The sequence below is a fragment of the Hibiscus syriacus genome, unplaced genomic scaffold (genome assembly GCF_006381635.1).
Source record: "Hibiscus syriacus cultivar Baekdansim isolate YM2019G1 unplaced genomic scaffold, ASM638163v2 tig00110502_pilon, whole genome shotgun sequence".
NCBI classification, from domain to species: domain Eukaryota; kingdom Viridiplantae; phylum Streptophyta; class Magnoliopsida; order Malvales; family Malvaceae; genus Hibiscus; species Hibiscus syriacus.
Window position 1 is genome coordinate 408718 of NW_024062763.1, and position 72089 is coordinate 480806.

Sequence of the window (72089 nt, forward strand, 5' to 3'; positions counted from 1 at the left end):
TGCCTCACTAAGTAACACTTAAAGTGTGTTCATTTCACGCGTACGTTGAATACCAGCTAAGTAAGGAGATCATCGAACATCAAGTCAGAGTCACTTAATTCAGTAACAGTATGACGTATTTGTCTACTTTTGATATATTTTTGTTGGCATGTAATAGGTTTAGTATAAACGTTCTGTAAAACCTTTAAATTGAACTACTGTAAAATGGTAAAATGTGGAACATCTATTTTTATGAGTATATGTAAGTAATGCATGTTTTAATTATAAATAAATTCTAATGGTTTTATAAAATAAAAACAATGGTACGGATTTTCAAATGGAAAACTGTTTTAAAAATAATGTGACATATGTAACTCGTTTACGTAAGGGTATACTAGAGATGAGTGTTACAAGCATGGTCTCATTTCTCCTGTTAGTCACGGTTTCAAACTGTGCCAGCCACATTATTTGACTCTTTTTTTTTCTTTTTTTCTTTGATAACCAAAAAATGGGTAAATCCCAAGTTAGGACCCTAAATTTTTAGAATTTTGAAAATTAACCTTAGGTTTCCAAAGCTTCACGATATAGTCCCCAAAATTAATGAAATAAGCTTAAACAAAAATCAAATTAAAGGTAACTAAATTATGGGTGTCACAACTCTCCCCTAAAGTAAATTTCCTCCTCAAAATTTACCTGAAGTGAACAGATGAGGAAACTGTTCGTTTATTGATCCTAGTCTTCCAGGCAACTTTTACGAGACCATGGTTACTCCACTGGACCGTTACCATCAAAATACCCCTATTCCGAAGAACTTTCTCATATCGATCCAAAATCTGAACATGTTCCTTATCATACGATATATCTGGTCTCAATTTGACATCCTCGACGTGGATGATGTGACTCAGATCTAGATGGAATAGTCTCAACATGGACACATGGAAGACATCATGAATATGACTAAGCTGGGGAGACAACTCTAACTGATAAGTAGCAGGTCCGACTCTCATCAGAATAAGATACGATCCATTAAATCTCATACTCAACTTACTCTTACATTCAAATCTCATCATTTCTTCTACAGATATACTTTCAGAAAGACCTGATCTCCAACCTGGAAGTCAATGTCCTTACTTCTCTGATCATCATAAGATTTATGCCTGTTAAAAGTCTCATTTAGGCGATCACGGGTCAATCTGACAATATCCTCAGTTTCTCGGACTAAGTCTAGACCTAAAGTCTTTCTATCACGTAGCTTGGTCCAAAAAATAAGAGTGCGACATCTGGGCCTATATTGAGCCTCATATGGTGTCGTACGGATACTGACCTGATAACTGTTATTATAAACAAACTTTACCAGAGGTAAAAAGTCCCCCAACTACCACAGAAATCAATCACACAACCTCGCAGCATGTACTCTAAGATATAAATCACTCTCTCAGACTAACCATCAGTTTGAGGATGAAAAGTAGTGTTGAAGTTCAAATGAGTACCTAGAGCCTCATGTAAGGCTTCTTAGAACCTTGAAGTAAATCTCGAGTCGCTGTTAGAAATGATAGATATAGGGACCCCACGTAATCTAATTATCTCTGAGATATATAATCTAGTCAGCTTATATATAGAATAATTTACTCGAACGAGGATTAAATAAGCTGACTTGGTGAGTCTATAAAAAATCACCCAAACAGAATCATTTTTCAAAGAAGTGAGAGGAAATCCAGTAACAAAGTCTATAGTAATGAGCCCCTACTTCCATTTAAGAATCTTAATAGGCTGCAATAAGCCAGAGGGGTACTGATGCTCTGCCTTAACTTGTTGACAAGTCAGGCACCTGGCTAAATAATCAGAAATATCCTTCTTCATGCCAACCCAGTGGTATCGTTCTTTCAGATTACGGTACATCTTATCTCCACCTAGGTGTATATCATTGAGACTATTATGAGCTTCATGAAGAATGGTATGTCTCAACTCCACATCAATAGGCACACAATAACGACTCTTGAAACATAGTACTCCATCCTGACAATAGAAAGTACGAAGCTATCTTACAACTGCTTGGACTTGATCTCCTCAAATAAGGTAGGTTTAACCTGTAACTCGGCTAGCAGAATACCATCATCATACAATTTTATAGTGGTAAATAAATACCTCAAATCAGATATCACCTTGCGACTCAAAGCTTCCACAATAACATTAGCTTTACCCGGATAGTAAGCAATCTCACATTCGTAATCCTTCAAAAGCTCGAGCCAAAGTTGTTGTCTCAAATTAAGTTCCTTCTGGGTAAGAATATACTTTAAACTCTTGTGATCAATAAATATATAACACTTCTCCCCATAGAGATAGTGTCTTCATATCTTCAAGGAAAAGATCACATTTGTTAACTCCAGATCATGGGTCAGATAATTACACTCATGCAGCCTCAGCTGATAGGACGTATAAAAGACTATCTTCACTTCCTACATTAGAACACAAGCAAGTCTAGAGTGCGAAACATCACTATAAAATGTAAATTCCTTCTCAGCTCTAGTTTGAATTAAAACTAAGCTGAGTCAAAGTTGTTTTCAATTTATCAAAGCTCTCCTGTTAAGCATCCCCCAATCAAAATGAACATTCTGCCTGAGCCGCTTTATCAAAGGGGCAACAATGAGAGAGAAGCCCTCAAAAAATGCTTATAGTACCCAGCTAAACCCAAGAAACTACGGATCTCAAAGATATTCTTGGATTGCTTCCAATTTATAATGGCCTCAATCTTGCTCGGATCGACCTAGATACCACCAACAGATACAATATGCCCAAGATAAGTTACCTCACGAAGCCAGAATTCACATTTGCTCAACTTGCCATATAGACGATGCTCCTTTAGAGTCTGCAGGACAATCCTCAAATGCTCATCATGTTCTACCTTAGTCAGGGAATAAACCAGAATATCGTCAATGAATACCACTACAAACTGGTCCAAATAAGGTTGGAACACAAAATTTCATCAGATCCATAAAAACTACTGGAGCATTGGTCAACCCAAAAGACATCACAGAAAACTTATATGCCCATATCAGGTACATATAGTAGTCTTCGCAACATCTATATCCTTCACCTTCAACTGATAATACCCTAATTGAAGATCAATATTCGAGAATACTATGGCTTCTCTCAAATTTATCAAATATGTCATCGATTTGAGGCAGGGTATATTTGTTCTTGACTATCAGCTTGTTCAACTTTTGATAGTCAATACACAATCTGAGCAATCAATCCTTTTTTTCACAAATAAAACTGGAGCACCCCACTGTGAAGTATTGTACCTAATAAAATCTCGATTTAGTAAATCTTATAACTAAACCTTAAGTTCCTTTGGGGCCATACGATACGGTGCCATGGAAACAGGGGGCAGAACCCGGATGAGTCTCAATCTCAAACTCTACGTCTTTATCTGGAGGTAGCCTTAGCAACTCATTAGGGAAGACTTCGGGGAACTTGCAGACAATATGGATTTCCTTGATACTCACAGTCAAAGTTCAAACTATATTGGAGAGATAACCTAAGGCTCACCAATTAATACCACAGTCCGACCATCACAAGTCTTCATAGTAGCCCTTTTATACTCACAATCCAGATTAACTCGATGCTCATTCAACCAATCCATTCCCAGAATCAAATCGAACTCCTCCAAAGAAAGTCCCATAAGATCGGCTAGAAAGATTTCTCCTTGAACCTCTATAGGGTAATGCCAGAATATTTTATTCACAACCCACAGACTATCCCACTGGGTTCATAATAGTGACTGCACTCTTAGTGTCCTCGATCAGAATTTGAAGGTCTCAGGATATGAAACTCGATATATAGGAGTGGGTGGAGTTATTGTCTAACAATGCAAAATATGGAACATAATAAATAGTAAATGCACCTACGATAACCTCTGGCTTATCTCTGTCATCTCAATGTCTGGTAGCATACACAAGAGCTAGCTGCCTAGCCTTAGATACCACTAGCCCTCTACTCTACTGTGAACATGCTCTAGTGTCAGTCCTAGAAGCAGATCTGAAAGTTTTCCCCTGGTTACGACCACTAGTTGGGGTCTGAATAAATTCCTAAGAACATGCAGGAGTTTGAGTAGACGGTCACTTTGTGGAAGCTAGATGTGGGCAATCCCTCCGAAAATGACCATTAGATCTACAATGAAAGCAAGAACCTGACTTTTTACGAAACTCTCCTATTTATAAATTTCCACAAAGCTCGTAAATAGGCTGAGGGAAACCCAAAAAATCACCTTGACTAATAACTAAGGGTGGTTGAGCTGTAAGCCTGGAATCAATATTACTCCTCTGGGGAGTAAAAGTATGAGACCACTTTCTAGGTCATGTAGAAGATTAAATCAGGCCAGAAGGCCTCCTAAAACTCTCTCGATCTCCTCGGTCACTAGCATGAGCCACAACCTCATCCTCCTCAATCACTTTCGCTCTATCAACCAAATCATCAAGCACCTCATCCCGATGGGTTACCACCTACCTACCCAGCTCATATCTGAGTCCACGAACAAAATTACGACACTTGTCCCTATAAGTAAGAATTAGACTTTCACCATACTTTATTAGCTTCAAAAACTCCATCTCATACTCAGAGACTGTCACATTTCCCTAGACTAAATCCTGAAACTGTCATCGTCTCTCAGCCAGATAACGTTATCTCATGAAACGTTTCTTAAAGTACTATTTGAAAAAAAATCCCAAGTTAGATGATCAACAGGAACACTACTCACTACAGACTCCCACCAGGTGTGAGCATTCCCATCCAACATAAAAAAACTCACCCAAATATCCCTTATGTGGATCAAACCCAACTGATCTATGTGCCTCTCAGTATCATAGAGCCAATCATTAGCCTCAGTAGGAGCTCCACCAGTCAGGCCTCCAAATGTCTTATCCAAAATTACTCTTGTAGGCTCAGTCCTAACAACCAGCGCTCTTCTAACAGGTGTCGTCATATCAATCTTGGGAGTAGGTGACGAATCTCTCGCAATTGACGGGCCAACAAGGATGGAAGGATCTACTGGCAACGTCGGGTCCTCAATAAGATGAGCAAATCTAGCAGGTCGACCTCACACACGGGATGGTCAAAAACCTTGTCCAACATTCCTAATGGTGACTTTCGGGGCTCACAACACAAGTGTAAGAACTTATAATTAGATATGGCACTTAGAGTACCATACATAGTTAAACTTATAAAACTTGGTGACATGGTCTTTATAGTAAACTTTTGAAAAACATTTTAAAATAATATTTCTATTTAGAACTCATCCAAAGTCCAAGATTTTAAAAACCAAAAGCTCTTATACCAACCAAATGTAACCCCTTAGACCTAGCCTGTGTCATGACTAGGTCTAGCGTATTACATTAAAATTTTCTAAAACATTTTAAAACTTTTTTTTAAAATAATAGCATAATTAAAGGCATTTAAAAGCACAAATCATTAATATTAAAGTTTAATCTGAGTAATTTAAACATAATTGTCATACGCAAAATGAAAAACCAAATACCAAATATCATAAAAAATCTATGCAACATAAAGCAGTACATCACAATACATGCACATGTCACCAAAATAAAGACAATACAGAAGATGAAAATATTACAACAAAAAGTACGGTACAAAATGTGTCGATCTTCCAAGTGCATGGCTCTGGGTGTCTATCCAAAAGTATCTGAAAGGGAAAAAGTTTGGGGGAGTGAGCTAGGGACCTCAGTGTGTTCCAATAAGTGCATAAAAATTCATAATGGTAAATTTCAAAAAATAATTAGTAGAAATTTCATAAAAGTGATAGTAAAGGTTTTAGTAAAAACATTTAGTTACCCTCTACTTGTATAGGAGCCAACCTAAGGTAATGACTTGGAGCCTTAGAGCCTACCCAAGGAATACCTTAGGGCCTTAGAGACTCAAGAAAGCACCTTAGGGCCTTAGATCCTACCCAAGGAAGCACCTTGGGGTCACAAAGCCTACCCAAAGGAACGTCTTGGGGCCTAAGAGTCTACCCAAGAGCTACATTAAGTCCGTAAGGATTTACTAACTTGAATATAGTTGAACCTCCATACTCTAGCCTACCCAGGTAGTATCCAATATAAGCAATACAGGTAGTAACAACAATTCCATGATCCATAAATCAAATATATTTTATATTTCCCAGTAAAATATATAACCAAAAAACATGTATCGCGTAAACATAATTCATAATCAGTAAATCAGGAAATCATGTTATTTATCAAGTAAAACATTTATAAATCAATTGAGGCAACCCATCACATTTCAAAATAATAAAATAGTTATATAGCATACAAGGAACACACCTCAAAAGGGAAAATCATGAAGGTTTATTGAGCACCAGCCTCACCGCGCTCTACAATAGTGCTCGAACCTAAACCATAATGAATTCGGGGTTACTACTGAAATAATAATTAAATATTATTATTCAAAGGGTTTATGAAATATACGATTGATCACGGGCTCGCGGGGTCTGACAGACCGAGATGAGTTGGGTCGAGCTGACAAGCGGTCAGAAGAGTCTCGAGTACCTTCAATAATCAACGTCATAAATCAATCCTTGAACTCAATTTAAATGCACTTAAATAAAATGATTCCCCCCTGTCTAACGGTCAAAAAACAGATTGCACTTAGGGAACCGATTCCCCATGAGGGGTACCGATTCCCCCCCCACGCTCCAAGCTATTTTATCAATTGTTTCTCGTCTCCAAACAGCTCCAAAACATCCCTAACGACTATATACGACTTCAAACACATTCCAAGCTATAAATACAAGCTAAGGACACTTGAAGAAGCAAGAGAACAACTATCCAAGTAATCAAACACAAGAGAAGAGTTTTTCAATCTTATTTCATCTTTCTCTTGTAAATATTTTGTTCTTGTGAGCTCAATCTTGTAAACACCTACCTTAGAGAGGTTTTCTTGTTTACATCTTTTATCCTTTTGTAAAGGGGAAAGGTTCTAGCTTAGCCCGTGTAAAAGCTAGGGAAAAGTTCTAGTTTAGCCCGGAAAAACTAGGGAGTTTGTAAGGTTACTCTTTATCCTCAAAAGAAAGAACAAATTAGTGAATTTTTTGGAAAATCCTTGGTGAGGAGCTAAGGTAGTAGACATAGACTTTGTTTAAGAAAGTCGAACCACTATAAATCACTGTGCAATTCTCTATCTTTCAATCTTCTTACTCCTTAAACACAAAACCGTTTCGAACCCTCTTTGCAAACCGTTCCGGCGGTTGTCGATTTGAGCTTCCGAAAATCCTAACAAACATCTTGCAGGATTCCACTTGGTCTTTTCAAGCACGAAACCACAGGAAGTTTCCAATGATCAAATTAAATTAAGAGCATTCCTTTTTTCTTTAGCCGAAACCGCTAAAGGGTGGTTATTTAATTTACCGCCGAATTCTATTCATACTTGGAATGATTTAACCTGAATTTTTCTTGATAGGTTTTTCCCAGCAACAAAGGCAAGAGAGTTTAGGAGAACCATTTTAGGAATTGAACAAAAAGATGGAGAATAACTCTACGATTATTGGGAGTGATTTAAAAAGTTTTGCGCAAGTTGTTCGCAACACGGATTAACCAAGCAAACACTTCTTCAACACTTCTACGAAGGGCTCGCTCCCTTAGAGATAAAAATGGTCGATGTTGCCATTGGAAGAGCTATAATCACTATGACGTCAACTGTAACAAGGGAATTGATTTTGACAATGGCGGCGAATTCACAACAACTCTCAAGTGAACCCAGCCGACGGGTTCACAAGATAAGTTCTATTTCGCTTGAATATAAAATTAATAAATTAACTGATGTAGTTAATTCCCTTACTGTATGTAAAAATGGCACAACGAGACTATGTGGTATATGCACGATACCCAATCATCCGATTGATTGTTGCCTAATGCTATAAGAAGAGGCGAGCTCCTAAGTTAATACAATGGGTAATTTTCCAGGACCTCCCCAAAATCCATACAACCCACACGACAATACGTACAATTCGAGATGGAGAGAACATCCAAATTTTAGTTATGCGTAAAACTCGAGGCTGACTCAAGCCTATCAACCGATGCCACCTCCACCTCAGCCATATCAAACGCAAAAATATTCACTGGATTCCATTGTTGAGAGGTAGCTCTATCTCAAGAAAAAATTATAAAATAGAACATAAGCTCGCTTTTAAAAGCTTGAAAAGAAAACTAGCCAAATTACTTAAACCGTGGGGTGATTAGAGTCATAGAGTCTACCATCGTAAACTGAGCCGAATCCAATAGAGAATGTTAGTGCCATCACCCTCAGGAGTGGTACCTTTATTGCATCTGAGATCCTAGAGAGATGTGTCGTACAATCCCAAAAGAAAGAAGCAGAGCCAAAATCCCATAGGGAAGAATAAGAAGTTGATGCAAACTCCCAGGGAGAAATGAGACTTAACGCAGAATCCCGAATAAAGAAGGATGAATCACAAATTGATTTTACGCCATCTCCCTATACTGTACCACCACATTTTCCATCAACGTTAGTAAAAAGAGATAAACAATCTGAGGAGAATGAAATACTTGATGTGTTCCGGAAGGTGGAAATAAATACTCTGCTACTTGAAGCGATACGTAAAGTACCGAGGTATGCTAGATACCTTAAAGATGTATGCACTAATAAATGATGACTTAACGAAAACGAGAAAGTGAATTTAGGTGAGAACGTATCAGCAGTTTTCCAACGACGACTTCTACCGAAGATAAAGGACCAAGGTATGTTCGCATACCTTGCAAAATTTGTGAGGTTAAAATCAAGCAAGCTATGTGCGATCTAGACGCCTTTATCGACGTAATGCCTCTCTCCGTCTATCATTTAATTTCCACCGAGCCTTTGAAGAAGACGAGAGTTACATTTCAGCTCATCGACAAATCGATTGTCTATCCTGAATGACTATTAGAAAATGTTATGATAGAGGTAAACGACTTAATTTTCCATGCTGATTTTTATGTGATTGATATGGAAAATGATCGCAGCAACACTAGATTTGAAATTCTCCCCGGTCATCCCTTTCTAAGCACGGTAAATGCAAAAATTGACATTCGAAGCGGTATTCTTACCATGGAGTTCGACAGTGAGATCGTAAAATTTGATGTTTATAAAGCAATTAGATATCCGGATAACGTGCATAGTATTAATTTTGTTGGTGTTATTGAACCTGCTATTGATGAATCTAACTTGGTTGATAATTTATGCAGGAATCAAAGGATAAAAAAGATGAATCCAGGGAGTTGAAAAATATTTTATCTCATGAATATGATTTGTGCCTAGTTTCATCTAAGTCTAAAGTTTTCCTTTATCTTTTGTAGGCACCAAAAATAAAGTTGAAACCATCGTGAAATCGTTCGAAGAACTCAATTTTTGATAAAAAAAAAAGATGTATTGATGGCCATTATTTTTGACAATATTTTAAAATTAGGAAAGATCCAAAGAAATTTTTATGAGAATTTTCGAATTTCTCATAAGGAATTTCTTAGTTGAAAAAAATGTTTGAAGTGGAGGAAACATCTCTCTAAGAACCTGTAGTCTGAATCAGTTCGTTGAGCTAACGACGTTAAAAATAGCGATTAATGGGAGACAACCAATTTTTACTATTTTTTATTTTTATTTTTTTTTATATTTTTAGGTACTAAAGAAATATGTAAATTCTATCGAGCACGTAAATATGGCCGTGGTATTTATTTCGCGTGGAAACAATATGTGGAATTTCAAATCACAAAGCAAAGAACCAATTTTGGTTCCCAAATGAAGACCATTTTGTGCGCATGACTTCTCCCCTCGAAATGCTTACGTAAGACATTTTTAATATACGATTTAAAAAAATATTATCGGTTTTGTTATTGTTTAAATAACAAAATTAGTAAAAATTAATCAGAAATATTATTAGGCGTTATCGGTTTTGTTATTATTGGGTGTTTTACCGGATTTAGTTAAAATGATCGAAAATATTATTAGGCGCTACCGGTTTTATTATTGTTAGACACTTTTACCAAAAATATTAAAAAATAATGTTTTAGGTAAAAATAATAATTTTTTAAATAATTTTTAATGATTTTATTATTTAAACAATAACAAAATCAATAATACCTTATTTTAACATTATATTAAAGTACCACGATGTAGAACTTCTCAACTCCCCTACCATTCAAATTTCTTACGTCACTAAACCCCAACCTTATTTTTTTTTAAACCCATTTGTTTGAGTGCCTTTCCACATTCCATTAAAATATGGGACCACACTATTTTGATTTATTTCTAAACCATGACCATCTTCGTTCTTTTTATTTCAAACTTCTTACAGTTGCATATTCCAGCCCACCATTGGTTCATCGATGTAAACCTTCGCACGATCATCGCACATCATTTTGTCTGGCGCTTCGTCACTACTGATTAAAAAAAAAAGAGAAAATAAACTCATTCACCAAAAATGTCTTATAATATACGATTTTAATAAAAAAAATTTGGATTTGTTAAAATTACCAACTAAATCGCAATGCGATCGATAATTCACAACGCGATCTCCGGTATCGCAAATCAGTTTCCAGATTCGCAACGCGAACTTTGACTATCGCATTGCGATAGTCCAAGTTCGCGTTGTGATTTATTTCAAGTTCGTTGCAATAGTCGAAGTTCGCGTTGCGATTTATTCCAAATTTGTTACGATACTAGAAGTTCGCGTTGCGATAGTCCAAAATCGCAACGACGGTATTGCATTTGTTTCTTAAGAATTTTCTTTAAAAAGATAGTATTCGCGCGGACGTGTCGAAGACACATATGACCACGACCACGACCACGACCCGAGACGAGACGAGACGAGACGGACGGAGGCGGCGACGGCGCGCGAGAGTCCCCCTTGTTCTCTATCACTCAACAAGGAAGTAGGAAAGTCAAGCCTTAAATAACATTCCCAATACTATTTCCAATACTATGTGGGATTGAGCATTACCAACACTTGTTCTCAATACTATGTGGGATTGAGCCTTAAATAGTGATATTATTTTTTAATGTTTTGCTTAAAATTACAATAATCGCGATTCATTGTAAATTGACTTTTAATTATGACATATTTAATCGTATAATACTAATGCAATTGGTTGCTGATTCAGTTGTTTTAAGGTGCATGATTGTTAATTGTTTCCTGAATAATCACATTGTATTGGAAACAAGTGTTGGTAATACTCAATCCCACATAGTATTGGAAACACTATTGGGAATGGTATTTAAGGCTTGGCTTTCTCACTTCCTTGTTGAGTGATAGAGAACAAGGGGGACTCTCGCGCGCCGTTGCCGTCGTTGTCCGTCTCGTCTCGTCTCGTCTCGGGTCGTGGTCGTGGCCGTGGTAATACGTGTCTTCGACACGTCCGCGCAAATACTATCTTTTTTAGAGAAAATTCTTAAAAAACATATGCAATACCACCCGTCGTTGCAATTTTGGACTATCGCAACGAATTTGGAATAAATCGCAACGCGAACTTGGACTATCGCAATGCGAACTTGGACTATCGCAATGCGAATATGTAAATCGCAATGCGATAGTCGAAGTTCGCATTGCGATAGTCGACTATCGCATTGCGATTTACATATTCGCATTGCGATAGTCCAAGTTCGCATTGCGATAGTCGACTATCGCATTGCGATTTACATATTCGCATTGCGATAGTCCAAGTTCGCATTGCGATAGTCGAAGTTCGCGTTGCGAATCTAGAAACTGATTTGCGATACCGGAGATCGCGTTGCGAATTATCGATCGCATTGCGATTTAGTTGGTCATTTTGGCAAATCCAAAAAAAGTTGGTTAAAATCGTATATTATAAGGCATTTTTGGTCAATGATGTTATTTTCTCTTTAAAAAATTGAGGTAAATATTGAGTTTACTTCTATTACCCCCCGTTAGTGATGTAGTACCTTTGGGCTTTGCAGTAAATTTAGGTAATAATTCGTACTCCAACGGTTACTCTTCTGAACTGGCCCATCACCTTCATTTACTTTACTATCGGGAGTATTTCTCTTCCCTCTCTTGTGTGTTCATTTTTATATTGGGACAATATGATTTAAGTGGGGTGAAAATTGCATCAAATTTCACTTTGCTTGTTCAATTGGTTGGAATTAAGTTTTTCTTAAATTGATGTGTTGGAAATTTTATCGTTGCCTATCTCATTTTCACCTTGTTTCTTTGATTTTTATTGAATTTTTTATCTTGCTTTTGTTGGAATTTAGGAAGCATGATAGCAATTGGCATGATTAATTGGTTTTTCTTTAAAATTTTTGGCATTTCATGCATTTGTTAGTCGAATTGATACCATGACTTAGTACAATTAAACATTTCATGTGAGTTTTGAGCCTAATGACCATATTCTTGTTTTCTTGCTCTTTGTTTGATTTGAGTGTGTCGACTAATTCTTTGCATTCTAGAACTCGTGTCATAATACTTGTTGAGACTACACAATTGAATATGATGCTTTAGTGTGATAGAGGCATTAGGATTTAATCCCTTTCTCTTCCCCAAAAAATAGCCTACCCTTTTGTTTATTTTTCCCCATTAGTTAGCCAATTTTGAGCTTTATCCTTTTCTTTGTTAACCACACTTTTAAACCCTAGCTGATTTTATTTTGTTTTCCCTCTTTTTGTTACCCTTTTTATTCCAAAGTGAAAAGAAGAAGAAGAAAAAATTGTTTAAAATAGTGCAAAATTGAACAAAACATTCTAGAAAATTTGATTGTTCGCACGACATGAAAAAAACAATGCAATTTGGTTTGAACATTACAGAAAAATTCGAGCAGAAAAATACAGAGCAGGAAAAATAGTTTGGTCTAAACAACAAAAATAGAAAAAAAAAACAGTAAGTTTCAAAAGGAAAAAAAGAGAGAGTGTGTTAATAAAGCTTTGATTGTTTGATTTCTCGTTTTCCCTTTCTTTGATCTCTACTTTTGAATAATCCTTTGGAATAATCTTCTCTTTGTCTTTAATTTTAACCCGATTTTTGGCTTTTATCCTACCCGAACCTTAGCCCCGTTACAACCCTTGTCAAAGACCTCTTGACTTTTGTATCATGTTCATACTTAGTGGTGAAGATTAGATTTAGTTAAAGCCTATGGTAATGCTTTGATTAGTTGATCTTGAGCGATTCTTTTACCCAAAACACTTGAGCGAAATGAGTGAACCACGATGAGGTAAGTCTTGCTTATTTGAGATTAATGAATGATTAGCTTTTATTTGTGTATTTTGCTTAATTGATCTTGAATTTTATCATTTGCTATAATTTTAATTTGCTTGAAAATCATGAAAATTTGTGAAATTGAGATGGCGACTTGAGATTTTGATTAATTGATTAGGAAATGCTTGAGGGCAACCATTGAATAAGTGAAGAGGAATTTAATGAGTGTTTAAATTCATCATTATTATTGATAATTACTCCTTGATTTGTCGATTTATGCTGCTAAGTTGGACGTTTTCTCTTGTTTTCTATGTAGGCCATTGGATTCCAGAAACTATGCTAAAAGGGACTAATTTTGCAAGTTTTTATTTTTCTGGAATCATGGTTGGACCAGTGGGCATGACATGAGGCATGACTTCGCTGATGTGGCAACAAGTCAGAATCTTCTAGAAGGTCCAGTCAGCATTTTCGTGCAAGCAGAAGATTCAACATCAAATCCAGACGAGATTTTAGGATTTATCTTTATTTTTTGGATTTATTTCAAACAATTATGGGAATTATCTTTTGCAATTTATTAGGGATTATCTTTTGTAATTTTTAGAAATTATCTTCTCAATTTTTTAAGAATTATCTCTTAGGATTTTTAGGGTTTTTGAGGACTATAAATATCCCATTGGGGTAAGCTTCAAATCATCATCCATATCTCGAATTCTCTTATTTTTCTTTTTTCTAGTTTTCTTCTTCAATAAAGTTTTTACTTTTCTTTTTAAGTTTTTACTTTTCGCTTTTATTTTTATTTTAAAATGCTAAGTATAATTTCTATAATACTTAGCTAAGTATGATTTCTATAATACTTATCTACGTTTTTCATAGCCAAAGACGGAAGCAATTACTCAATTCCTAATGTGATAATTGAAAAGCACCTCATACTCTTTTGGGTTAAATTCTCAATTTTTTGGAAACTAGATTGGCTATCGGTCTTTCTTAAAATCAAAACTCTTTCAGTTCAAAATTAGATTTTGGCTTGGATGTTGTTATAGTTTAACGTTGGGATTATAAAATCAGTTGATTCAAATTCCCTCGAACACACTTAGAGAATGGCACGCTAAGGGAAATTGGGATCGAGTTCGACTTTCATTGAGAAAACATAATTTGAGTCGGGTTTTTCCAAGCGTTTTTAAACTGTTTTGAGTTAACAATGATAGTCGAAGTTAATCTAAACAAGGATTGTGATTCCTAAAATAGATTTGACAAAATCAATCATCAAAGAGGAAAATAAGCTACAAGGATTGAACCTTGCGGACTCAAACCAATATTTAACCAGGGGAAAATCCTATTCAATAATCAATTGGAATTTGAGGCACGCGAAAGTCTGAGACTGTTTTTACCACATAAGTTTCATCTAAATTAATTTCTTTATTTTCTTTAGACTTAATTTTATTTTATTTATAATCTTTCAATCTCCCCCCATTTTTATCTTTTAAATTTCGCCCAGATCAAGAACAACTGCATCAGCAGCTTCCATAGTCCATGTGGATCGACCCTTAATCTCTCTATACTATTCTATTTTATTTTTATTGAGATTAAGGAATATTTTATTTTTGGAATTGAAACGACGCGTTGTCAGCGGTCCTATTGGTACCCATGGAGCACGGAACGAAGATCATACAAGGCTTGCACGGCGAGGGGAAGGGGATGGAGACGATGTCGATGAGGAAAAAGGGGTTTAGGGATTTTAAAATTTTGATTAGGGGAAGGGGATTTGGGGATAATCCCAACCGATCTCTTTAAAATATATATATATATATATATATATATATATATATATATACCCCTCTAACAAAAACAGCGCTAGTTACGGTTTCAAACTGTGCTAGCCGCAAAATTTGATTTTTTTTTTCTTTCATAACCAACAATGGGTGTAGTCACCATATTTTTCTTCCGACCCCTTTAATATAGATTATTATTATTTTTTATTGTTATTATTAATATATTATTATTATCATTATCATTTACTAAATTTTATTTACATGCACAAATCAGGCCATAATACAAAATCAAAATACCCATCACCCAAAGCCCACAAAAGGAGGCCCATTGGGATTAGGGTTTTGTATCTTTCTCCTCGTCTACCAGAAGCCTTGACAGTTGGATCAGATCTAATCTGACAGTTTAGATCAACTACACTATTTAGGGTTTTATCATTAACCCTAAATATTATTATAATCGTCGGTGTCATCACTAAAGTCAGTGCCTCAGCCAAACAATTCTAGCCATCGTTCCCAGATCTGTCTCATCACCCAATCGTGTCGATCGTCGAAGCCATCTTCAAGCTGGAGCCACCGAACCTGGTCTCATCAAAATCCCAACACAACCTCAGAAAATACGGGGCATTAAAAATGCAAATCACCACCATATTTTGGCAAATGATGATTGTCAGGGAACAAGTAGAGGTTAGGTCTTATTTTTGTAAAAAAAAATGTGTATTTTATCTTTGTAAAATTCGGGTATAAAACCCCAAAAAGAACATGTAAAATGAATCTTTTTACCCTCATTTTTCGAAAAGAAATACAAATCCAAAAAAAGTTTGAAGGTAAAAGTTTTTTCTTTCTTTCTCTTATTTACTGGCAAGTTTTGAATAAAAAATAAAAACAAAGAGTGAAGTCTTTTACCTATTTTTGTGGGTCTCGTCGGGGTCGAAGCGTTGCGGAGTTGGGGTGTGAGTAAAAGAGGTTCTTTTTATAGATATAGGTTTAAAGAGGTGGTTTAAGGCTTGTTTAAGTGTTGGTAGGCTCTTATTTTAGACTAGGAAAGGTAGATCGAGGAGTTTAGGTTCGATTTTAGGCGGTCTTGAGGTCATCGGACCACCGTAGTCGGTGGCCGACAGCAATGATAGACAAGGAGGGGGTGTCAGTCGACAGAAATAGGGAGAGGGTCGAGAGAGTTTGATTTTTTTTTTCTGTTTTAAAGTTAGAAATGAATCAAAACAAAAGAAATTATCTTTTATAGTAGGAGTTTAAAGGTAAATCTTGCTTTAGTCCCAATAGGTTTACCGTGTTTTCACAATGTGGTCACATGTTCGTCCTTTTTTATTATTATGTTTGAATACATGTAATTAGAATTAAATTTTACATTTTTTGCATTTCATTAATTATTCTGGTTTAAATTTATGGGTTATTTATGTTGAGATCCCCTACTTTACGTGTGAATTTACATTCTGGTCATTGATCTCGTACCTATTTATCTTATTTCAATTTTAATGTCCTAATAGTGCTATTTCACCATTTTTTTATTTAGTGTATTCTTGTTACAAAAGGAAGAATTGCAATTTGATCCCCCTAAGTTGCGCATGAATTTGCACTTTAGTCCCTATTCGTGTTTAATGTTATTTTATACCATCTAATTTGGTTTATTATTTTATTTTAATTTAATTCCTTATATTTTATAATTATCATTTCATTTAATTGTTATGTTTATCAATGCATTGGTTTCCTAATTTTATTTTATTGTGTTTTTATGTTTTTATTATTATCCTTAATTTCTATGATTTGGCCCTTGATTTATGTTTTCCTTCTTAATTTTTCCTGAAAATATGCCTAACTTATGTTTTTCCCCTATTTTTAACTTATTATAGTTTTAGATAGTAACTTTGATTTAGTTAAGATTCAGCCTTTACATTGTTAACTAAAATATTTAGTTTATTCCTTTTTCGTTCATATTAATCAGTTAGTTTTCTACTTATTAATTTTCTTTAATGTAATTGTATATGATATATGGAGTTTTCTTTATATAAATATAAAATTATTTACTTATATATATATATATATATATATATATATATATTTATTAGAAAACTTTCCTTTAATTGATTTATGATGTAAATAAATTTGGTGCATATTAGTTTTTACTTACATTTTACTCTATTGCTTCAAATTTATTTTATTAATTCTTTCAATTAATTGGATTAATTTCTTAGTTTTTTTTTAGTGTAATGAGAGCTTTAGATTTAGGTTCTTATCACCTAGACTCTAATTTAGGGAATAATTTGATTTTAGCTCTCGCATTTAGATGTTCGAGTGCTCATTTCGATTATTCGATTCAACAAAAAGGATAATTAATTAGGGTTAATAATTAGAGCCTTAGTCTTAGCTTTTTCACACTTTAGTCCTTGAACTTTCTAGTTAGATTTTTCATTTGACATAATTAATTAGTTAATTAGAGCCTCCACTTTAGGTTTAATTTCACCTTAGTCCTTTTATTTAGGGAATAATTCGATTTGGCTTTCACATTATGATGCCTGATGGTTCAAATCAATAATTGATTAGAAAAAATTAGGATTAATATTAGGATTCCACTTTCAGGTTTAGTCCTTTAAGTTCTTTAATTTTCATAATTTGATACTTTACGATAGAGAAAACCTTAATTAATTATGTAGTTTAATAAGGTCCAATAAATGGATTGTTTGATTATATTTCGATTTCACAACTGAGGCAATGTTGATTTACAAAGGAATTAATGGTATAGTTCCCGCAATCATGCTCTGGGGGCGACTACTGGTAATTCCTGAAGTAGATGAACATCCTTTTCAAAACCCTTTATTTTTTAAAATTTCAAGGCAATGTCTGGTTATTGAGCACAATAATTGATCGCCCACATTCGTGCTAGGGGTGAATATTATTAGCTTTAATAAACGAGCACCCTCTTTAACTTTGCATCCATAGTGATTTCTAAATTAAATAAAACTTTGAACTCAAAATTTTCAATTTTTAATATAAGGTAATCGACTAGTTATCAATTTCTGGGCGCTGTGGGGTGCTAATCATTCCCCACCCGTAATTGACTCCCGAAACTGCTTTAAGGTTTTCAGATACCTAAACTTGGTATTTTGATAAAAAAATTTAAAATGTTTTATTAAAATTACTCATTTTTTAAAGCGTCTTAATCGCACCTTAAAATGATTCATGGCAACTCCCAACATTTCTAAAACCTTTTCAAAGAAAAACCCCAAGTCATACTAGTTTTTCCTACCGGGCGAAAAATGGTGTTGACAATGGGTAAATCCCAGATTAGGTCCCTAAACTTTTAGAATTTCAAAAATTAACCTTAGGTTTTTAGAGTTTCACGATTAAACAAAAATTATGTAAAAAATCAAATTAAAGTAACTAAATTAGGGGTGTCACAATAATAACATAATCAGATGTTATACTCTGACCTTGGATTGAAAAACCACCTCTGACCTAAACTTTTATGTAAAAAAAAGAAGAAAAAAAAACATGCTCTTAGTCATAGCATGATTCCGACTCCCATGAAGTTATTTCAATAAGAATATACGAAATATGATAGATTTTAAGATGTCAAGTTTAGTGATTGTTTTTTATTTTAAAAGTTATGAGTTTCAATAAATGGTTTGCAGGCATTGTCAATGATTAAGAAAGATTCCATCACCTTAAAATCACTCAAATTAAGGTTATCTATCAAACTCAGTTTACACTATTCGTAAGTCAAAATTCAAACTCTTGATCTTAATATATCATTTCACTATACCAACTGATTGATTGACAATAATATTGTTTTTAAAATTGAAGGTTGCATCAAGTATTGATGAACACTCCACGTTCCATGACAAGGACAAACAATTCCATTCCATATCAAGTGGGATTATTTAAAGAAAACAACATAAATGAGTTAAAAGAAAATCATTTTAAGCACCCAATAGCTTAATGTATACATTCAACAATTCATATGACAGTTTTAAAATGCTATTAGCCACATCAATCAGTTCAGCAACCGCGGGACATTTTAAGCCGCGGCAACAGTGCCAGCCGGCCTCGCCTCAGGTTCTGTTGGAGAATCCCAGAAGGTGGTCTTCTTTCCGGTCTTGGACACAGTTTGCAGAACCGCATCGGGCTGGACGTTGCCCTTCACGGTCACTTTCTGCTCCTTCAAATCTACTTCAAAAGTTTCCACACCTGAATAGTGATTTATGATAAAACATATGAATATTAGTGATCATTATTCTAGTTCTTCAAATCTGATTTCGTATTGTTTGTATGATACTATATAAAATATTTTTGTTGCTCGGTAAGGATTGATCTGTACACTCGGGGGGGGGGGGGTCAGCCTCTAGCTTCAATTCTTAGGAATTGATCCCCTATACGGAAAAGATCAATTCTTTTCTGCTTTGCTTCAAGGACAGATTGGTCGGATCAATCTTTTTCCTTTGGTTCGCCTTTTGGAACAGGCCGGACACATTTCAAAAGAACAAGACATTTTCGGAAAAATGGGTTAATTGATTGTTCACCAAACTATTATTTTCTGATGAAGAACACCGGAAGTCCTTTTTCTGCAAAACAATTGGACCTAAACTAATCTGCTTCTCCAATCTAATGGATGTATGTAATCTGCTAGCTTAGAAAGTGGTTCTCACGGCGAAAGAATACAACGGAAGCAGTCGTTTAACCTAATTTCCGATGAAACTAGCCTCAGAATATGGCAGATGATCATCACGAAAGAACAATGTGCTAACAAAAAGCAAGAGTTACAACACACCTTGCATTTTCCCCAGAACTCTCTTCACGGCTCCAACGCAGCCTTCACATGACATACCAACCTTGAGGACAACAGTCTGCAATTCAACCGAATCAGAACACGGTTTACAACATCATCAGAAGAAACCTTACAAAAGCAATGATCATTGGTTAACAACCATGAACCACAAGACAAAAACGAGGCGAAAACATAGAATTAGATGCTTTTCGAAATTGAAATAGATCATGGGAACCATTCATAAGAACTTGGTGGTCCACCAACACAGGTAGAATGGAATTCCATGAAACCAACCAACCACTCCATCCAGGATGAAAAGCATCTCACGGGAATTTTATATTTATCTTATAAACTTTTAGAGGACGAAAACATATTATCGATCCAAAACACCTAAATTATATTAGAATTTGAAAATTTTAAGTGCCGACCGCCCCGCCAGCCTCCTCGGTCCTTCCCTAATCTCAGTTCACCCATAAATTGAAGGTCAACTCAATGAGAAACCAGAAACAATGCCTCTATTCGATTAGAAAAACTAAAAGATAATATAGATTATCACCATTTAAAAATTTATGCCCAATCATGTAAACCGATAGGGTTTTAAATTTGATTTCAACAACACCTAAATCAATCAATTTCATTCTTTCTTTAACAATTTATTCCATAATCCTCGAAACCCAGAAATTGTTTTAATATTTCAATCCTAAAGTTAAACAGATAACGACCCAGATACCAAAAACCAAGAGTCAAAGCCTAAACATAGACTTTTCCCAACATACAGAAAACAAAACACAAATTTGGAAAAGCTTCATCCAAAAGAACGAAAAGGAATCAAAATATTATTGGAAAAGTAAAAGCAAAAGAAGAAAGTTACCTGAGACATGGCTTTAGAATTGGAAATTCAAAGGGAGGAAGAGGAATCAGAAGATATTGTTGAGGATGGGGTATGATGCTAAAAAAGGGTCGAATTTTATAGAAGAATCATTGGTGGGCGCTGGTGGCTTGGACCATTTCTTCCGTCTTCAACGTAACGTGACGTCCAAACCCAGAAAATTTTCAACCATTTTCTACCTTTCCAGTTAATTAGATTTGAATTTAATTGCATGTATTTGAATAATCACCTTAATTTATAAAATAATTTTTCTTAATCAAGAGTATAAGATGATATTTATTTAAATGTATTTAATAATTTAATAATAAACATTCATACTGGTATTCAAATATGTTGTTTTAATAAATGTTTAAATTAAAAATTCGTAGTCAAACTATGTTTTTTAAGTATTTAAATTATTTTTTTATCGAATTAAGGCCTTAAACTAATATATGTAACCATTTTAAGTAACTAAACTATATTTTTTTGTCAAAATAAGTTCTGAAACTATTTTTTTTTGTTTTAAATCCCTAAATTATATTTTATCAAAGTAAGTAATTAATCTGTGTAATGTGTCAATATCTTATTAGTCGAAAAATACTTTCTAACTAAAAAATGATGAAACTTAAAAATATTTAAATATAATAATTTAAGAGATTAGTTTTACCAAAAATAGTTTAATTACTTAAAGAAAAAGAATGTATACTCTTTGATTATTTATAAATATTATTATTTTTAAAATACTTTTATTATTTCACATTTATCAAATTTATATATAATACTTAAAATTTATTGTTATTTATAGTGAAGTTTCCATATACATTATTTATTTATTTTCTTAATAATATTAACTTAAAAATTTTTGGCAGAGGCTTCATTAACTTTTTTTTCATTAAAAAAAATCTAGCCGCTCTCTCCCTTCCTCTTTTCCTCCATATTTTTTTTTATAAAACAAACGACTTCGGTGATAAAAGAATCATTATTATTTCTTAAATTTTCGAGTTCTAGCACCACGAATATTAAGAATATGAGCTTTTAATATCAAATGATTGAGAGTTATTTTTGAACATATATTGTATCGTACTTACCTTATATTAATAAAAAAATAGAATTTAAAATTAATTGGCTATAAACGCTTGCTTCCTCATTTTCTCAATCGTACTCCAACCGTTATCTTTTTTTTTAAGTTTTTGCTAGTAGACAGTGATATTAGTCTTTGTGCTAGTTATTGTCATCGCTATTTCTTTTTATTTCATTTTTTTTTCTAATAACTCTATCTTTCTATCACGATTTTTTTTTCTTTTTATAGCAAGTGTTTTCTATGCTTTTGACATATTTTTATTTTCTTTTTCGACGTTTGTCGTTTATTTTTTTTAAAGTTAACTTTAATATTGACACGACTGATCAATATGACACTCATGTGTTATCCCGTAGATCTTCCCTACTTTGGATCCTCTAATTAGATATGGATGCACAACCTGTGAATCGTAGATAGTTATCTCATGATGTTTGGCTCTGATTTGCTTTTTATCGGTGGTTTTCAGTAGTTTAATCTTATGTTGTTGTTCGTTTGCCATAGCAGTCGACTTTGTTTGTATCTATTTTTTGTTCGAATTTTTCTGGATACAATTTATATCTTTTCCTTGTATAGTCCTTGTATAATCTTGAGTGACTACTTTCTTAATGATTTTAGGAAAATATTCCAATTAAGTGTTTAGTTTATGATTTTTATTATAGTTTTAAGTATTTCTATTTCTTAATAAAATTAGTTGTTTCTATTTAAAAAAGTTTATTTGTTATAATAATTAATATTGTTTATAATTTAAACTTATATATATATATAACGATAGAATTATAATTTATACAATCAAGTATGACATGTAGAATTATGATAATTATATTATAATTATCAAATATGTATAGATAATTGAAATTCTAATTAAATGCGTAATTTTAATATATTAATTACATTTTCATGTAAGTACTATATAATGTCTAAATACTGATGAGTCTAGAAATATTTTTGAAGGTGGATATACATATGTTAATAATATAAATTTGTTGAATAGTATTGACATAAATAAGATTTCAGGATAGACAACATCAATAAATAAATATCTAATAAAAAATTTGAATTTTAAAAATGAATTTATACTATTAAAAAATAACATTTAGTATTAAAAAATGAGATAATTGACATTTACTAACAATATTTTTCCTATGAAAACTTTAAATTATTCATGCAGAATATGTATAAATATTTAAAAATTAATCTATATATTTTAAATATGTTCAAAATTTGACTTATATTGACATTTAATACTCAAACAAATTATTAAATTGATTAAAAAACTTGTTTGAATTAGTATTAATAATATTTTTTTATTAATTTAGGGCGATTACAAGTAGGGATGGACATGGGTCGGAGTTGGGTTGAGTTTCTGCCAATCTGACCCGACCCGAAAATTTTACATACTTCACCCATCTCGATCCGATCTGAAAAATATATACCCTCCACCCAACCCGATTTTCTATTATAAAATCTGAACCCAATTCGACCCGACCCGAAATAATAATAAAATATTTTTTTATTTTATAAAAATAGTGATTTAATTGAAAAAACAATATATAGAGGGGTATTATTGTAATTATTCATAACTATATAAGGTAAAATTATATTTTTTTTCCGGATCAGGTATTTTTCACCCTAAACCTGAATCGACCCTACTCGAACATCACATTTAAAAAACTGACCCGACCCGACCCCAAAATTTATTTTAAAAACCCAACCCGATCAGGTCGGGTTCGGGTCCCATGCCCATCCCTAATTACACGTGGTAATATTTATTTTAAATATTCTCAATCATTTGACAATGAATGCTCAAATAATTTGCAATTGTTGATGCACAAACTCGACACTTTTAAGGATAACAACAATCCCTATAATCACTACGATAGTTTGATTCGTGTTTAATATTAATAATTTAAAATCCTAATTAAAATATTTTAAATTTTAAAAATCAACAACTTTGTTGTTGTTGTTGTTGACAGAAGTCCTTGGTAAACGGGTACAAGTGGGTGGACGGTTCAATTCTGATAAATTCGGTGTTAGTTATGTTGCAGTACAGAAGCTTCTAATAAAGGAGCGGTACATATGTTTTAGTACAGACCGCTGGATATACTTTAGGCTAAATAACGTATTTAGTCAATAATTTATTTCTTTGTTTTTATTTTGATCATTAAATTATTATTTTTTAAATTTATTTTCAATATTTTGTTTTGTTTTTATTTTGATCTTCCAATTGTTAATGTTGACGCTAGGGGTGTTCAAAAGCTTAATTCGGTTAACCGACTGAACTGAATTACCCATATTTTTTTAACTGATTTTTTTCCCATTTAAACGTTAACTGCACCGATATTTTTCAAAGAAAAAAATAACACCCCTAAAGCAAAATAATATATATTGTATATTATATATTTTTATTTTATTCGGTTAATTTGGTTAAGGCAATTTAAATACCCCTAAAGCTAAATAATATATGTAATATATTAAATATTTAATAATTTCGGTTAATTTGATTAATTAACCGATTTCGAACCGAATTAATCGAAACATAAGTTTAAAAAAATATTTAACCGTTATTCGATCGAATCAAAAATTAATCTACCAAAATTCCTGTTCGATCGTTTAATTCGATTTTAACCAAATTTTGAACACCCTTATTTGATGCGATATTTTTTTAGTAAAAATCAACACAGATAAAAAAAAATTATCGGTAGTAAAATCAATTGGACACATAATCATATTATAAAATATATTTCAAGATAAAGTGAAATAACTTGGACAAAAATTGTACCAATTACGAAATTAAAAGATTAATATTTAATTAAAAATAGTATAAAAGTAAATATGAAATTATCAGTATAGTTATGAAATTAACCTTAAAAATAACAATGCTTTTAAGAAAAAAGTAAAATAAAAATTTAGACCACAATTAAAAAATTATTTTAAGGATTGAACTGAATAAAATGTAAAATTAAATTTAAAAATATATTAATATTAATTTTAATTAATATGTACCAACAGTAAAAATCGTTCACGCACAATTTCACCTTCATCAATAAATTTTATGACTATACTCAATTGTTATTTTTTAGATATGTCTCGAGATTCATAAATAATTATGTAAAACTTTGAATCACCAATCTTCTTGTATTTTTTACGCTTTTTGAGTAAAGATGTGTAAAATTTATTTTTAAAGGGACGAAAATATATGTTTTACATTTTGTGTAGTATTTTCTAGCATAACGTCTCGTATATTCTTATTGTAAAAAGAAAAGAATTTTAATATCTCGAGAAAATTCCCTCGATTTTTATACTTTGTTGTCTCATCATACCCCCTGAATGTATATTTTTTTTGAACGTGAGTCATTGTACAACTTCTACTTAAGCACTTAATTTGAGTGCGCTTGATCCCTAATATTATTGTCTCTTTCAATTTATGTCTCTCGACTGTTAACTTTCGTTAATTTATTAACGAAAATCTCTAACATTAACATTATTACTCCTTTCAATTCATGTCCCTCGACTGTTAATTTCCGTTAACCTATTAACGGAAATCTGAGTTGATAATTAAAAAATTAAAAAATAAAAAACCAGACCCACGTGTTTCTTTTTCGTCTTCATGAACTCTCAACCAACTCATGTGCTTCTTCTTCTTCTTCTTCTTCTTCTTCTTCTTCTTCTTCTTCTTCTTCTTCTTCTTCTTCTTCTTCTTCTTCTTCTTCTTCTTCTTCTTCTTCTTCTTCTCCTCCATAAACTTGCTTCATCGGTTCTGCTGTAACTCCAATCTCATGAAGCTGCATTTAATCACACATATATATATATAGTTTTTAATCATTACTGTAACAAATATCCACATTCTTCTTCTTATTCTTCTCACTCCTGTCTCTCTCTCTCTCTCTCATCTTCATTTCTCCGATAGCAACTCGCACTGAAAACCTACCGATAGTAATTCACTTTGTTTCAAGTTTAACTGCTCAAATACTGGAGCAGAAAGGGTACACTCGTTTCACCCTTCACTATATGAAGTGGTCTTTCAAAAAAAAAAATGCAATCTTCTTCTCATTTTTCTACTATATCAGTGATTTTAGTTTCAAAAACCATGATTTTCATTCTCCAACTTATACATTTTGGATTGTTTTGGTGTTGCTCATGTTATTATCCGATTGATTTTCAGGTGCATGTATTGCCGAGGGAGATGTTGAAATTCTTGACATATGGTATAGCCATGACACTTCTCAAATGGTTCCCTGTGAAGCTAGTGGATAAGTTGATTTTACTGGTATCCGACTTCACCTTGGGCAACATGGATCAAATGGGTCTTCGGCTGTCGAAAACGAGTCTGATTCAGCTAAAAAATGTCACCGAAAAGACGCCGGTGCTCGATGTCGGTGCACTATCACAAATAAAATCCTATAAAATCAAGGTAAAAAAATAGACCCTCGCGTTTCAATCGCTTTCTAATATTCTTTTCAAGTGTTTTGGTTTCAAAAATCATGATTTTCTCGTGATTTTCCCATTTTAAACCAAGTCACCAAGCTCGGCGAAGGTATCTTCACCAGTTATTCGACTAGCCACGAGGTGACTGATGGTACGTCGTTCGATGGATATGGTGATGGAGAGCCTGGATGGAAGGCGATGGAATGTTTATGTGTGGTCTAATCTGAAGAAGAAGAAGAAGAAGAGCACGTGGAGGGTGGTGGAAGATGTCTGTCGGCGGCGCCTAACGCCGGCGGTGAGAGGCGGACGACCACTGGGATTTTAGAGCTTCTCTCGAGACAAATTGAACAAGATTTACTTGAGAGAGAATGAAAGAAGAAAAAGATACAGAAGAAGAAAGAAAAAAAGAAGAGTTAAAGTGGAAAAGAAGAAGAAGAAGAAGAAGAATAGTTGAGGTGGGACGTGGTTTTTTTTTTTTAAATATTTTACTTGCCACGTAATATTTTTGAACTAGAATTAACGGCAGAGGACTTAAATCGAACAGATTAATAATGTAAAAGACCAAGGACACTCAATTAGAGAACCGATAATTAAAGTCAGACAGACCAAAAATAAAAGGGACTATTGGCATAATTTACCCTGTCTTATTTGATTAGTGTATTCAATATTATTTATATTCATTCTGTTTAGGGTTCTAATTTCAGTCTACATGAATCATAAAAGCTCTAGTAATTTGATAAACATAACAAACTATGGTGAAGAACATCAAAAGGGTAAAGGAAATGAATCCTATTAACGTACTTTTTATGGGTGCGGTCATTATGATATACTAGGAGTAATTGTCGGAACCAATTTTCACCAAACTAAAGGCAAAATTTTGGTCTTGTTATATATGATTTTAGATAAAAATAGGATGAGTTTATTTTTGAATAAAGTAATTCCATTGAAGGTTGATACACTTTTTGTAGTTTCAATAATGTTTTATGATTTCTATAACTCAATTGATGAAGCATTGTAATTATTTTGGGTCCACAAATTAAAAATAAAATAAGTACAATACTTGTCTTATTTTTATAATAAATTTAAAAATAAAACTATAAAAAATAATAGGGTTGAAGGATTTGTTAAAATATCAATTTTCATCATTGAATTTTTTTATATTAACTTTAATAAATTGTTCATCTTTCCATAAAACTCTAATTCAATAACTATAATAAAAAAAATCCAATTAAATCTCTTTTATTTTTGTCTTTCTAAATTCTCACAATCAATTCACCAAATCTTGTTCCCTATTTTCCGTATAAATGAAATTTTTTTTGACGTTATTTATTTCTCTTCAAAACTCAATGGGAAAAAAAGTTAAAGTATAATTAGCATAATACTTTTCTATATTTCACAATTCTTGGAAAGTATTACTCTCGTATTTTAATTTCTCATGTTTCTCACAAACACAAAGTTACAATTGTTTATCATTAATGTGAGCACTCTAACATGCCACCTAGCTCCACGCAACCCCTGCATCAGAGACAACCAGCAAGCAAACAAAATAGTTATCTTTTTAATTTTTTCTGTAAACGGGTATAAAAACCCATGCAAAAACCATAAAATCTCTCGTTTTTTAGTTAAAAACTCTCTGTGTACTGATTTTTTCTCAAAGCAATAACAAGTATTTCAAGGTTACTTTTTTTTCGTTTTTAATTTCGAATCGTTTTTTTGGTGTTTTCACTGTTGCTATTTTAATGCTTTATGTTCTAAATCATAGAAAAGGGAGGTTTTTTTTAGTTTACGAATTAAAGCTATAACCTTTTAGGATTGTTTCAAACGCTATAACCTTTTGATTATCAATAAAAAAAGATTTTTTTAAAAAAAACCGAAATACATAATAGTTTTTCGTAGTAATAACACAAAAGAAACAAAAGAAAATAATAGATTCAAAGTTTACCTTAATCGGAGGCGTCGCCGGAGTCGAGTCATTTTTTGGGTAGTTTTGGGGGGCGTTGCTTGGCATTTTAGCCCTAAATGGGGGCCTAGGTCGATAGATATGGGGTTTTTGGAGTTTTTGCATTTTTCGACCACCGTGTTCGACGGCCGACGAAGGGTCGATTTCTAGAGAGTCGAGAGAGCCTCTCTCTAAGGTTTTTTTTAAAAAAAAAAGAAAAAAATGAAAATACAAAAAAACAAATAAGTTGTATTTATAAAAAAAATTTGGGGAAAATTGCACTTAAGTCCCCCAATGTTTTGCGTGTTTTTACAAAATGGTCATGTGTAGGGACCTATTTCATAATTTACCCATTTTCATTTGTGTTTTTGTAATTTTTGGTATAATTAATGTTTAGTCCCCCAACTTTACACTTTTTTGCATGTTAGTACCTATAGGGACTATTTTTGTGATTTACCCATTTTCATGCATGTTATATATTTTTTTTGGTAAATTTATATTTAGTCCATGTAGTTTATGCATGTTTTTATATTTTAGTCCCTACACTATTTTTTTATTTTATTTGGATTTAGCCTTTTAATTTTGATTTGTTTTAATTTAGTCCATATTATATGTCTAATTTATTTTCTTTTTAGCTTGGTAATTTAATGTTTATGCGATTTAATCCTCATTTTTTATTTTTATTCCTTTGATGTGTGCTTGTTTATTTAATATATTTAATTGTGTTTATTATAGCTACTGTTTCTTAGTTTTTTTGGTTAATTACTTTTTTTAGATTTAGTCCTTAAATTAGGAGAATTCTTAATTTGGTCATCGCTTTTGATCGAGGTTCTAATTTAATTTTTTGAATTATAAAATTAATTTAAATTAATATTATAGCCTCCATTTTTAGTTAGATTTCAACATAGTCCTTTTAATTTAGGGAATAATTCGAGTTGGCCCTCGCCTAAATGCTCGAGGGACCATATCGGTTATTCGATTCAATAACTGATTTAAAAATCAAATAGGGTTAATATTAGAGCCTACATTTAGGTTTAATCCCCTAGGTTCCTTAATTTTCATAATTTGTCACTTTAAGCTAGGAAAAGCCTTAATTTACAATGAGCTTAATTAGGACGAATAAAAATTTGTCTGATTGCATTTTATTTTCAAACCTAAGACAATGTTCACTTATTAGGGAATTAATGGTATATCTCCCGCAAATATGCTCAGGGGTGACTACCAGTGATTCCCGAAATAGGTCGACATCCTTTTCAAAATCACATCATGATTTATAAAATTAAGGCAATGTCCGGTTATTAGGTACAACAACTGATCTCCCGCATTTATGCTAGGGGCTATTGGCATTAATAAACGAATACTCTTTTCAATTTTGCATCTGTAATAATTTTCAAATTAAATAGAGTTCGAACTCAAAATTTTCGATTCTAAATATAGGGTGATCAATTAGGTATTAATTTTTGGGCGCTTGTACTAATCATTCCCCACGCGTAACCGACTTCAGAACCTGATATCTAGATTTTCGCAGACATTAAAACTCAGTATTTTGATAAAAAATTTAAAATCACCCAATTTTTATGATGTCCCAATCGCACCTTAAAAGATTGGTGGCGACTCCTTTTTCAAAACCATGGCAAGTCCATGATTGTCACCGAGTTGGTAGCTGCACTACCAAAGCACGTGAAATCCACCGGGTCATTCGTATTTTTTTTAGTCAAGTTTATTTTTAATCGAGTTTATAAAATTATAAGTAAAATCAAATCGAATAGAATTTATTTGAAATTACAGCAACCAATTATTTAAGTACCGAGTTCTCCCAAGAAAACAAGGTTAAAAGTTAAAACCTTAAAACCATAGCACTCATAACACCTAAAATTATACATGAGATACAGGTACAGCATGAAGAGGGATTTTCTTGTGGAGTGTGACGCCATACATATCATTCATGTCCAAATTTTCTGCAGTTTCACCATCCGGTAACTTCCAATCAAACCAACAGACAAGGCTGGCCATCACATACTCTGTAGAAGCAATCCCAAACGGCATCCCAGGACACGCCCTTCTTCCGAAACCAAACGGGATGTAGTGGAAATCTTGACTTTGAAAATCAATGGAACTATTCGCAAACCTCTCTGGTATGAACTCTTCTGGGTTTTCCCACCTTTCTGGATCTCTATGAATGGCCCATCCGTTGACAATGATTGTGGTGTTCGAAGGAATGTCGTAGCCTCCGAGTTTAACGCTTGTCGATGTTCGTCGAGGAGCCAGAAGAGGAGCTGCTGGATGGAGCCTTAAAGTTTCTTTGATTACACACTTCAAGTATTCCATTTTGTTGATGTCGTCCATCTCTACCTTGGACTTGTTTCCCACTACATTTCTTACCTCTTGTTGGACTTTTTTCAGCACATTTGGATGCTTTAGGAGCTCAGCCATTCCCCATTCTATTGTCGCTTTGGTGGTATCAGTTCCTCCTATGAACATGTCCTGATATTATCAAAACTAAACACTTTAGATAAAGAGTAAAAAAGGAAAAGTGTCATACTAAAATTAACCCTTAATGTTTAATAATGTTCGCAGGCAAAACAACGCAATAACATATTATTATGTAAAAAATGACTTGTTACGTCAATTCCTTTTCAAAACTTATAGTATTGAAGATTAATTTTTGAGAATACAGATTGAGACAATACTAGTATGACGATTGTTGCATTCTGTGTATACAGAAGAGTGGATCTCAAAGGATGTCCACAAGCGATATAGTAGTATGTTTAGCTTTATGTTCTTTTGTAAGGATGTTTTTGCTTATTATGGTACGTTTGGTTCACGGAATGTAAGATTATCAGTGGAAATAAAATATTACCAGGGAATAGAATTACTGAGAATGTTGTATTTTGTGTTTGGTTGGTTTAGCAGGAATGTAAGATTACCGTGTTTGGTTAAAGGAATAAAGATTATTGGAATGCATATTTGACCAAATTGTCCTTATTATATATTTGTTTAACAAGTTGAAAAATATTTATATATTTTTTAAAAAAAATTTAAATTCATAAAATTTATATAATTATTTTAAAAAAATTGAAAATATTAAAAGGTTTAATGAAAGGGTAAAATTTTATCGATGAACTTCATATAAAATTTTAATTATAGATTTTTTTATAAATCTAAAATAGTTTAAGGATAAATTTATAATTTAACCTTCGTAGAATTTTTATTATTCAACGACAGAATAAGAATATTTTTGAAAGAAAAAAAAAATTTAAGGGCATTTTAGTCCAAAACGCCGGTAATCCAACAATACCTAAGGAAATGGAGGTAATGACATTTCCGGTAATATACCCAAAAAATTCACTATTGGTAATATAAGATTACCGGGAATGACATTTCCGGCCAACCAAACGGGAGAATGTGGATTACATTCCCATGAGAATCTCACATTCCCCCAACCAAACACACCATAGGGTATTAAGAATTTTGTAACATGTTTTAATATTGTCAGATGTTTTGAGATTATGTCTATATAGGCGACTCCTCTATAACCTTGATCATCTTTATGTGCTCTTTTCCTCCTCCAGTTTGGTGAGGAAAAAGATGATCTTGTATGCCCGTTTTCTTTCAATAAAAATCGTTGAGTAAAAGAAAAAAATCACTTCAATTTCTATTCTTTTTTCAAGCACTTTAACCTCAAAGTTCCATTTTGAGACAAAATATCCCTAGTTGAATGAAAATCATTAGGTAACTAATGATCGATTTTTTTGCTGACATGACAAATCTTATATATATGTCATGCAACATCATTACTTACGTACATGTACCATGAGTCATATCATCATTTATGTACATGTCATGTGTCACATAATCATTTATGTACACATGACCAGACCCATCTCAAACATTTTTAGGAAATAGAGCAAAACCTCAAAAATATGCCTTTATAAAATGAAAATATATTTCATTACTTTGAACAATTAATTTAATATTACATAAATAAATCATATAAAAATATTAACTTTTTTGAAAATATATTATTTTATTAAAAAAACCTTAAATACAACTAAAAGGGAGAAAATATAATTTTTTTGAATGCATGTATGATACATAGCTTTATTTTTAATATAAATAAATTGTATATTATTTTATTATTCCATTTAGATTGAAGAAGACTAAAAATCAAAGAATATTTGATAAATTGAAGAGTAAGATATGAAAAAAGAGGTTGAAAAATTGTATACCGTTTATTTATTCAAAATTGAATGAATAAACAAGAGAAATGAAAAAAGAGGATAAAAAACTAAACATTTTATGATATTATAAAAATTAGAGGTCCTAATTATAAATATAAAAAATTGATTAAATTTAATTTAAAATTGAATGAATTAATAAGAGAAATGTAAAAAGAGGACAAAAACTAAAAATTTTACGAAATTCAAAAAATTAGGAACCCTATTTATAAGTATAAAATTGGGGGGCTCTAATTATAATACAAAAGAATTAGGGGACCTGAACGGTTGCTCAGGGTACTCCCTTAAAACCGACCCTACACATGACATATATCACGTTGTTATTTTTTCATCTGATCAAGAGTTATTTTACTCTAGAATGAAATATTGAGGCTAAGTGAAATAAAAAAAATAGAGATCAAAGTTTAAAAAAAATTATGTGACTGCATGTGCATAATTGGCTTCGGAGTGCATCAGTAAGTCTGAATTAATTCACTTGAAGTTCAAAGAGGGTATGTTGTAGCTGCTGGTTTTAAGAAGCTATGGATGATCTTGTTATCGGTTTTTATGTGCCGATGATGTCTTTTAAATTCTGGGTGAATCATGTAATCTGATGGGATGCTGGTTTCTATAAGGCTGAAGGCGGTCCCATTCATTCGGCTACATGTTTGGTTGTTCCTTGCTCTGGGTATTTAAGGTGTTCGGTATTTCATGGCAATGGTTTCTTGGGTGCTGCTTTCCTTGTTTCATTTGTTTCAACTCAAGTAAATGGGCTCTCCTAGTCTTGTGAATTGATAGGAATATATTCTTATGAGTTTTGTTTTGTCTTTGGTCATGGGATGGTTAAGCAATAGTCGTGGATAGCTATTTAGTCTTAAAAATCATGGGATGGTATGTACTCTTTTCCTCCATCTAGGACCAGAGAAATTTCTAATGAGGCGTACAATTTGGTTTGGTTCCATCCGTTATTACTAAAATATTATCTTGCTGAGCTAAAAAAAAAATGTTAATGTTAAGAGTATATGCCAAAAGGAACAAAAAGGAAAAAGAATGAGGGGAGAAGAGAGGAATAACCAGTAGGACTCCTTTGATGTTGTCTTGGGTGAGGTCCATGTCATACATGCGGTCCTTTTGGAGTTGCATAATGATGGAAACGAAGTCCTTTTTATTTGAAACCCGATCATCACTTTCAAGACCTCTATGTTCCTGAATTACCTGATCGAGGAATGCATCAAATTCTGTAGACAAAGCTTTCATACTCGGAATATATCCAGTAACAACATCGAGCCAACCCAAGTAAGGAAACAGATCGCCAATACAGAAAGCGGTGGTGAGACTCAACAGCCTTTTACCCAACTGCCCGAACTTGCTGCATCCATCATCGTCCTCACTTTTGTGACTCAGAATACTTCGAGAAGCTATGTTACTTGAAACCAACATGAGCATCTCCGAAAGATTAACGGATTCACCTTCAAGACAGGCACACCGGATTTTGTTAATGAGAAGTTCAACTTCTTCCTCTCTTACGAACTGAAACGAGTGGACTCTTTTTTGGCTGAAAAGCTCAAGAACGCTGATCTTCTTCACTTGTTTCCAGTACTCTCCGTAGGGTGAAAATACCATGTCCCTTCCACCATAGTACAAGAAATCTAAAGCTGTGGTCTTCGGTCTGTTGGAGAAGATAATGTCATGGCTTTTGACAATTTCTTTAACCAAGTCCGGTGATGAGACGAGTACTGTTGATTTATACCCCAACTGCAGGAGCAGGAGAGGGCCGTAGTTCCTCGAGAGGTCTCGGAGAGAGCGGTGGGGGACTTTGCCGACTTGATGGATGTTGCCGATGATTGGCAGCTTTGGGGGTGACGGAGGCAGATTTAAGCGTTTCCTTTTTGACAGTTTAAGCCAGATTAAAAGGGAGAAAAGGAGGATCAGAGATGGAAGCCATGGATTGCTGGCGATGTTCAAGAGCTCCATTTTGAAGATGGAAGAGACGTGGACGACGATACCCCAATAATTGTGAACTCAATTGATCCGATATTTGAAGCTATTATTTACTCGTATTTGTTATCGTGTTTACTGGAATCTTTTAACCCCCTTTAATGTTTGTCTTTTTCATTTTATTTTGGTATCTAATAATTTTTAAATAAAAACAATTAATTTTATTAATAAGTAAAATATTTAAAATTATAATAAAAAATTATGATAAAAATTATAAATTAAATACATAATTAAAATATTTTCTTAAAATCAATTGAAAAATTAGTAACTCAGGGTCGTATCAATATCATACACAAAGAAAAAGTGAAAAATCTTATTCAAAAAACTGCAAACAACGAATAGATAGGGTTGTAAAATCAGGTAATCGGACAAGTTTCAGTCGGATTCTGGCAGGTCAGATAAAATCGGATACATGTCAAGTCAGGTCAATTTGATGGTTTGACTCGGATCAGATCGGGTACATGTCAAATCAGTTCTGGTCATTTTCAGGTTGATTTGACACCAAATCCAGATCGGGTCATTTTTAGTTTGGATCGATGTTAGTTCAGGTCAAAACAGTTCAGGTCCGAAGCAGATAAAGGCCAGGTTAATTTAGGTTCAGGTGGACTTCAGTCGGATCTCGTTCAGATCGAGTCACGTCATTGACAGATAAAATTCAAGTCGGATATTTACCGGATACAGAGAGTTCATGTCGAGTCTTTTTTATTTTTGGATTAATTATTTTGTCATCTTTCTTGATTGTTGAATTGCACGTTGTAATTGTATATGATTTCGAGTAAATTACAAAAAAAAACATGGACCAATTTTGTAAAAAATATAAATTTAAGGATAAAATTGAAGAAATGTAAAATTACAAATAAACTTTTAAAATATAAATTAAACAACACAAATAGGTAAGGGACCAAATTGAAATAAATTTAAAATGTGAGGATTAAATTAATATAAAAAGGACTAAATTATACTCATTTTAAAAGTTATGGGCTAGTTACAAAAATATAAATAACAACTAACAATGGGCCAAATGAAGATGCAAATATAAATTTAAGGACAAAATTGAATACATATAAAAGTGAAAGACTTAAACTTTAAATAAATAAAAAACACAAGGTTGAAATCAAAATAAATGCAAAATATGAAGAAATAATAAAAAATATAGTAAATTGCATTCATTTAAAAAATTGAATATATATATATATATATATATAAGACAAATATATATATATAGTTTATATGTAATTTACATGTAGTTTATTAATAAACTATGTAATTTATATATATAAATATATAATATATAAGATTTATGTATATAGTTTATATTAAGTACATATATATTACTATATAAATAGTTTACATTAAAAATTATATAATTTATATATAAACTGTAAAATTTATTAATCAACTATGTGTAAACAATATATAAATTATATAAAGTATTAAATTATATAATTTATATTAATATAATATAAGTTTATATATAAACTATATATATAAACTATATAATTAATATAAGCTATACATATAAATTATGTTTATATGAACCATATATATAAACTATGTGTGTGTGTGTTTGTGTGTGTGTGTGTGTTATGTGTATGTTATATATGTATCAACTATATAAAGTATATAGTTTATAAATTATAATTTATATTAACATTATATATATATATATATATATATATATATATATATATATAAACTAATATAAGTAATCTATAAATTATATATATATATATATAGTTTATAGAAATACTACGCATAAACTATATAAAGTAATAAAGTATACAGTTTATAAAAATCCTAAACTTTAAACCTTAAACTCTAAACACTAAATTATAGACCCTAAAACCTAAACCCTAAACTTTATAAACTATATATGTATAGACACAGTTGATAATTCATATATAGTTTATATAAACAATAGTTCATATAAATTATATATGTAACATTAACCTATAGTCTATAAACAATAGTTAATATATGTAACCTATAGTATATGTATACATATAAACTATATATGTAACTTATAGTACATGTATGTATAAACTATGTATACTATATATAAACTATATATATATATATATATATATATATATATAACATATACATATATATATAAACTATATAAAGTAAATTACATATATAGTTTATAGAAACCCTCAACCCTAAACCCTCAACGATATATATATAGACACAATTAATAATTCATATATAGTTTATATAAACAATAGTTTATATAAATTATATATGTAACATTAACCTATAGTCTATAAATAATAGTTAATATATGTAACCTATAGTATATGTATACATATAAACTATATATGTAACTTATAGTACATGTATGTATAAACTATGTATAGTATATATAAACTATATATATATATATATATATATAAATTATATAAAGTAAATTACTTATATAGTTTATAGAAACCCTAAACATTAAACCCTAAACCTTAAATACTATACCCTAAACCCTAAATGATATATGTATAGTCACAATTCATAATTCATATATAGTTTATATAAACAATAGTTTATATAAATTATATATGTAACATTAACCTATAGTCTATAAACAATAGTTAATATAAGTAACCTATAGTATATGTATACATGTAAACTATATATGTAACTTATAGTACATGTATGTCTAAACTATGTATAGTATATATAAACTATATGTATATAACCTATAGTATATGTATATATACAATCTATTTATATGTTATATAAACTATATATGTAACCTATAGTTTATAAACAATAGTTTATATTATTGTACTATATAGTTTATAACCTATAGTATATAATTTATAAACTATAGTTTATATTAATGTACTATATAGTTTATATTAATGTTAATTATCTTAACTATAACTTATATTAATAAAGTATATAGTTTATAAATTATAATTTGTATTAATGTAGTAGATAGTTTATAAACTATAGTTTACATTAATATTAACATATTAACAATAATTTATATTAATATAGTATATAGTATTAATATTAATTATAGTCTATAAACCATATACTATATTAATATAAATTATATTAACTATAGTTTATAAACTATACTATATAATTTATAAAATATAGTTTATCTTTGATATTAATTTTATAGACTATATTTTATATTAATATTAATTACAAATTATAAACTATATAATATTCATATAAGTCAATATTATTATTAATTATATTAATATTAATTATAATATATAATGTATATTAATATTAATTATAAATAGTTTATTAATATTAATTATATAGGGATGAAATTGAAAGAATTTAAAATATAAATATTAAATTAAATCTTTAAAGTTGGACTAAATTGAATAAAATCAAAACAAGGGGATAATGGTACAATGCGAAACGAAGTTAAAAAACATGCGGATCTTGAACCCGGCCAGAACGGAGCGACTATATAAGGACAAAATTTTTGTTTTTTTTTCTCATTTTCGGGTTTCCTATTCATTCTTCCATTTTGCTCTCTCTCTCAAACTCTCCGATTCTCTCAAAATTCTCTCCATTCTCTCTAGAAGTTCATTCGTGTTCTTTGAAAAAACCTTCATTTGATCTTTAAAAACACCAAATCCCAAACATTTTTCTATTTTTTTGGATCAAACACACGAAATTTCTTAACTTGTTCATCCGAGTTCATACCAAAACCCTTATTTGATCTTCATAAACACCAAAACCAATACGATTTCTTTTTTTTTCTTATCAAACACCCAAAAATTTCTCCCATGTTCATCCGTATTCATCCCAGTTTATATTTGTTCTTCACAAAAACCGTCTGTTGATCTTCACAAACACCAAAACACATACCATTTCCTATTTTTTCCGATCAAACCTAAAACCTAAGCAGCAATTCATCCTTGTTCTTCCCCAAACCGTTCTTTGATCATTCGATCAAACCCAAACCCTAACACCAATTCATCTTATATAACCTAACCTTAACCTCAACCCCAAACTTGAACCCAAACCCAAACCCAAACTCGAACCCGAACCCACACTCGAACCCAAACCTAAACCCACACCGAACTCGAACCTGAACCTAAAAAACCCTAACCGAGCCTCTTCACTTTCTGTATCTTTCTATCTTCTGTAACCACGACTGTTCTTCCTCTTCTTCCGTCTCTATTGATATTCGAAACCTTTATTTTTTAAGGATTTCATGGACATTCTTTCTTACGAGTTGAATTATCCAGGTATATTTTTTTATTATTTTGTTTTTTATTTTAATATTGTTCATTAATATATTATTCATTTTATTTGCAGGAGAAAACCCAATAAATCAGAATGAAAAACATTCTGAAAGAGGTAAATATAATGTCCTCTGTAGCTATTGTTTATTTGTTTCCTCTGTAGTCCTTATTTGTGTTGATGTTGGTTGTTCATTCGGATTAGTTGTATAAGGTAGTTAGCTGCCTTTGTTTGTAGCTTAATCAAGGTTTAATTTTTACCATACTAACCCTAGTTTTTTTTTTTGCAGGGGATGTAAATGATATACTGTCTGAAGTAGTTGATATAAATAAATCCTCTAAGAGGAAGTCCACTGGTTCATCCGAATTTGGGAGAAGAACGTCTCTTGTTTGGGACCACTACACATTCACCAAATCCGATGATGGTTTTGTTTATGCCGAGTGTAAGTATTGTAAAGTGAAAAGGTATAAAGTTGATTCTTATATTGGTACATCTAACCCTAGAAGGCATACTGAGAAATGCCAAGCTTATAAGAATTTTCTTACTGAAAATCCTGGTAGTGTAGCTTCTTTTGATCAAAACAAATACTGTGAATTGTTTGCTGAGGCTATTCTGTGTCATGGTTATGCATATAGTATTGTTGAACATGAAAAACTTAGGGATTTACATCATTACCTTAATTCTTCTGTTAAGGATATATCAAGGTATAATGTTACTAAGTATTGCATGTTGGAGCATGAAAAACGTAAAAAATCACTGCTTTATTCAATGCATTTTGTCTCAAGTCGTCTTTGTTTTACATGTGATGCTTGGTCTGCCTGCACTTCACGTTCTTATTTTTCCCTTACTGCTCATTATGTTTATAATAACTAGAAACTTCAGTCTAAAATACTTAATTTTCGTCGTTTTCCTCCTCCTCATGACGGTGAGTCTATTTTTAAGTTTGTGAAAAAGATGATATGTGAGTGGGGTCTTAAAAAAAAGCATTTACCATTACGCTTGATAATGCTTCTGCAAATGATATAATGGTTAAGAGACTGAAAGATTATTTGAATGTCATTTCTCCTCTTCCCTGCAATGGTAAGTACTTCATATAAGGTGTGCTGCCCACATTTTGAACTTGATAGTTCAAAAAGGTTTGAAGAAAATTAATTCTTCTGTTAATAAATTAGGTCAGAGGATAAGGATTGGTTGTATGGTTTAACAGCTTCACTCTTACAAAAAAATGTTGAGATTTTTGTAACAACCCGTAATTGGTTGTATGGTTTTAAGCCGGAGGATAAAGAAGAAGACTACCTTACTATAGTTAATGAGTCTGTTATGTAAAGGTATGATAGAATTGTTTTACTTTTAATTTTAATCTCAATATTTCAAATTGTTTATTAATTATTTTAATTTTAATTTTTAGGGTGTTTAACGTTAAGTTAAACCATTGGAATTTGAGATTCAGTCTTGTTTTTTCCCTTTACATGTAATTTCTATTTATTAATGACTTATTATATTTATTATGTTTAATAGTAACTGAAACCAATTTTTATTGATGCTTCTATTTTTTGTAGGATGCTTTTGTCCAAAGTAACTCATCCTATTTTGTTTGATATTATTTATGTTATTATAAACAATGTTGAATGCTTAATTCTTTAAGGGTTTGGTAAAGTCGGAAATGTTTGGCACTGTTGGCTATCGTATTCCCTTTGGCTTTACTGCTGACAACATGTTTGTTTAATGCAGAAATGCTGCCTGTTGTTGTCTGCTTCCTACTGCCCGTTGCTGTCCTGTAATTTATTTTGTTGGTCTGACTTAAATAGATTGTTGAAACTGTCACTTTTTTCGATATAGCTACTCATGTTAATTTATGTTGGTAGCTTTAAAAGTTGCCTGTAATTTAACAATGTTGGCAGCTATTTTGATACAAAAACTTGATGAAGAAATTTCTGATAGCAAATTTAGGCTTCTAGCCTTATAACATTTTTGTTATAAAATCTGAGAGCTTAAAAAATACTGTTTTTTTTTTCATTTTATTATATTCAATTTGAATTAACTCAAATGTTATTTAAATTATCATTATCAATTAAAGTTATCTTTTATATTATGTTTTATGTATGTTATAAATGTTAGATAATTTTTCTTTACAAAAATTAAACTGTATAGTTTTTTTTTCATATTTTAGAGAATTAATCACATTCAATACCAATATTCATTTATTATCAAATTAATTATCATTTCAATGTCAAAATTATTTGTAATCATGTAAAACGTCAATATAAATTACATTATAAATACTTACATTATTCATATTATTTTTTTACATAAATTAAACTATATAATTTACATAAATTAAACTATATTAATTTACATTTAATCATTGTTCAATGCCAATAATCTTATTAATAATGTTTTATATAATTTACATTTAAATAATTTTATTAAATAATTTTATATAATAAGTCTATTTATTAATGTAATTATCATAATAAATATTTTATTATAACATTTAAAAATTAATTATATTAATTTTATAATTATATCATAAACTCAAAAACTCATAATTTTATTAAAATCTTATAATTTCGTTCATTGTAATATATAAGTTAGGTAAATGTCAAGTCTGATAAATATCAGATTAGGTCAATAACAAGTCGAATCATTTACAAGTAAGGTTAAAAACAGGTCAGGTTAAAAACAGGTCAGGTTCATCATAGGTCAGGTTGAAAACAGGTCGGGTAATACCAGTTATTTACCAAGTTAATCTCGGGTTCGGGTTCATATTAGTCGGATGCGGGTGGGGTTCGGGTATCATTTTTTTTCAATTCGGGTTCAGGTCGTTCTCAGGTCTGGTGCAGGTCGGGTTCAGATCCATAATTTCTAGATCCAACTCGGATTCAAGTAAATACCAGTTCTGACTCGAGTTGATTTTGAATCGCTATAGTGCATGTTAAAAACAGTTTTAACTCGAGTCGGTTTCAGTCAGTTTTAACTCTAGTCAGTTTCAGTCACTTTTACAGATCATATCAACTTTTTACAGCCCTACGTATAGATACGAATACTAGAGTACCCGCTGGAGTCTTGATCCAACAACAATACACTTGATTTTTTTATGAGAAAATAACCTCAGTGACCAAAAATGCCTTATAATATACGATTTTAACCAACTTTGTTTGGATTTGCCAAAATGACCAACTAAATCGATAATTCGCAACGCGATCTCCGGTATCGCAAATCAGTTTCCAGATTCGCAACGAGAACATCGACTATCGCAACGCGAACTTCGACTATCACAATGCGATTTTCCAAATTCGTTGTGATAATCCAAGTTCGCGTTGCGATAGTCCAAGTTCGCGTTGCGATAGTCCAAGTTCGTGTTGCGATAGTCCAAGTTCGTTGCGATAGTCGAAGTTCGCATTGCGATTTATTCCAAATTCGTTGCGATAGTCCAAGTTTGTTGCGATAGTCGAAGTTCGCGTTGCGATTTATTCCAAACTCGTTGTGATAGTCCAAGTTCGCATTGCGATTTATTCCAAATTCGTTGTGATAGTCCAAAATCGCAACGACTGGTGGTATTGCATTTGTTTCTTAAGAATTATCTCTAAAAAGATCGTATTACCACGACCACGACACCGACCCCGACCTGAGACAAGACAGACGGCGACGGCGGCGGCGCGCGAAAGTCCCCCTTGTTCTCTATCACTCAACAAGGAAGTGGGAAAGCCAAGCCTTAAATACCATTCCCAACAGTGTTTCCAATACTATGTGGGATTGAGCATTACCAATACTTGTTCCCAATACTATGTGGGATTGAGCCTTAAATAGTGATATTATTTGTGAATTATAGTTAATGACTTTAGTATTTGTATGAAAAGTATTTGTGGTTCGTTTAGTTTGCATGCAATTCTAATTTATTTTCAATTGATTGTAATTGCACGATAACAATTTTTTTTATTCTCGCGAGTGATGCAATTTTTTTTGAATGTTTTGCTTAAAATTGCAATAATCGCGATTGATTGTAGATTGACTTTTAATTATGACATATTTAATCGTATAATACTAATGCAATTGGTTGCTGATTCAGTTGTTTTAAGGTGCATGATTGTTAATTGTTTCCTGAATAATCACATAGTATTGGAAACAAGTGTTGGTAATGCTCAATCCCACATAGTATTAGAAACACTATTGGGAATTGTATTTAAGGCTTGGCTTTCCCACTTCCTTGTTGAGTGCTAGAGAACAAGGGAGACTCTCGCGCGCCGCCGCCGTCCGTCTCGTCTCGGGTCGTGGTCGTGGTCGTGGTCGTGGTAATGCAATTTTCCAAATTCGTTGCGATAGTCCAAGTTTGCGTTGTGATAGTCCAAGTTCGTTGCGATAGTCGAAGTTCGCGTTGCGATTTCTTCCAAATTCGTTGTGATAGTCCAAGTTCGCATTGCGATTTATTCCAAATTCGTTGCGATAATCCAAAATCGCAACGACTGGTGGTATTGCATTTGTTTTTTAAGAATTTTCTCTAAAAAGATAGTATTCGCGCGGACGTGTCGAAGACACGTATTACCACGACCACGACCACGACCACGACCCGAGACGAGACGAGACGGACGGCGACGGCGGCGGCGCGCGAGAGTCCCCCTTGTTCTCTATCACTCAACAAGGAAGTGGGAAAGCCAAACCTTAAATACCATTCCCAACAGTGTTTCCAATACTATGTGGGATTGAGCATTACCAACACTTGTTCCCAATACTATGTGGGATTGAGCCTTAAATAGTGATATTATTTGTGAATTATAGTTAATGACTTTAGTATTTGTATGAAAAGTATTTGTGGTTCATTTAGTTTGCATGCAATTCTAATTTATTTTCAATTGATTGTAATTGCACGATAACAATTTTTTTTATTCTCGCGAGTGATGCAATTTTTTTTGAATGTTTTGCTTAAAATTGCAATAATCGCGATTGATTGTAGATTGACTTTTAATTATGACATATTTAATCGTATAATACTAATGTAATTGGTTGCTGATTCAGTTGTTTTAAGGTACATGATTGTAATTGTTTCCTGAATAATCATATAGTATTAGAAACAAGTGTTGGTAATGCTCAATCCCACATAGTATTGGAAACACTATTGGGAATTGTATTTAAGGCTTGGCTTTCCCACTTCCTTGTTGAGTGCTAGAGAATAAGAGAGACTCTCGCGCGCCGCCGCCGTCCGTCTCGTCTCGTCTCAGGTCGTGGTCGTGGTAATACGTGTCTTCGACACGTCCGCGCGAATACTATCTTTTTAGAGAAAATTCTTAAAAAACAAATGCAATACCACCAGTCGTTGCAATTTTGGATTATCGCAACGAATTTGGAATAAATCGCAACGCGAACTTGGACTATCACAACGAATTTGGAAGAAATCGCAACGCAAACTTCGACTATCGCAACGAACTTGGACTATCGCAACGAATTTGGAATAAATCGCAACGCGAACTTCGACTATCGCAACGAACTTGGACTATCGCAACGCAAACTTGGACTATCGCATTGCGATAGTCGAAGTTCGCGTTGCGATAGTCGATGTTCGCGTTGCGAATCTGGAAACTGATTTGCGATACCGGAGATCGCGTTGCGAATTATCGATTTAGTTGGTCATTTTGGTAAATCCAAAAAAAGTTGGTTAAAATCGTATATTATAAGACATTTTTGGTCACTGAGGTTATTTTCTCTTTTTTTATTTGCTGCCTTAGATAATGACCAAATGGCATTTTTATATTGGTAGAAAAATGACAGTTACTATTGTAGGGTAGGTGAGGGTATAGAATTCTATGTGATAGACGTAAATTTTTATATTAGGGATATATTTATAAAATTTAAAATATGATAAATTTAAAAAATTTAAATGATGCGAAATAAATTTTAATATAAAATATTAAATATATAAAAAAAATAATTTTTTTAAAGGTCGATGGTTTATCAATCTCTAAGAACTTCAGTCAGATTAAGACGAACGTAAAAATTTATGTCAGGATGTAAATTTAAGAATTTGTATTAAAAATATTAAGGGTACAAAGTTATAAAAAATTTAAAAATATGAAATTAAATAATTAATAGAAAATATAAAAAAATCTAAAATTAAATAATTAATAAAAAATATAAAAAAATCTAAAATATTTCTTAATTTGAAAATTCTAAACAACACAGCAGCCCCTCGATCCATCCAGAATGAGAGCGGCGAGTGAGGGCCGCTGGTGTCTAGTCAAGAAAAAGAAAAGAAGGCTACTGGTGAGATTAGTATTATTATGGCGGCGAGTAACGGTCCATGCAGGAGGCTGCTGGTGTCTATTGAAGAAAAAGAAAAGAAGGCTGCTGGTGAGATTAGTATTATTATGGCGGCGAGTGACGGTCCATTCAGGAGGCTGAAAAAGAAAAGAAGTCGGTGATTTTCACAAAAATCACCCTAGTCCCTTTTATTTTTTTGTCAGATACCGTTCAGACTATATTTTTTGATCTAATATTCTTTGTAGTAAGGCACACTTTCTACACCATGCTTTACGCTAATCTGGCGCTATGTGAGATAAGGCGAACCCCTGCAACGCTCTTTGCTAAACGTGTAAAAAATCCGTGTGATAATTTTGTAAATATTTTTAAACTAGTGCTACTATGTAATTAATTTATGTTAGGGTTATATTTGTGTTAAAACGCCTACTTTATCTATTTATTTTTTGTGATATTATTTTTAATAACAGCTAATAATGTTTATTGACTTTTAAAATTAATTGTTTAAAAATATTAAAATAAACTTTTAATTACAATTGAGAGATCAAATGAATTATTATTCACTTTTTTAAAAATAAATAAAAATGCAATAAAAAAGAATTAAAAATGAATAAAATTTAATAAAAATATCACCTCTTTATTTAAAATATTCTTTCTAATATTAATTTTAAAAATATAAAATAAATATTAAATTTTAATTTTATTAAAAATGAATAAATATTATTAATTGTTGTTAAAAATAATAATTAATGAATAATAATTCATTTGATCCCTCAATTGTAACTAAAAGTTTATTTTAATATTTTTTTTATATTTTTAAACAATTAATTTAAAAATACTCTATTCTCAAGACCTAAAGTCAAGTTTATGATTGTTAAACAGTCGTAGGTGTGGAAAGCTACATGGATCGAATGAAAATTCGATCGTACAAAGTCAATAACTCAAAATTGTCTAACTACTATCTAAATATAAACTCAATTGTACCATGAATAAACATCCGATCAAAGAGTTGATCTTTTCTGCTCAATCTTCACAAAAATTGTTTTGTCTCATCATTTAATTGCTTAAAAGTATAAAAATATTAAAATAAACTTTTAATTACAATTGACGTTTGCAATAAAAGTCACTCTACTTTTTATTTTTCTGTGTGCACGTGGGCAACGATATTTAACAACGAAGAATTGAAAAAAAAAATGAGCTCATACGAGGGAGAAAATGATGAGACAAAACAGTTTTCGTGAAGATTGAGCAGAAAAGATCAAATCTTTGATCGAATGTTTATTCGTGGTACAATTGAGTTGATATTTAGACAACAGTTAGACAATTTTGAGTTATTGACTTTGTACGATCGAATTTTCATTCGATTCTTGTAGCTTTCCACACCTACGACTGTTTAACAATCATAAACTTGACTAAAATAAACTTTTAATTATAATTGAGGGATCAAATGAATTATTATTCATTAATTATTATTTTTTAACAACAGTTAATAATATTTATTCATTTTTAATAAAATTAAATTTAATATTTATTTTATAATTTTTAAAATTAATATTAGAAAGAATATTTTAAATAAAGAGGTGATATTTTTTAGCTTTACATTATATTTTTATTGAATTTTATTCATGTTTAATTATTTTTATTGTATTTTTATTTATTTTTAAAAAAATGAATAATAATTCATTTGACCTCTCAATTGAAATTAAAAGTTTATTTTAATATTTTAATATTTTTAAACAATTAATTTTAAAAGTCAATAAATATTATTAACTCTTGTTAAAAATAATATAAAAAAATAAATAGATAAAGTTGACGTTTTTACACAAATATCACCTTAATAGATATTAATTACATGTTAGGTACTATTGTAAAAATATTTACAAAACTAACACCTGAATTTTTACATGTTTAGCAAAGCGCGTTGCAGGGGGCACGCCTTACCCCACGTGGCGTAAAGCGCGGTGCAAGGGCGTGCCTTTTTGCAAAAGGTGTTAAATCAAAAAATATAATCTAAACGGTGCCTGATAGGGAAATAAAGTGGGCTAGGGTGATTTTTCGGGGAAATCGCCAAAGAAGGCTGCTGGTGAGATTAATATTATTATGCGGTGAGTAAGGGTCCATGCAGGTGGCAGTTCTGTTGTGCAATATTTTAGTATACAGTTAAAATAAGGAGTTATCAATTTTGTTATTATTTTAAATAATAAAATCGGTAAACAATATCGAAAATATCATTATTTTGATTGATTATAATTACTTATATAGGTAAACGAGGTAAAAAAATCTGGTAAAAAAATGATGTTTTCGATTAAGCGCTACTTAAAATATCATTTTTTGATCGGATGTGTTTATCGCATTTACCTATATAGGTAATTATAACCAATCAAAATAATAATATTTTCGGTTATTTTTACCGATTTTATTATTTAAAATAATAACAAAATCAGTAACGTTTTATTTTAACTGTATACTAAGGTGCCACACGTGAACGTTTCCATGTAGGAGGCTGCTGGTGTCTAATCAAGAAAAAGAAAAAAAGGTTGTTGGTGAGATTAGTATTATTATAGAACGGTGACAATTTTAATAGAATGGATCATTTCCACGTATCAACTACTAAATTAAGTGTACGAGTTTATTCGGATTTAAAATTATACAAATATATTATCTTATAAGCATAAATTTTGATATAAAAGATGTTCGATATGATATAATATATGAATTTTGATTTAATTACAAAAATGATTGTTTTATATTAAATATATAATTGTTTGTACATGCAATAAATGTAGAATATATATTGTGAATAACAATATCAGTGATTTTATAAAAATTGAATCACAATTGTTATAAATATTTGTTCATATGAATAACCTGTTATTATTATTTTTGTTAGATGTATTTTCCAACATCATGGCATGAGAATAACTAGTTGAGTGAATTGATTCAAACTCCAACAAGGGTTTGCTCCGAAATTTCAAGAAGTTTATTAGGGTTTTCGTATGAACGAAGAGTTGCAACCTCCTGACACGGCGGTAGTGGGGGATGCTTCGGCAGTTTTAGACCGCCCGGGAAGTCCGTCAGGGATGACTACTCCAAGTGTTGTGGGGTCTGATGGCACGACATCGGGACTCTCTGTTGTTAGGGTTTCTGGCGACGTGGTCATGCATGCTGTGGATGCTACGATTGGGCCCATGGGTGTGATAGTTCCGCTAGGAGGGGAGAAGGGACGAGAGATCCCTGCTGATGTTTCGATGGTGGTTGAACCTTAAGCCGAGCAAAGATCTGTTAAGTCGTATGCGGATACTTTGATTGGAGAAAGGAGAGCGGACCAGCCACCATTCCCGGAATTGGTCGAGGAGGAAGTGAATATAGAGGATGGGGACGTGGCGGTGGATCGGTGTGGTGCTTATCCAGTGATTCAGTTTTCGAATTGTGTGCATGATTCGATTGATCAAAATATGAGGAGGACCATCATTGTTCGTCTTCTAGGGAAATCAATCGGGTATAGAGCCTGTGGAATAAGATCAACATTATCTGGCAACCTCAAGGCTGTTTTCAGCTTATAGATATGGATAATGATTATTTCTTGGTAAGGTTCGAATTTGAGACTGACTATACAAAGGTGATAACATAAGATCAGTGGGTGGTGTTTGGAAGTTATCTAATGGTACAACCATGGAGTCGATTGTTCGACATCGATGAAAAGCATCCAACACAGATTATTGCCTGGATCCGATTACCAGAGCTTTCGTATCTCTATTACAGTAAGTCTTTATTTAGAATCATTGCAGCGAAAATTAGAAAGGTGAAAAAATTTGATTATAATACGAATGCCGGAAGTTTGTGAGGTAACCGATTTTCGTCCGGGCACGAATTTCCTTGAAGGAAAAGTAGGTAAATAAATAAATGGGGAAAACATTAGTGTCTACAGTTGCCTCTCTTTGCTCGTTCTTGTATTAACAAGAATAGAACAAAGATGAAAAGACAATAATTTTTTTATCCATTTGACTTCTCTTGATTAAGACGGAGTTGTTGAACCCTCAAGTGATCGATTCGAATCTTTGCTGAAATCCATATTTTCAAATCTTGAAAAGTATGAGAATTCTTTGCTGAAATCTTTGCTAATCTCTGGACTTCCTATCAAATATTCAATATCTGGATAAAAATGTGAAATGAATGCAAAGAAATTTGTTCGAAGAGGAACTATTTCAGGTGAGATAAAATTTGTTTTGAGCGAGACATTGCTGATTCGAAATGTCGTGAATCAAGCAACGGAAATGTTGAAAACATTCTGCCCAAAGGTTTTATGAATGACCCGAAGGACTTATCCTCTTGCTCGAAAGGCTTACAGATGACCCGAAGGTTTTAAGCATCATGAAACCCTTGAAAATCAAGCTTAGTTTCTTGGTTTTCAAGAAACCCCTTAAAAGGCTTGGTTTCCTCTAACAACTCTATTGAGATAATTAAGAAACCCCTCAAAGGCTTAGTTTCCAATATCTCATTTGAAAAAATCCTACCCGGAGGTCTTATGGATGGCCTGTAGGTCTTATCATCTTGCTCGAAAGGCTTACAGATGACCTGGAGGATTTAAACATCAAGAAACCCTTGAAAATCAAGCTTAGTTTCTTGGTTGTCAAGGAACCCCTTAAAAGGCTTAGCTCCCTCTAACAACTCTATTGAAATAATTAATAAACCCTTGAAAGGCTTAGTTTCCAAAATCTCATTTGAAAACATCATGCCTGGAGGTCTTATGGATGACCCGGAGGTCTTATCATCTTGCTTGGAAGGTTATAGATGACCCAGGGGATTTAAACATCAAGAAACCCTTGAAAATCAAGCTTAGTTTCTTGGTTGTCAAGGAACCCCTTAAAAGGTTTAGCTTCTTTTAACAACTCTTTTGAGATAATTAAGAAACCCCTGAAAGGCTTAGTTTCCAAAATCTCTTTTGAAAACATCATGCCCAGAGGTCTTATGGATGGCCCGGGGGTCTTATCACCTTGCTTGGAAGGCTTACAGATGACCCGGAGGATTTAAAAATCAAGAAACCCTTGAAAATCAAGCTTAGTTTCTTGGTTGTCAAGGAACCCCTTAAAAGGCTTAGCTTCCTTTTAAACCTCTTTTGAGATAATTAAGAAACCCCTGAAAGGCTTAGTTTCCAAAATCTCATTTGAAAAAATCCTGCCTGGAGGTCTTATGGATGATACGTAGGTCTTATCATCTTGCTTGGAAGGCTTATAGATGACCCGAATGATTTAAACATCAAGAAACCCTTAAAAATCAAGCTTACTTTCTTGGTTGTCAAGGAACCCCTTAAAAGGCTTAGCTTCCTTTAACAACTCTTTTGAGATAATTAAGAAACCCCTGAAAGGCTTAGTTTCCAAAATCTCATTTGAAAACATCTTTTCCGGAGGTCTTATGGATGACCCGGAGGTCTTACAAATTCGGAAAATAGTTTACTAAGTAAGAAACTTTGGAAATCGCTTTCTTACTATTCAACAATTTCATTTTCATAAATGATTAAATGAGAAACTTTGGAAATCATTTTCTCATTTTTTGAAATAACTTGTTGATTGGGTAACATGCCCCCACTTTAAAATATTGATTCTTTTGTGGATTGCGACCATATATTCTTTAGATATTTGCTTCTCCTGAAGTGATTCCTGTATTTGAGGTTTGAATTCTACCTTATACTTATAAGGTATTTTCCATCATGAATATTTTTTTTTCATATAAAAACTTGTAAAAACCTTGTGTTTGAATGCAATCCCACGTAATACATTTTCTTTTATGCAAATGATGTTCTTAGGAATGATGAATGTTGAATCCATCTTCAATTGATTTCAAAGTGGTGAATTTGATCTTCTTCCACTTGATCATTCCTTTCCAGGGTTTTTTGCATATATCAGTGTAACAACTTATGTTATCAAGCTTGCATTTCTAAAGAACCATCTGATCAACTTGTATCTTTGTGTCTTCTTCATTTGCATAGCTTCTGCAATGTTCTTGGTTGTTGGAGTTTAACCCTATGTCTGATCTCTTGTTTTAATCCACTAACAAAGCTGAAACCAAAATACATTTCCTTCAAAGAATGGTTGTTTTGTAGCATAAAGGGTTTTAGCTCTTCGAACTGTTCTTGGTACTCCTCAACCGAATTTCTTTGCCACAGTTTATTGAACTCTGCAATTGTATCTGTATATATTCTATCACAAAATCGTTAGCAAAGATCCACCGCAAACTCTGACCATGTTGGTTTTGTTGCATAATATAACCATCGAACCACACTTCCGCCTTTCCGACTGAATACATAGCAGCCACTTCTAACTTTCGGTGGTCAGAGATAGCAAACAATGAAAAATACTTTTGACAATTTTTACCCATTGTCTAGGATTGTTCCCATAAAATATTTGTAGTTCTGTCTTGGGTCTAAGATTGTATTATCCTAAGCCTTCATCAATCTGATACTGATTTGCTCTCCCCATAAATTGATGCCCAGTAAAAGTTAATGTTTCATTCAAAACATCATTTGGCTTAGGTATCTGGAGTGTATAAAGATAGGATTTTGAGAACTAGAGGGAAAAGGGTTAGGAGCTAAGATACTTGGTTCCCCTGGTTTGTTAGTATATCGTTCGGTTTCATCAATAACAGTCACTTATGTAAAGGATTGTCCTTCACTGTTCTGGGAATTAGGTTAAAAAGATTTACTTTCATCAATCTTGATGCCTAGTTTTGTTTGTTTTTCCGGTTCCTTACCCTTCCCGGTTAGAATCATCAAAATCTTTGTCGACTCAGACTTGTCACTCTCCAATCCAGCTTCCAGATCATTCATTTTGGACTCGAGACTTTGCGTTCTGTCTTCCATGCTCTTTTGTTGATTGTCAATTTTACTTTGCATTCCAGTGACTTGGTCCTGCATATCAACCAAATCTGATGTTTCCACCATCACTGTACGAACCGATTCGTATTTCAGTAGGAGTACATGCTCTATTAGCATCGTCAATGTACGACGTCCACACGAACTACACAAATATTTTTAAACTAAGTTGGATAATCTCAAATCAAAAAATGATATTTAATTTACAAATAAAAATTATAAAAATGATTACCTCATTGTCATCTTATTGATCGACAATCTAAAATCACACAAAATTTTTTGATAAGTGGGTGTGACTTAGTGTGATGATCCACCTATCATTCATATAATAAAGTATAATTATTTGTAAAACTAAAAAAACATGTAGTAATTTCATTATATAAACTTTGCTAATTTTTAATTACCTCGGAAATAGAAGAAATTCTAATGGGGTCGATTATGTAGGAATCGATTGTAAAAACGACATTTGAAACCAAACCCACAATTGTAACAACATCAAACAACCTTCAATTGCTTGTTTGTTCGGATGAACAACTTTACATAGCTCCCGGAACAAAAATGCCAACACTGTCAATCCCCAACTCTTATTTTTAGCGGTCCACAAATTTCGTAGATGATAGAATCACAACAGATGCACTTTGTTTCGGGATTTATCTGGCATCAAGATCCCCAATAACTTGTGAAATATGAGCACGAGCAAATTTCTGTAAAATAAAAATGATGCGAAAAAATTATCGTAAAAAATTACAATAACATTAACTAAAATAAAACTTAAATATTATAAATAAAAAAATAAAATAAATAAACATAGATTTAAAAAATTACTTGTTTAATTTCTGGAGCAGCATTGATGGGTAGCTGCAAAAAATTATCGTCTAAAAATTTTATATAGATCTTCCCTGCATCCATATCCTCCCCTATCAGACTAAGTCCGATAAGTTCCTCACCCAAGCCTTTCCAGTCCTCATGAGCAATACCGGTAATAGAATTTCAGTCAACAGGCAGCCCAACATGGTATGCGACATCTTAAGGGTAATAGTTGCTTCCCCACAAGAAAAATGAAACGTGTATGTCTCCAGTCTCCACCGTTCTAGAAACCCATTTATCAATGGAGGATGCAACTTCGTACCACGAATTATAGTGCCACGTAACCAAAACTGACTTCGTGCAAATAAGGAATAATACCAACATCACGGCTCAGAAAATGGTTGATATAACACGTCAACAAACGTTCATATCCTTCAATTAAATAAATAAATAAGTTCAAAATAAATAAATAAATATATATATTCAAAATAAATAAATAATCCATAATAAATTATTACATAAATAAATACATTATTCGACATAAATAAATATTTCAAAGTAATTAATAAATAAAAATTACCTCTGGATTTGTCTGCCAATAATCGTATATATGTCTAATATCAACTCTCAGTAATTCTACCACAATAATATCAGAGAGAATATGGGAGAGAGTTTTTTTTTAATAAAGGTGTGAGAATTTCAAGTGATAGAGGCCTATTTATAGTTGTCATTGCATTGCCCCGAAGCGAGGTTAATGGTACCTCACGTTCCATGAATTGCGAGGTTTGGGAATCCCTTCTAACTCGTTAATTGAATTCTAGTAAAGAAAATCAACTTTAGAAAGTTCTATAACATCATTAGTAACACAATTTTCACTATGTGGCATCCCATTGAATCATATCATAAATATAATTTTATATCAATTTAAATATATTTCTTTTTAAAAAAATATTTTTATTGATTAATATTATAAATATGTTTATAAAAACACATTAATTTAACATCTGTTCCTTAAAAATGATAATTTTATATATTATTAATCCAATTCGATATAAAAATTTCCTTAAGTCTTATAAAATAAATATGAAAACTTTATTAATGAATAGTATAAATATATTCTTATTAAAATAAATTGTATTTCATTGGTCAAATTATTGTATGACATACTTTTATAAAATTTGTAACGTGTGCAATGATATAATATTTGTATACTTTAGAGGTATTATTAATTAAGAATAATATTAGATACTAAAATCAAAAGATGAAACAAACGTTAGGATGCATTAACCCTTGGTATTTATCTTCGAGAATATTTCAAACAAAGGCGGGGCCAGAGGTGGACGCTGGACCCGTGGTCTAAGAAGTGTAGTAAAATTGTTTTTTGCGGCCTTAAAAAATTATCAAATTACATGCAGATAACTGAAAAACGATAAAATTGCATGACTATGTTGGTAGAAAACGACTAACTATTGTAGGGTAGGTGGAAATGGAGAATTCTGGTCAAACCCATGCAGGAGAGGGTGAATGCAGGAGGCTGCTGGTGTTTTGTCAAAAGAAGAAAAGGACGCTTTTAAGATTAATATTCATATAAAATAGTTGATTGTTATACCTCAATCATGACCTCCGAGAACTACCAGCTTTCGGCCAATCGAGAGCAGGCATGCCACCGATTAAAAGAAGCCTTCGAAGCTAGCTAGCTGCAATGCATAGACAAAACTTTTATGAAAGATCTTTTATACACTCACATGATGTGGAGATTAAAATTTAATGTTTGACCATATCTACCTAGTTTGTCGACCTACGAATATTATAATGATCCTAAGACTAATACTCGCACTAAAGACCACTATAAATACCTCAACCAAAATTGATAAAGGGTTGATACCTTGACAACTATACTTTTCCTTCTTTATCTCATTCCTCGTGATCAATCTTCTTCTTCATCCAAACACAATCAACGGTTGTTCCCTCATCAGTTGCGAACGCTCCACCTAAACTTAAAGAGGTGGACCGCTCAAGAACGGCGAAAGTCATTTGTTCTCATCAACAATTGGTGGTGTGAGTTTGGATAAACTTCATGATCAACATAATTAATCGAGCTTTCACCCCAAAAACCAGAACTACTATCCAAATATCTGTTAACATAATTATGACATGAGTTGCGTTAAAGTTGTCTCATATCATAAGATTTTCATTTAACTTGGGTAGTCATAATGTCTTGCTAGATGTCACTTATGACTTGTAGGATCAAATGTGTTTTATCTACTCCCAACTTTAACTGAACCTATAAGATCGCATATTAAAAATGAATAAGAATATTTGTGGTTACTATTCTCAATAACAATTTAAGAAAACAAGATTATTTTAAATTATAATTTAAAAATTATTTTATTCGTATTCAAATTTAAAACCGTTAACTTTCGTTAAACTATTAACATAAGTAGAAACAAAACGGATTAACTTATTCAACTTTTCACTTTACATATATTATAAAAGAAACAAAAGGGATTTTTAGGAGATTAACCGTTTTTCTTGGCAGGTAAGAGCAGGGTACAACTGAATTCGAAGAAGAAGATGGGGTATGACTATGCAGGGTCGTGGCTGAGCCGGTGCTAAAAAAAATAGGGCCCCCGAAATACAGCTGTAATGATAGGCAACTGACTATTGAGTCCGGCAATGACCGATGCCTGCTGGTAACCGTTGTTCTTCTGGAAATGAATCAGACCTTTGGCTTTGGGGAACACGAAAACATACCCTTTTTAATAGATTTGGTATAATACAACTGTATTAATACTTCTCATTAATATAATACTGCTCATTAATAGTCAGTGGGGAACCACGCCATTAATTTGGTGTAATACAACTGTATTAATACTTCTCATTAATATAATACTGCTCATTAATAGTCAGTGGGGAACCACGCCATTAATTTGGTGTAATACAACTGTATTAATACTACTCATTAATATAATACTACTTAACAAAGGAAAAAACGCATGTTGCATTAATAAGTATAAAAATAGGGGTTCATAAATCAAATATATCTATCAGTTGTTGCTATTAATAAGCATAAAAATAGGTCTCTTTATAAGAATTTGCACAGCCCCTTTAACCTAGCCACGGCCCTGCGACTATGGCGTTGGTTTTCAGTCCGACTTTGTGTTTTATATGACTACTAGCCATGTTGCAATCTGTAATTGTAGACTTTTTATTTAGTTAGAAGTTGGCGATGAGGAGGTGGTGGACATTGAGGAAATAGTTGACTTGGAGAGTGGAAGATGGGGTCTCCGAGAGCATGTCGGCAACCCAATCATGGAAGCAATGACGGTTTTGGATCAAGCAGAGGAGATTTCTGATGATGGGGTACGACTGTGGAGTTGGTTTTCGGGATTGAGTTTATTTTTGACAATGAAAACCAATGAAGAAGATGAGGGGAAGTTAAGAATAAAAGGTGGTCCATCTTGAAAGTAAAGATGCAGCCATAGTTGAGGTTGATGCTAAACACCCGGAAGAAAACAGTCTTTAAGAACGAAAATATTTACTTTAACGATTGTGTCAGGAAAATGCAAGTGAATCATCCACAAAGATTTGCATTTGCAATAAAAAATGGGTTAACATGAGTTAACGGTTGAGGGGTTAAAATCGAACGGATGATCACGTAAGATACTAAGTGTGCCTAATTTTTGAACCGATGACCAAAGTCACCGAAAATAAATATTAGGGTAAAGTATAGTAATGGTCACTGAACATTTCAGAAGCTTGCATTTAGGTCCCCCAACATTTAAAACTTGCAATACAGTCCCCCAACATTTATTCCGTTTGCAATATGGTCCCCCAACTTAAACCACAGTTAGAAAATTAGGATAAATTATATAAATGGTCATTGAACTTTTCAGTCACTTGAATTTAGGTCCCCCAACTTTTAAAACTTGCAAAACAATCATCAATTTCATTCTAAACCCCAATTTCCAAAGTAATTCAATTTTATTCTAAACCCTAAATTCCAAAATACTTAAATTAAATTCAATTATGTCAAAGTTATTATTATTTAATTTCATCTTATTTCATGTGATACGTATTTTTTATATAAATATAATAGTATAATTCTTATCTGTTGAAGAAATTTTTTAATTAAAAAAAGTAGTTAGGATATAAAAGAGGTTGAAAATAATTCGAATTTTAAATTTATAAAATGTTATTTTGACGTATAAATAAAAGTGTAAACTACTCGGTTGACAACTTAACTATCTAGCCCTTTTTACTTTTGTCATCGATCTTTTAAATTTATCAATCATACCACATAATTATTTAACTGTTTCAACTAAGCCACTAGTCGTTACCAATTGATAAAAATGATGATGTGGCAGTTAAAAGGAATTGACATTATTATACATTCAGTCTTTATTATTTATATAATCAATTTGGTCCTAAATTAAATAAAATTTAATAAATTAATCATTTAATTAGGATCTGACATGTGTTAGCACATGATCATGACACGTGTCATTGGTGACACGTGTTACCACCTAATTATTTATATATGCTATCAATTTGGTCCTAAATTAAATAAAATTTAATAAATTAATCATTTAATCAGGATCTGACATGTGTTAACACATGATCATGATATGTGTTATTGGTGACACATGTCACCTCCTAATTAGAAGAAAATTAAGTTACAAAGAAGTAAAATTTGGGTCTTGGGCAAACTCAAACCTGAGTCACGCAAATGAAAGATATAGGGTGGAGCCACTAAGCTAACACCATCGTTTGTGTTAAGAGATATACAATAATACATATACTAATAGTATGACCAATGCCAGAAAAAAAAGAATATAATGTAAAATGGAAATAATGAGATTTGAACTTCGGCAAAAAATTTGAAAGCAATAAATGATGGGAAAATATTATATTTTTTACAATAAAAAAATTATATTTGATAAATTGTTTGATAGATTTAATATATTTTTTAAATATTAGTTGATACAATATTTTAAAAGAATAAATTTAAGATTTATATATTTTTAAACTAAATTTAATAATTATATTTTTCATATTTATAATTCATGATTATATATATATCTTAAGTTGAGTATTTCTAATATAATTAATAATTTTAATTTCTTATTAAAAATAAAATATTCAAAAAATATAAATGATTCATACATTAATATATGAATATATTTTTTATTTATACATCTAAATATAAATATACATTTATATAAATATATTTTTATTCATTGTGTCTGTGCCTTGAACTCTTTCTTCAAGCCTATATTACCTTAAATTGAAGTATTTTAGAATTTAATTGAAGTATTTTAGAATTTAGGGTTTAGAATAAAATTGAATTACTTTGGAAATTGGGGTTTAGAATGAAATTGATGACTGTTTTGCAAGTTTTAAAAGTTGAGGGACCGAAATTCAAGTGACTGAAAAGTTCAATGACCGTTTATATAATTTATCCTAATTTTCTAACTGTGGTTTAAGTTGGGGGACCATATTGCAAACGGAATAAATGTTGGGGGATTGTATTGCAAGTTTTAAATGTTGGGGGACCTAAATGCAAGTTTCAGAAATGTTCAGTGACCATTACTATACTTTACCCTAAATATTACTATTCGTATGATTTACCACTCCTCAAAGAATTAAAGGTATAATTAAAGATTTCAATTACTTTCAATTTAACAGAATTTATTAATGACATATCTGTGTAACTACACACAATTTCACTTAAATCCAATTCTCATATAACTTTTAATACAGATGCAGACGTACAGATGTAGTCATATTTATTTGATAAATACTAGTGAAGGAAAATAATAACAACACGAAAGAGTATTTTTTTTTAATTAAGGGTAAACCTCAATGAGAGATCTTAAACCTAGTATAGGAGTAATCTTATAGTCGCTGAAACCTGCAGCAGAAAATAGCTCAGACCACTCTTCTTCCCGCCTCTCTCGACCTGTCACCAACACCATCATCAACATATCGAAGAACAGCTGCGTTTCGATCGATTTCCTGCTTTCATCATTCTCTTTATCATTTTCCATCAGTACCATGTCTATTATAATCACCTTCTTTTTTATCATCACCCGTTTGTCTTGATTTGAAATGGCCTCTTTACATCGCTTCAGAATCTTCAAGCATTCATCATCATTCCAATCGTGTAATATCGACTATATAATCAAATCGAAAGAATATATCAAAAGCATTAGTGTTTAATTTAAACCAATTAGAAAAAAGTTAGAAAGAGATTACTGGTAAAAAAAAAAACCTTTAGTAAAACTGCATCTGCAACTGGAACATCCTCAAACATATCGCCTCCAACATATTTCAAGTTCTTACTATCTTGTAGGCCAGCAACAACATAAGGAAGATCGAACACAGTGCATTCCAAGTTTGGAAATGCATCAGCAATGGCCTTTCCCAGTGTTCCTGTGCCCCCTCCAACGTCCACCAACGAATTCAATCCCTCAAATGAGCCCTTACACTTGTCAATCAAAATGCTAGTAATCAATCGAGCATCGCTAGCCATGGCTTCATTGAAACAATTAGCAAGCTTTGGGTCATGACCACCATAGTCCCACAATGTCTTCCCATGAGCTGTGTCAAATGGTGTAAAATCATTATTTTGGAACCACATGCCTAGACAATCCCAAGGCTTTGTTAAAACAGGATCCAACAAAGCTTTCAGAAAAGGCGTTACGCTTAAGGGATCATCCTTGAGCAGGAAACGAGAGGCACTGGTAAGAACATAACCATCTTCTTGGGCGCCACCGCTTAGCTTTTGTTGTGCGAAGAAGCCAGAGTGAACTAAAATACGCATCAGCCGGTACATGTTGCATGCCTTGGTAGGGTTGAGCGTCGGTAGTGCAGCGACCAACTCGGTCACAGTCATGGGCTTGCCATGGTTGTGAATGATATCTGGGATACCTAAATCAACAGCACATTTCAAGGACATAGAATTTATGAAGTTAAAAATGTAATTCCATACATGAGCATGAGCTTGAAGTAGCTCATTCACACTGCCCTTATCCATCTTAGCTAAGGTGTTTCTGTTTTGCTATGAAACCAGCATACCTATGAAATATGCTATTTATAGACTGAAACAGATATATGGACGGGGAGGCGTCTCAAAATAATTTTACATGTCAAAAAGTTGACGAGAATAACTAATATAATAATTACCTAAAATACTAAAATCGTCACCAGCCAGCAAGCAACCGTACTAGTTAATGCCTATTTGTTAATACTAATATTAGGTGGGGCCACTTAACAGTATTGCGCATGAAGTAGCCAAGTCTGTTTTGGTATAATCTTCATGTTTAAAAGAATTATAATTTTCCTAGATTTGTTTTTTAATTATTTTTTTATAACTATCGATATCTAAAATTAAATTAAATTTTTAGATAATTAGTTGTTCTTATGTTCACATATTGTTGAGGCCGATATGACCTATACTGACAAATAATTGATCACTACAAATCTTTAAAAGGTCAAATTAAGAGGTGAATTAAAAAGTTTAATGTGCTCCTCAAAATGAAAAGAAATCTATAGAGAAAAATTGTTTAAAATGCAGGTTGCAAAAACATGACTACTATCATTATCTATTAAGCATAAATGTGTAATTTTTTCTGAATCTTATATCCATTTGAAATAACCTTCTATATATAACAGAAGCACATGCAGTAAGAAATTACCCTCTACTTAAAGCAGATGAATATGCGATAAGGAATTAATAATCTAATATAGACTAAACTTAAAGTAATTTTCTCCTGTAACAAACATTCCCAGAATAGTAATAATACGTATGCAGCATTTTCGAAAAAATATAAGTGTAATTATTGAAAATATAAAACATTCAGACATACATATAACTAAAATAACAATAACACAAAATCATAGGCCATGATTTTGAGCACCATTTTGTTCCTCCTTGTTCAGTATATGCGGCATCCCATTTTGTTCGTACCACAACATGTAATCATTTGAAACACCATAGGCCATGATAGGTCCAAAAAAGGCCTGCCTAAAGAACTTTGTCGTCCACTACATCACCCAATCCGCATGATACACTCCCAATCAACATTTGTCTTCCCCTGTCGCTTTAGGTGATGCAAGGACAAGTCCAAGTTTGTTGGTGGTAACGGAATCGTTTGGACATGGTTAAATTGTCGCAGCAAGCAATCAACAGGATGCCACTCGACGATCTCATAGACTGTCAAAGGGACACTGACATCAAAATGTGTGATCTGAGACATTTTTCAATCGGAGTACACGCTCTAATAGCATCATCACTTTACGATGTCCACAAGAACTACACAAATATTTTTAAACTAAGTTAGATAAACTCAAATAAAAAAAAGATATTTAATTTACAAATAAAAATTAAAAATTGATTATCACGTTTATCATCTTATTGATCGACAATCTAAAATCACATAGAGTTTTTGGTAGGTGGGTGTGACTTAGTGTGATGATCCACCTATCATTCATAAAATAAAATATAATTATTTGTAAAACTAAAAAACATGTAGTAGTTTAAATATATAAACATTGCTTATTTTTAATTACCTCCGAAGTGGAGGAAATTCTAATGGGGTCAGTTAAGTAGGAATCAATTGTAAAAACGACATTCAAAACCAAGCCCACAATTGTAACAATATCAAACAACCTTCAATTGCTTGTTTATTTGGATGAACAACTTTACATTGCCCTCGGAACAAAAAGGCCAACACTGTCGATCTCCAACTTTTATTTTTAGTGGTCCGCAAATTTCGTAGATGATAGAATCACATCAGATATACTTTGTTTGGGATTTATCAGGGATCAATATCCCCCAATAACTTGTAAAATATGAGCACGAGAAAATTACAATAAAATAAAAATGGTGTGAAAAAATTATTGTCAAAATTATAATAACATTAACTAAAAAAAATTTAAATATTATAAATAAAAAATTGCAAGTTTAATTTCTGGAGCACATCACTGCGCAGCTGCAAAAATTGTCATCCAAAAATTCTATATATATCTTCCCTCCATCCATACCGTCCCATATCAGACTACGTCGAGAAGTTCCTCACACAAGCCTTTCCAGTCCCAATGAACAATACCGATAATAGAATTTCAGTCAACAGAATCCCAACATGATATGTGACATCATCAAGGGTAATAGTTGCCTTCTCCCAAGGAAAATGAAACGTGTACATCTTCCATCTCACCGTTCTAGCAATGCATTTATCAATGGATGATGCAACTTCGTACCACGAATTACAATGCCAATGTAACCAAAACTGCCTTCGTGCAAATAAGGAATGATACCGACACCAGGGCTCAGAAAACGGTTGATATAATATGTCAATGAATGTCCATATCCCTTCAATTAAATAAATAAATAAATAAATTCAAAATAAATAAATAAATAATCCATAATAAATTATTACAAAAATAAATAAAGTATTCAAAATAAATAAATATTTCAAAGTAATTAATAAATAAAAATTACCTTTGGATATGTCCACCAATAATCGTATGCATGCCTAAGATCAACCCTTAATAATCATGTCATAATAATATCATATAGAAAATATGAGAGAGAGAGTTTTTTTAATAGTGGTGTGAGAATTTTGGGCGATGGGGGCATATTTATAGTTGTCCTCGTACTGCCCCAAAGCGAGGTTAATGGTACCTCGCGTTCTATGAAACGTAAGTTTCGGGGAATCTTTTCAAATTTTAAATTTCAAATCTTTTGCGAATGATAATTTGTCAATATCTCGGGCACCTCACATTCTGCGTAACATGAGGTATTAAATAACCACATTAAATTGTTTCCTCTGAAAAGTGCATCCACGTTGCAGATATCTTGCATCCTATAAAAAGTGAGACATTTCCATGCGCTTCGTAGGACGCGAGTTAATCCTACGTGTGTAGTTTAGGGTATTTTCTAACAAATCTACTAAGAAAGTTACTCTTCAAAAAAAAAATTAATTGGATTTTTTATATAATAATGCCGTAAGCATTATCATAAGTCTGTATTAATCATACTAAACTAAAATACATTACAATTTAAACAAATATTTTAAATTATTTAATATCAATTAAAATTAAAATAATGCACACCGATTAATATGGGTTTAAAATTAAAACAACACGTGCCAATTAATATTGTTTTAAAATTAAATGATGTATAATAACTGATATTTGTAAAATCAGTCCAACAAATGTAATCCCTTCTAACTCGTTAATTGAATTCTAGTAAAGAAAATCAACTTCAGAAAGTTCTATAACATCATTAGTAACACAGTTTTCACTATGTGGCATCCCATTGAATCATATCATAAATATAATTTTATATCGATTTAAATATATTTCTTTTAGAAAAAAATATTTTTATTGATTAATATTATAAATATATTTATAAAAACACATTAATTTAACATCTATTCCTTAAAAAATGAGAATTTTATATATTATTAATCCAATTCGATATAAAATATTCCTTAAGTCTTATAAAATAAATATGAAAACTTTATTATTTAATAGTATAAATATATTCTTATTAAAATCAATTGTATTTCATTGGTCAAATTATTGTATGACATACTTTGATAAAATTTGTAACGTGTGCAATGATATAATATGTGTATACTTTAGAGGTATTATTATTAAAGAATAATATTAGATACTAGAATCAAAAGAAGAAACAAACGTTAGGATGCATTAACCCTTAGTATTTATGTTCGAGAATATTTCAAACAAAGGCGTGGTCTAAGAAGTGTATTAAAATTGTTTTTTGCTGCCTTAAAAAATGATCAAATTACATGCAGATAACTGAAAAACGATAAAATTGCATGACTATGTTGGTAGAAAATGACTAACTATTGTAGGGTAGGAGGAAATGGAGAATTCTGGTCAAACCCATGCAGAAGAGGGTGAATGCAGGAGGCTGCTGATGTTTAGTCAAAAGAAGAAAAGAAGGCAAAATCGATTTTGAGAAATATCGAAATATTATTTCAAGAAGGCAAACAAGATATCTTAAAACTAGTCTCATTGGACAATCGTTGAAAAAGATCGAAATATTAATATGTTGAACTTTTAAATGAATTTTAATCGATTTTGAACAAGTTTCATGAAAAATCAACCATAGCAAAAGAAAGAGGGGTAAAATATGAATGGTTTTATACCGATCTTGCCTTTAAATATTACCGATGAAGGGTTCTGCTGAAACGGGGTGGCTGGAAAGTGTAATGCCAAAGAAGAAACTGTTTAAAAGTTAAGTGACAAAATCGATACACCTGTAAAGTTTATTGTCTAAAACGAAATTGTTTTAGGCATAAAAAAATAACCATCATTCTAGTGTGGCAAACCATGTCAACATCTATTAGTATTTCATCTTCCTGTTACTTAATAGTGGAGTGGTAAAATTGAATGTAAATCTAAAGTTAATTTTATAATTAGTAAAATTGAAAGTTAAATAGTATAAATGAGTCAAAGAACATAATTCAATGGTATATGAGTAGTTTTCCCTTACTAACATATTTGAAAGGTAAATTATGATATAGTCCCCTTGTTTTCAGTCCGATCGACTTTGGGCATCGGTTAAAAAATTAAGTGTGTATGGTCTCTTATGTTATCAGTCCTTTCGGTTTTAATATCTCAACCGTTAACTTCCGTTAAACTATTGACATAAGTAGAAACAAAAGGGATTAACTTATTCAGCTTTTTACTTTACATATATTATAAAAGAAACAAAAGGGATTTTTAGGAGATTAACCTCTTTTGTTGGTAGGTAAGAGCAGGATACAACAGAATTCGAAGAAGAAGTAGAAGAAGAAGAAGAATCGCAAAGTAGCCAACTGTATTAGCTAACTGCTTCTACGTTGCTTTTCAGTCCAACATTGTGTTTTATATGACTACTAGCCATGTTGCAATCTGTAATTGTAGACTTTTTGTTTTGTTTTGGAAGTTGGCGATGAGGAGGTGGTGGACATTGAGGAAATAGTTGACTTGGAGAGTGGGGAGCATGTCGGCAACCCAATCATGGAAGCAATGACGGTTTTAGATCAAGCCGAGGAGATTTCCGATGATGGGGTACGACTGTGGAGTTGGGTTTCGGGATTGAGTTTATTTTTGACAATGAAAACCAATGAAGAAGATGAGGGGAAGTTGACAAAGGGTTGAAGTTAAGAGTAAAAGGTGGTGCATCTTGAAAGTAAAGATGCAGCCATAGTTGAGGTAGATGCTGAAGACCCAGAAGAAAAACAGTCTTTAAGAACGAAAATATTTCCTTTAACGATTGTGTCAGGAGAATGCAAGTGGATCATCCACAAAGATTTGCATTTGCAAGAAAAAAGAAAAAATGGGTTAACATGACTTGTGAGGGGTTAAAATCGAACGGATGGATCACGTAAGACACTATATGTACTTAATTTTTAAACCGATGACCAAAGTCGTCAAGACCGAAAATAAATATTACTAGTAGTATGATTTACCATTCCTCAAAGAATAAAAGGTATAATTAAAGATTTCAATTACTTTCAATTTAACAGAATTTATTAATGACATATCTGTGTAACTACACACAATTTCACTTAAATCCAATTCTCATATAACTTTTAATACAGATGCAGACGTACAGATGTAGTCATATTTATTTGATAAATACTAGTGAAGGAAAATAATAACAACACGAAAGAGTATTTTTTTTAATTAAGGGTAAACCTCAATGAGAGATCTTAAACCTAGTATAGGAGTAATCTTATAGTCGCTGAAACCTGCAGCAGAAAATAGCTCAGACCACTCTTCTTCCCGCCTCTCTCGACCTGTCACCAACACCATCATCAACATATCGAAGAACAGCTGCGTTTCGATCGATTTCCTGCTTTCATCATTCTCTTTATCATTTTCCATCAGTACCATGTCTATTATAATCACCTTCTTTTTTATCATCACCCGTTTGTCTTGATTTGAAATGGCCTCTTTACATCGCTTCAGAATCTTCAAGCATTCATCATCATTCCAATCGTGTAATATCGACTATATAATCAAATCGAAAGAATATATCAAAAGCATTAGTGTTTAATTTAAACCAATTAGAAAAAAGTTAGAAAGAGATTACTGGTAAAAAAAAAACCTTTAGTAAAACTGCATCTGCAACTGGAACATCCTCAAACATATCGCCTCCAACATATTTCAAGTTCTTACTATCTTGTAGGCCAGCAACAACATAAGGAAGATCGAACACAGTGCATTCCAAGTTTGGAAATGCATCAGCAATGGCCTTTCCCAGTGTTCCTGTGCCCCCTCCAACGTCCACCAACGAATTCAATCCCTCAAATGAGCCCTTACACTTGTCAATCAAAATGCTAGTAATCAATCGAGCATCGCTAGCCATGGCTTCATTGAAACAATTAGCAAGCTTTGGGTCATGACCACCATAGTCCCACAATGTCTTCCCATGAGCTGTGTCAAATGGTGTAAAATCATTATTTTGAAACCACATGCCTAGACAATCCCAAGGCTTTGTTAAAACAGGATCCAACAAAGCTTTCAGAAAAGGCGTTACGCTTAAGGGATCATCCTTGAGCAGGAAACGAGAGGCACTGGTAAGAACATAACCATCTTCTTGGGCGCCACCGCTTAGCTTTTGTTGTGCAAAGAAGCCAGAGTGAACTAAAATACGCATCAGCCGGTACATGTTGCATGCCTTGGTAGGGTTGAGCGTCGGTAGTGCAGCGACCAACTCGGTCACAGTCATGGGCTTGCCATGGTTGTGAATGATATCTGGGATACCTAATTCAACAGCACATTTCAAGGACATAGAATTTATGAAGTTAAAAATGTAATTCCATACATGAGCATGAGCTTGAAGTAGCTCATTCACACTGCCCTTATCCATCTTAGCTAAGGTGTTTCTGTTTTGCTATGAAACCAGCATACCTATGAAATATGCTATTTATAGACTGAAACAGATATATGGACGGGGAGGCGTCTCAAAATAATTTTACATGTCAAAAAGTTGACGAGAATAACTAATATAATAATTACCTAAAATCGTCACCAGCAAGCAACCGTACTAGTTAACGCCTATTTGATAAAATTAATATTAGGTGGGGCCACTTAACAGGATTGCCCTTGAATTAGCGAAGTCTGTTTTGGTATAATCTCCATGTTTAAAAGAATTATAATTTTCCTAGATTTTTTAATTAATTTTTTTGTATAACTATTGATATCTAAAATTAAATTAAAATTTAAGATAATTAGTTGTTCTTATGTCTACATACTGTTCAGGCCGATATGATCTATACTGACAAATAATTGATCACTACAAATCTCTAAAAGGTCAAATTAAGAGGTGAATTAAAAAGTTTATATTATTAGGATTGTAAGGCTTAAAGTTTATATTATTTTTGTTTTAAATTATGTGTCATAAAGCTTAGGTGTGAGTAAATATTTTATAATTATTATGGATGTTTTATTTTGATAAATATATTGTGTTTTGAAAAAGAATGAAAAAATATTAAATCTTAGCAGTAACCTTAGTATCCCAATTTGACATTTTAAACCCATATGAGTTTAGGGTGTTACATGAAATATAGTTAAAAGATGAATACTATTTTCTTTTCTCTAATTCATCTTCTCATTCTCATTTCCTTTTCATTCTTCCTTAAGCAAAAGGTCCATAGCTCAAAGTTTCTAGCTTGAAAATTTTTGTTGAGGATTTGGATCAAAGTAAGGTAATATTGGCACCAGGGCTTAGAAAACGGTTGATATAACATGTCAACGAATGTCCATATCCCTTCAATTAAATAAATAATTTAAAATAAATAAATAAATAAATTTGAAATAAATAAATAATTCATAATAAATTATTACAAAAATAAATAAAATATTCAAAATAAGTAAATATTTCAAAGTAATTAACAAATAAAAATTACCTTTGGATTTGTCCAGTAATAATCGTATACATGCCTAAGATCAACCATCAATAATCCTGCCATAATAATATCAGAGATAAAATTTGAGAGAGAGTTTTTTTTTTGAATAATGGTGTGTGAATTTTAGGCGATGGGGGCCTATTTATATATGTCCTCGTACTGCCCCCGAAGCGAGATTAATGATACCTCGCGTTCTATGAAACACGAGGTTCGGAGAATCTTTTCAAATTTTAAATTTCAAATCTTTTACGAATGATAATTTGTCAATATTTTGGGGACACCACGTTCTGCGTAACGCGAGGTTTTAAATAAGAACATTAAATTGCTTCCTCTTAAAAGTGTGTCCACGTTGCAGGTATCTTGCATCCTATAAAAAGCGAGACATGTCCTCGCGCTTCGTAGGACGCGAGGACATCCTACATGTGTAGTTTAAGGGTATTTTTCTAACAAATCTACTAAGGAAGTTACTCTTCAAAAAACAAACTAATGAGGTTTTTTTATATAATAATGCCATAAGCATTATCATAAGTATGTATTAATCATAATAAACTAAAATACATTACAATTTAAACAAATATTTTAATTTCTTTAATATCAATTTAAAATTAAAATAATACACGCCGATTAATATGGGTTTAAAATTAAAACAATACGTACCAATTAATATTGTTTTAAAATTAAAATGATGTATAAAAACTGATATTTGTAAAATCAGTCCAACAAATGTAATCCATTCAGAAAGTTCTATGACATCATTAGTAACACGGTTTTCACTATGTGGCATCCCATTGAATCATATCAAAAATATAATTTTATATCAATTTAAATATATTTATTTGTAAAAAATTTTTTTATTGATTAATATAAATATATTTATAAAAACATATTAATTTAACATATGTTCCTTAAAAATGAGAATTTTATATATTCTTAATCCAATTCGATATAAAAAATTCCTTAAGTTTTATAAAATAAATTTGAAAACTTTATTAGTTAATAGTATATATATATTCTTATTAAAAATCAATTGTATTTCATTGGTCAAATTATTGTATGATATAATTTGATAAAATTTGTAACGTGTGCAATGTTATAATATTTGTATACTTTAGAGGTATTATTAATTAAGAATAATATTAGATACTAAAATCAAAAGAAGAAACAAACGTTAGAGTACATTAACCCTTAGTATTTATTTTCGAGAATATTTCAAACAAAGGCAGGGCCAGTGGTGCACGTTGGACCCGTGGTCTAAGAAGTGTAGTAAAATTGTTTTTTTCTGCCTTAAAAAATGATCAAATTACATGCAGATACCTGAAAAACGATAAAATTGCATGACTATATTGGTAGAAAGCGACTAACTATTGTAGGGTAGGTGGAAATGGAGAATTCTGGTCAAACCCATGCATGAGAGGGTGAACGCAGGAGGCTGCCGGTGTTTAGTCAAAAGAAGAAAAGAAGTATGCTTTTAAGATTAATAGTCATAAAATAGTTGATTGTTATACCTCAATCATGAACTCCGAGAACTACCAGCTTTCGGCCAACCGAGAGCAGGCATGCCATTCCGATTGCCGAAGCCTTCGAAGCCTCCTAAGAACTTAGCTCTTTTAAATAGTAGCCTTTGAAGCTAGCTAGCTGCAACGCATAGACAAGACTTTTATAAAGATCTTTTATAGACTCACATGATGTGCAAATTGAAATTTAATGTTTTAGTACCATATCTACCTAGCTTGTCGACCTACAAGTATACATAATGATCCTAAGACTAATACTCGCACTAAATACCCTCAACCAAGATTGATAAAGGATTAATACCTTGACAACTATAGTTTTCCTTCTTCATATCATTCCTCGTGATCAATCTTCTTCTTCATCCAAACACCAATCAACGGTTGTTCCCTCACCACTCACGAAATCTCCACCTAAACTTAATGAGGTGGACCGCTCAAGAACGGCAAAACTCATTTGTTCTCATCAACAATTGGTGGTGTGAGCCTGGACTAACTTCATGATCGACATAATGAATCGAGATTTCACCCCAAAAACCAGAACAACTATCGTCATATCTGTTAGCATTAGTGCCATATGAATATAGTATGGACATAATATTTTGATTATTGGATATTTTATTATCATCAATTGCATGCTTTTGTATATTAATAACCATAAATAAAATTGTTAATTATTCTACATATCTCTAATCGATTATATATTCATGAGATATATTCATGAGATCAATATGTTAATGAGATTCAAATCAAATTCATGTGTATTTATTGAGAACAAATAGTGGGTCGACTCATTTTGAAATTAATACATGAATTACAATCATGTATTAATTTCAAATATTTATTTCATTAAATACTTATATATGAAATTACTACAATTCTCAATATGAACATTATTGTGTTTTGACATAATTAAACGTTATCTTTAATCGAACGGTTATAAAGGTTATACTTGAACATGACGAGAATCATGTACTGATATGTGGATGATTAAGATGAAATTTAATCATCTTATCATAAGAGAGATATCTCAGGACCCATCGATGATTGAGAGTGAGAAATCCATGGTAATGCTCAAATGAGTTGATAGATGTCAATGCCATTTGTTTAGTCAGTTCATTGGGCATCGAGAAACTGAAGATAGATCGATATAAGGTTCACATTATTAATGTATTATATTTTATCAAGTTATCGTCAAATAAAAGGATTATGACATGAACTTTTCATTTAACTTGGGCAGTCATAATGTCTTGCTAGAGGTCACTCATGACTTGTAAAATCAAATATGTTTTATCTACTGCCAACTTTAACTGAACTTGTAGGTTCGCATATTAAGAATGATAAGAATATTTTTTTACTATTCTCAATAACAATGTAAGAAAACAAAATTATTTTAAATTATAATTTAAAAGGTTATTTATTATTCAAATTTAGAAGGCTAAATTTGTATTCTTTTGATACAATATTTTATTTACTATTATTTTTATTTGATTTTGAAATAATATTAAATAATATTGGTAAATGATATATTAATTAAGTTTCTGTTGAAATTAAATTCATTATTAGTTAAAGGATATGATTTAAAATGAGTTTTAAATGAATAACGATTAAATTATCATTTAATTTAAAAGGAGTTTTAAATTAAGAATAATTAAATTATTTAATTAAAATAGTGCATTTAACCTAACCCTAATCAAGTCATATATATATATATTATATGCATAGGGTTGTAGTTAATCATACTTTGTAGCCGCCGAAACTAAGAATAACAAAAATTATTTTTAAGAAAAACATATTAAAACTAGCATTCTATAATCATTCTTTGTTCGTTCACACATGGATACTTGTAGACGATGGTCATCTTTCAAGAAGGTAAAACTTTTAAAAATTGAAAGAAAATCAGAGTCAACACAAAAGGATTTCTGAACCAACGTTCAAGGTAATCTCTTCACTATTTTCAATGTAATTAGTATGATATGCATTAGATCTTAGGACAATCGAGGTTTTCTAAAATAAATTCTACTGCGTATAGTTTTGATTGTGATTGGATTTTGCCTTGACTTCCTAACAATGGTATCAGATCCTCTTATGTTTTCATAATAATTGTATGCTTGCTATAATTTGTGTTATTAGATGTATGATATTAGAGTTTACACTAACAACATTATTATTCAGAGTTATTAAGGTGTTTATTGATTAAATATGTTTCTTAATAGATTCGTTAATATGATTAACAATCTCAATATTGTTTATCAGTATTATAGTATGATGTACCTACTATGCATATAAACCTATGTTAGGTGAATAATCAAGATAAGCTGTTTTTTATGGTTATTTCTCTTTGAGTTTTGTTTGTAATCTTTCATAGTATTAGAGGGTTCAACAAGAATGGTGGAAGGAGCTTTGGCTAAACCGTTCACAAACAAATCTATCTATATTAGACTTGATGATTCCAATTATCTTATTTGGAAACAACATGTGTTGTTTTCCATTGAGAGTTTTTCTCTTTTAAACCATGTTGATGGCACGTTGGTTGTTTCACCGCAATACATTCTTGAAGGAGGCGCTAGGGTTCTCAATGGAGATTAGTTGCATACAAACAGCAGGATAGGAACTTGAAAGTTAGTAGTTCTACGTTCCGATCGTGTTCCAACTGGGTGCAAGTGGCTTTTCAAAGTTAAAAGGAATTTTGATGGCAGTGTTGCTCGTTATAAATCCCGGATAGTCGCTAAAGGATATTCCTAACAAGATGTGTTTGATTACAAAGAAATATACAGCCCAGTTGTCAAACCATTTACTATTCGTGTTATGTCGAGTATTGCTCTTAGTAAAGGTCGGGTGTTAAGGGAAATTATTGTGGATAATACCTTTTTGAATGGGGATTTGGTTAAAGAAGTATACATGGAGCAGCCAACTGGCTTTGAACAAATAGATATTGATGGTATTCAGTTAGTCTGCCGTTTGAAGAAGTCATTGTATGGTCTTAAGCAAGTGCCTACGGCATGGTTTGAGAAATTCAGGACGTATCTGGTTCGAGACCTTCAGTTTACTACATCGCTAGCTGATACATCTCTTTATTTTCGTAAAATTAATGGGCATTGGATTTATATCATGGTATATGTTGATGATATCGTAGTTACGGGGGATGATGTCGTAGAAATAGATAGAATAATTCAAGAGATTAATACTAAATTTTCTCTAAAAGATTTAGGGAAGCTGAATTTCTTTCTGGGAATGACTGTTCAATGTGTT

At 32.0% G+C, this 72089-nt stretch overlaps 4 protein-coding genes across 4 annotated transcripts; all 4 read right to left on the bottom strand.

Moving 5' to 3' along the window:
- Positions 1 to 18871: 18871 nt before the first annotated feature.
- On the bottom strand, positions 18872 to 20790 carry LOC120129511 (copper transport protein ATX1-like). The gene is made up of 3 exons (XM_039146983.1): positions 20604 to 20790; positions 19736 to 19811; positions 18872 to 19155 (listed from the first exon to the last, which is right to left on the bottom strand). Exons 1-3 carry the CDS (start codon positions 20610 to 20612, stop codon positions 18986 to 18988), a joined length of 255 nt encoding a protein of 84 aa, XP_039002914.1. The 5' UTR covers positions 20613 to 20790; the 3' UTR covers positions 18872 to 18985.
- A 9010-nt stretch (positions 20791 to 29800) lies between these two features.
- LOC120129509 (cytochrome P450 71A1-like) lies at positions 29801 to 34274 on the bottom strand. Its single transcript, XM_039146982.1, has 2 exons — positions 33334 to 34274; positions 29801 to 30526 (listed from the first exon to the last, which is right to left on the bottom strand). The coding sequence occupies exons 1-2, from the start codon at positions 34231 to 34233 to the stop codon at positions 29918 to 29920; spliced, it is 1509 nt and encodes a 502-aa protein (XP_039002913.1). The 5' UTR covers positions 34234 to 34274; the 3' UTR covers positions 29801 to 29917.
- Positions 34275 to 58240: 23966 nt separating this feature from the next.
- On the bottom strand, positions 58241 to 59463 carry LOC120129516 (probable O-methyltransferase 3). Its single transcript, XM_039146989.1, has 2 exons — positions 58668 to 59463; positions 58241 to 58569 (listed from the first exon to the last, which is right to left on the bottom strand). Exons 1-2 carry the CDS (start codon positions 59430 to 59432, stop codon positions 58243 to 58245), a joined length of 1092 nt encoding a protein of 363 aa, XP_039002920.1. The 5' UTR covers positions 59433 to 59463; the 3' UTR covers positions 58241 to 58242.
- Positions 59464 to 65095: 5632 nt separating this feature from the next.
- Positions 65096 to 66302, bottom strand: LOC120129517 (probable O-methyltransferase 3). The gene is made up of 2 exons (XM_039146990.1): positions 65526 to 66302; positions 65096 to 65428 (listed from the first exon to the last, which is right to left on the bottom strand). The coding sequence occupies exons 1-2, from the start codon at positions 66288 to 66290 to the stop codon at positions 65102 to 65104; spliced, it is 1092 nt and encodes a 363-aa protein (XP_039002921.1). The 5' UTR covers positions 66291 to 66302; the 3' UTR covers positions 65096 to 65101.
- Positions 66303 to 72089: the final 5787 nt, after the last annotated feature.

Bases quoted from the DNA above. Each gene is read 5' to 3' on its own strand.
- LOC120129511 (XM_039146983.1), bottom strand. The intron at 19,156-19,735 runs GTGTGTTGTAAC...ATCACTATTCAG, and splicing joins AGTTCTGGGGAAAATGCAAG to GTGTGGAAACTTTTGAAGTA.
- LOC120129509 (XM_039146982.1), bottom strand. From the start codon at position 34,233: ATGGAGCTCTTGAACATCGCCAGCAATCCATGGCTTCCATCTCTGATC. The intron at 30,527-33,333 runs GTTATTCCTCTC...TGATAATATCAG, and splicing joins ACATCAAAGGAGTCCTACTG to GACATGTTCATAGGAGGAAC.
- LOC120129516 (XM_039146989.1), bottom strand. From the start codon at position 59,432: ATGGATAAGGGCAGTGTGAATGAGCTACTTCAAGCTCATGCTCATGTA. The intron at 58,570-58,667 runs GTTTTTTTTTTT...TTGATTATATAG, and splicing joins CAGATGCAGTTTTACTAAAG to TCGATATTACACGATTGGAA.
- LOC120129517 (XM_039146990.1), bottom strand. From the start codon at position 66,290: ATGGATAAGGGCAGTGTGAATGAGCTACTTCAAGCTCATGCTCATGTA. The intron at 65,429-65,525 runs GTTTTTTTTTTA...TTGATTATATAG, and splicing joins CAGATGCAGTTTTACTAAAG to TCGATATTACACGATTGGAA.